Source organism: Myotis yumanensis, unplaced genomic scaffold (assembly GCF_028538775.1).
Source record: "Myotis yumanensis isolate MYYU_CA2020_CCGP unplaced genomic scaffold, mMyoYum1.0.hap1 SCAF_13, whole genome shotgun sequence".
NCBI classification, from domain to species: domain Eukaryota; kingdom Metazoa; phylum Chordata; class Mammalia; order Chiroptera; family Vespertilionidae; genus Myotis; species Myotis yumanensis.
This window is the reverse complement of record NW_027223764.1, coordinates 49,943,324-50,004,271: the sequence shown is the minus strand read 5'-3', so window position 1 is coordinate 50,004,271 and position 60,948 is coordinate 49,943,324. Positions and strand designations below refer to the sequence as shown.

The 60,948-nt window shown below is 43.0% G+C and overlaps 3 protein-coding genes across 4 annotated transcripts in view; 2 read left to right on the top strand and 1 right to left on the bottom strand.

The window, feature by feature from the left end:
• Positions 1-5,551: 5,551 nt before the first annotated feature.
• On the bottom strand, positions 5,552-13,675 carry DYDC2 (DPY30 domain containing 2). The gene is made up of 5 exons (XM_070433096.1): positions 13,606-13,675; positions 8,954-9,036; positions 8,166-8,320; positions 7,732-7,854; positions 5,552-6,587 (listed from the first exon to the last, which is right to left on the bottom strand). The coding sequence occupies exons 2-5, from the start codon at positions 8,976-8,978 to the stop codon at positions 6,384-6,386; spliced, it is 507 nt and encodes a 168-aa protein (XP_070289197.1). The 5' UTR covers positions 8,979-9,036; positions 13,606-13,675; the 3' UTR covers positions 5,552-6,383.
• Positions 13,676-17,094: 3,419 nt separating this feature from the next.
• DYDC1 (DPY30 domain containing 1) lies at positions 17,095-30,183 on the top strand. The gene is made up of 6 exons (XM_070431968.1): positions 17,095-17,241; positions 17,883-17,984; positions 23,979-24,068; positions 29,073-29,129; positions 29,590-29,700; positions 30,154-30,183. Exons 1-6 carry the CDS (start codon positions 17,095-17,097, stop codon positions 30,181-30,183), a joined length of 537 nt encoding a protein of 178 aa, XP_070288069.1.
• A 27,941-nt stretch (positions 30,184-58,124) lies between these two features.
• The window catches only part of MAT1A (methionine adenosyltransferase 1A), a 16,551-nt gene continuing 13,727 nt past the window's right edge, over positions 58,125-60,948 (top strand). The window contains exon 1 of one of the 2 annotated variants that reach the window (XM_070433092.1): positions 58,125-58,436. In XM_070433092.1, the coding sequence (XP_070289193.1) occupies positions 58,343-58,436 (94 nt within the window). In that variant the 5' untranslated portion in view covers positions 58,125-58,342. Of the gene's footprint in view, positions 58,437-59,201; positions 59,414-60,948 lie in introns of those variants that run through there. The other variant, XM_070433094.1, reaches the window with a different exon arrangement.

Sequence of the window (60,948 nt, the reverse complement as noted above, 5' to 3'; positions counted from 1 at the left end):
GTGGTATCAGCATGACTTGGAAGCACCGGTTTCATCCAGTGTCCCCAGTAGCCTCTCCAGGCTGACCTCTCCACCCAGGGGCCTCTGAAAGCATCCTTGATCTCTGACAACAAACACATGATGTCTTAGGCTCATCTTTTGCTCTCCTGCACCCAGAAAGGAATTTTCTTATTTCTGAAGAGATCTGGTTTCATTTAGTGGAGAACAAGATTGATTGCCCTAAACCAGGCCAGGATAGACCAATGGGACAGTAGATAAGAGTTTTCAGTGGTTCTCAACCTGTGGGTTTTGACCCCTTTGGCGGTCGAACGACCCTTTTCAGAGGGGTCACCTAAGACCAGGGGTCCTCAAACTACGGCCCGCGGGCCACATGCAGCCAGCCGAAAACATTTGTTTTTTTACTTCAAAATAAGATATGTGCAGTGTGCATAGGAATTTGTTCATAGTTTTTTTTTAAACTATAGTCTGGCCCTCCAACGGTCTGAGGGACAGTGAACTGGCCCCCTGTTTAAAAAGTTTGAGGACCCCTGCAAGACCATCCTGCATATCAGATATTTACATTATGATTCGTAACAGTAGCAACATTACAGTTATGAAGTAGCAAGGAAAATAATTTTATGGTTGGGTCACAACATGAGGAACTGTATTTAAAGGGCCAGAAGGTTGAGAACCACTGGTTTAAATAAATCTTTCCCTAAACACACGCGTGCGCGCACACGCACACACACACACACACACACACACATCACTCCAGTGTAAGGAGTGTTAAGTACATGGTCCTTCAGTAGACTCCTATACAATTAATGGATACAAGCAATGAAAGGAACAATTAAGAACAATACAAATTTGTGTATTTTAGCCTAGCATTTTTCTTTAACCCTTAATTTTCATAGACACCAGTGGCATTTATTATGCACAGTTTTATTTTGGAATCCAATTTCTTTCTTTAAAATTTTATTAAATTTATTGGGGTGACATTGGCTGATAAGATTATAAAAGTTTCAAGTGTACAATGCTATCTCATCTGTATATTGCATTGTGTTCTCCACCCAAAGTCAAGTCTCCTTCCATCACCATATATGTCACCTCCTTACCCTCTTCTACTGATGCCGACGCCCCTTCCCCTCTGGTAACCACTTGGTGTCTATGAGGTTTTTTTGTTTGTTAGTTTGTTGCTTTCTGCTTTATATTCCACAAATGAGTGAAATCATATGGTTCTTTTCCTTTTCTGTCTGACTTATTTTGCTAAGCATGATACTCTCAAGATCCACCCATGTTGTGGAAAATGGCAGTATTTCATCTTTTCTTACTGCTGCATAGTATTCCATTGTGTATATGTACCACATCTTTCTATCTAATCATCCATCAAAGGACACTTAGGCTGTTTCCATGTCTTGACCAATGTGAATAATGCTACAATGAACATAGGGGTGCATGTATCTTTACAAATAAACGTTTTCAAAATTTTCGGGTAGATGCCCAGAAGGATTGCTGGGACATATGGTATGTCTATTCTTAATGTTTTGAAGAGCCTCCATACTGTTTCCATAATGGCGATACCAATCCACACTCCCACCAGCAATGTTTGAGGGTTCCTTTTTCTCTACAACCTCTCCAACACTTATTTCTTGTCTTGTTGATAATAGCCATTTTAACAGGTATGAGATGGTATCTCATTGTAGTTTTTATTTGTATTTTTGTTACAGCTAATGAAGTTGGGCATCTTTTCATATATCTGTTGGCCAATTGTATGTCTTCTTGGGAGAGTGTCTATTCAGATCTTCTGCCCATTTTTTTTTTTTTTTTCCGATGCAAAAGCATAAGAGTCTGTATTTCAAACCCGGGTTTGGCTCCCCTACCCTCCTTACCGACACAGCGGCAAGCCAAGTGGCAGAGAGAGAGAGAACTCTGTGTGGTGAGGGGTTTTATAGGGGGGTTGGAGTAAGGGGAGGAGAAAGGACTGTGCCCTGCCGATTGGCCAGGTGCAAGTCAGTGTCTTGTTCCTGGGTGTGGCTAGCAGAGGCTTAGACTTCCAGTAAGAAGCTCCTTGCCAAGCACGTGGCTGCCCCAAAATGGAGGACACAGGGTAAGATGGGGGGTGTAGTCCTCCCCCTTTCATTCCCCCCTTTGTCTTGGAACTTCTGGCTCAATCATGAGATGGACTGCATTTCTATTCCACCGTTGCTAGAGGCCCATACTGGGCACACATAACTATCAATGGAACTATCCCTATACGCTTAACAAATGGTTCAGTGGAAGGGAAAGAAACCATTTTAGCTTTAACAACTTCTATTGAAATAGGATTTTTCTTCTTAAAATTCCTCCATGGCTATCAAAAAGCCAAATCAAGATTAATTTATCTACTGTATTCAATGTGGCCTGATGTTTGCATGAACACAACAAGAATGGTAACCGACCACCTTTGCTGGAATCTCATGGTTGAATCTTAATGTGCCCCGTAGGGCCAGGAAGCCAAGCCATCCAGCTGCCATCAGGCCTGCCTGCAGTATCTGCTGAGTTAGGTGAATCCCTCACCTGTAGCAACTCCACCTGAGCCGATGCTCTAGGCTTTAAGCCCATCTCAGTAGCCCTCCTACTTGTTGCGGCCCAGAGTGTGTTGGGGTTCCGCAGGGACGCAGAGGCATCCTTACTGCTCCCCTTCTATTCTTACCAACCACCAGGTTCTACCCATTTTTTAATTGGATTGTTTATTTTTGTTGTTGTTGAGTTGTAGTAGTTCTTTATATATTTGAACTCCAATTTCTTAAAGATCTTTGGACAATTACATAGTAACCACAGCAATATAAATTTAAAAAGTCAATGAGATGTGTAAGCAAACACAACTGCATTAATATTAAGAATCATTAGAGGTAAAGAATTGTTTCATGGATGGCATGTGTTTTCATGAAAGTATTTAAAAATGAGGGTTGGGAGTAATGATTTGGGAGCAGCAGTCAAGGCCAGAATCCTGGCCTTCTGAAAGGGTGGGCTGCTGGGCAGGTAGGAGCTTGGGGAACCACCAGGTTTCTTCTGAGGCAGGAAGTAAACTCTGCTTATAACCAATGAGCCTAAAAGAGAAACTTGAGTCTCCCAGCAAACACCTTGAAAAAGAAACTTGAGTAATCCCAGCAAACACCTTGATTTCAGCCTGTGAATCGGTGAGCAGACAACCCAGTGTAGTCTTGCCTGGACTTCTGACCTACAGAAATGTGAATAATAAATGGTTATTGTGTTAAGTCACTAGTTTGTGGTAATTTGTTACACAGCAATAGAAAACTAATACATCCAGTCCTCTATATTAAAATGTAGAGCACAGGGTCCTCAGTCTGTCCTCTGTCCTGGCACACTAGAGGGAACTGGATAAAAGTGCCAGTGACTGGATCATCATGGCAAGGATTTCCCTAGGGATGGGAGGGGTTGCCTGAAGGGGCCATAGGTTGACTCTATTCACTACTATAAATGACTTAGGCATTTTCTTTCATTTTTTCTAAGTATCAAAACACAATATGAAGATGATTTTACCTGGCTGGCCCTCAGTTGATTTCTGCCCCTATCACTCATTGGCTCTTTCCTGCCCATCCTCTATGCTATCTATCTACCTCAGATCCCCATTGAGTCAGCTGCGTTTTGTCCCATAAAAGAATTACTTGATATGGCTGAACTCATCACTACCATGCACCAGCCAAATTAGCTTGTGTAAGGATCATCTGGAAAAAGTGGAAGAGAGACCATTTTAATACTGGTTTTAAAACATAGCTAAGAAGCTAAATTTGCTTCTGAAATAGGAAAAAACACACACACAAAAATACCAAAATGATGCCCTTCTAAGCCAAGCATCATTATCTCCTAACGTCCAAGAGTATCTCCCACAGGATGTCAGATATTCAAAATAAACTCAGAAATGAACAGCTTACCATTTTCAGAGTGAAATTCAAACCTTCTGAAGCCCCTTTAGATGGTGTACAGCAAATTTTATCCCCTGTGTTGGCATTGGGCTGGGTTGGGGTCTTTGGACTTCCTTGGGGCTCAGGGGGAGGGGCAGCTCAAGGCTGCCCTCTCTTGTGGCATCACCTGCCTGTCCCTCACACAGGCACTCTATATATATCACACCCACACCTGCTCTTCCTCCTGGGAAAGGCCACCACCTGAGGAGCCCATTTCTGTCTCTGACCTGGACCAGCCGTCCACACCCATGAGACAGAGCGGACACACATAGCAGTGGGTTCCGAAGTTCTGAGCATTTTCCTTAAGCCTGGCACATGGTGTGTGTGGGTGTTGGAGGACAGTGGGAGAGCTCACCTATCCTTGAGAGGGTAGTTGTGTGAACTTTGATGTATTTGAGCTGCCGATCCTAAGGTCCCACCACAGAAGCTCCTTGTGGACAGCAGCTCTGGCCAGAGCGGGCTTGGCTTCATGAGTGTGTGGCCTGTGCAGGCGCCCAGGGCCTGCATGTGGAAGGGCAGCACGTGTGGTTTAATGCTTTGTTGTCACTATGGTGACATACGTAATCGTTTTTGAACAAGGAAGCCCATGTTGCACTGGGCCCCACATATTATATAGCCAATCCAGGCTAGAAGAAGGGGTCAGGGGTCTGGAATTGCAAACCAATCCTTGTGCCAGTCAAAAATGGCTAGCTTGCCATTTTCATATTTGCTATGAGTTTCTAGCCCTTGTATAAGTTCAACTCATTCATTCACTTATTTGACAGATATTTGGCACCTCTTGTGCCGGCACTGTTTTAGGCACTGTTTGTGTGCTGGCACACACATATAAAATCCCCGTCTTCACGGAGCTCACATTCTACGCAAGGGCACTGACAGGGAAGAGGTTATCAAATGTGTGTGGAAGTCCCCATGGGATGTATATGTTTATATAGGAAGCTGTTAAGATGTATATGGTATATATATCCTGGATGTATAGACAGGATATCTATCTATCTATCTATCTATCTATCTATCTATCTATCTAATTTATAGATACCTATTTATATGAAGTACAGATAGGATGTGTGTATGTGTGTAGTCCCCCAAAATGTATACACACTTTGAATAATTATAAAGGCAGTGTTTATTAAAATACATTTCATTTTCAAAATGTAATAGAAATCAGCTGTTAAAGTGTATACACATTATGGGGGAATATATATATATATATATATATATGCCAGAAAAGGCTTCATTGAAAAAATAAGGCCATTTTCCTAGGTGAATGTACAAAGAGGAGCTCCTTTATTGGCCTTAGAGATCTACTTCAGAACTATGGACTACATTTCCTCTCATGTGGTGGCTGAGGAAAATCTTCCCCATTGATAAAAACGTGGCACACTGGAGAGACACATTGAATTTCATCCTGCATGAAACTGATGGCTGTAGCCCATGTGCTGCATTATGCTGTTTTGTAAATAATAAGTAAATACAAAAATAAATAAGAAAAGGCAACTTTTCTTCAGATGAGGATAGACTGGAGAAGGTCAAGGGCAGGAGAAAGGAGACCAGTTAACAGGCTATTGTAATATTTCAGGCAGAAGATAATTGTGGCTTGGGCACTCAAGTGAGTGAGTTCTGGTTTTATTTTAAATGAAAAGTCAACAGACCAGATGTAGGGTGACCAAAAAAAATAAAAAAGAGTAAAGGATGAAACCAAGAATTGTGACCTGAGCAAATAGAAGAAGGGAGAGACGCTGGTTCAGGGTGAATATCAGGGATTCTGTTTGGGTAAGTTAAGTTTTAAGGTGTCCATTGGTCATCCAAGCAGAGGTCAAGCAGGCAGTCAAGTTCAAGAAAATCTTGATTAAAGATATAAACCTAAGGTCATCAGCATATAGATAATATTTGAGTGAACATAGATGGAAAATAATTTTTGAAGATGTTCAAACCTTCGAGTTTTCCTGACACTGGAGCTGTTGCCAGTGGCACACGTACACCCTAGTCCATGTGTCACACTCTGAGGGGCCCCACTGCAAGGCTTAGTGGAGTGAAGACAGGAACACATGGGATGGCTGTCTTTTTACTAGTCTCCAAAAAAAAAAAAAAAAAAAAAAGATAACACAAAAGGCAAACGGCTCATCAGTTGGATTACTTCATTTAAATCATTATTATGAGTTTATTTAATCCTATAACTAGTTCAAATTTTCACATGATTAAGGAATGTTCGTGGCTATAGAAAGGGACTTGGCCTGGAAAGTCCTTGCAGACACCTCCATCTACAGCCCCTCAAATCTGGATTTAATCCACATATTATCTTTAGGTGAGAGCTCTTCTGGGTGGCCATGTTCTCGGCTTGCAGCTTTGAGAGAAGCATCATTAGAATTATCCACCTTCTGATAACCTAAGAAGGAGATTGGGAGCCATGATGCGTCTCGGGAGCACTTCATGCTGAAAAGCCTAGTAATTTCTTTCTGGTGGAGTTTTGACACTCCCGTCAGTCTGGCCAGGTGAATCAGAAGAAGGAATCTGTTGAGGCATTTCTGGAATCTTACTGGCGGTACCTGGCAGGCATTCTTGCTCCCACGCCTCATTTTCAAGGGATTTTGTGTTCTCCTGCATGAATATGGTCTCCTTTGTGGAAATAGCTGCAGACACCAGTGGCTAAACAGAAAAGAGAGAAAAGCAAAAAAGTCATTAGCAGAGACTAAAACACACGTGGTAAGGCAAGAAGACAATACTGCCATTTTCATGCGCAAGACTAAGAATGAAATGGAAACAGACTTGCCCTAGCAAAGCATAAAACAAAGATCTGATAGGATAAGATGATTCAGCAATAATACTACTGCCTGCCAGAACAAAACTAAACATCGATTGGTTGCCTCCCACATGGCCCCGACCAGGGATCAAACACGCAACCTGGGTATGTGCCCTGATTGGGAATCGAAACCAGTGACCCTTCTGTGCATGGGATGATGCTCAACCAACTGAGCCACAGTGCCCAGGGCTAGACTTTTTAAAAATCTATTAATTGTTTGTGAGAAAAGCTGAGCATATTGTATAAATGTAAATAAGCTTAATACTTTCATGTTTCCAAAGTGGACTTTGGAAACTAGCAAAAGCTAGTTAATTGTATAAGACTGCATTAAGGGTTTTAATGCATGGGATGTAGTATAGTTATAAAGATGTCAGGTATCAAGCCCAATAAGTCAATTTCCTATCTGGGTATCATGTACTTTGCAGAAAACACCAAGTGACACATTTTCCAGAAGATTGTGGCAAAAATTACGGAGATGAAGATATGCTTGTCCGACTACTCCAAGTTATTGATTTATGACCACGATTACAGCACCACAGAGGTGGCATCTGTGGCTTGATCATAAATAAATAGTATGTAATAAATAAGATATTCAAGTAAATAGTATAAATAAAAGAACAGACCTAAGTATATAATGATAACCATATTTGGTTTCTAAAAAATATTTAATAATTTTTGAAAAGGGCTCAAAGGACCTTATATAAAAAATATATTTGTTCCAAGTGACATAAGAGATGTAAAAAAAATTTTTTTAAACCAGTAACATCTAAGGTATTTCCTGAAATCTAAAATGGAATTGCCTTTAAACATTTTCTTTTTCCATTGATAATGATCTTATTGACAAAGGTTGTCAATAAGACTGGTTTATAAACACGGAGGGAAAAGTAGGCTGTTGGGGCCTCAACCTGCCTTGCGCTGTGGCCAGGCTGACCGTGGATTCCTGGTACCGGCTCTGGGATGCGTGCCCAGTGCTGAGTCCCTCCTCCCTACCTGGTGACACTTTTCATGCTCCTGTTGAATCTGATACTCCTCTTGCTTCAGCATTTCTGTCATTTGGGTTTCCTTGAGGCTATTATCATATTCCTCCTTCAGCTGGATCTTCTCCTGCCTGCCCTGGGTAATGTGACAGAGGAAATCAGACCAGCCCCTGGGAGGCATGCACAGATGGGCCCCTCCCTGGGATTGGCCTCCAGCCCTCAGAGCTCCCAGATTTGCTCCTAGAACAGCTTTAACCTGGTGCTGGCTCCAAACCCACCAGCTCCATCACTCCTGTGACCTGGACTCCCTGCGGTTCCAGGATACCTGGGCCTAAGCCACCCTCACAAGTGGAAAAACCAAAAGCTCCCCAAGCCAGCTCCACAATTCTGCCTTGGATTTCCAGTTACTCTGGGAAAGCTCCCCAGGCTGACCCAGTGCACACACACCTCTTCCTGTGCTTTCGTGATTTTCCCATAGTGATGAAGCCAGTGAGCCAGGTACTCTATGGGGTCACTGGGCCGAACCTTCACCACCTCTGCCAGTGCCTGGGCAAGGCAGTTCCCAAAGCACCTCTTCAGGTAGTCAGTTTCCATCCTGTGGGCTGGGGACACATCAAAAGAGTCACGCTATTTAAAAAAATAGACACATTCTAACCAATAAGAATTCATTTCAGGATAAATATGATATATTTCTGGATCCCACCCTTCCCCAAAGAATCAATAAATATATACATGCCAATAGCTCTTACATTGAAATGGCCTTTTTCTTAAAGTCCTAGGTCAGATAGTAGGTGCTGGGGTGTTCAGGCATGACAAGAACTTGATAGATTGATAGTTAAGGGGAGCTAAGCTTACCCACATGTCTACCCTGGCGTGGAGAGGAAATAACTGAGCAGAAATGGGTCCCCACAGGGGTTCTGAGCACCCAGCAAGCTGTGCTATTATGAGGTTGGAAGTAACCTATGACATAATAAGACAGGCTTATTTGTTTCACCAGGGATCATGGGCAGCCCTGGGAGGAGCGTGAGGGAAATGCCAGGCACTGCAGCTACTGCTGCCAGCACTAACACAGTGTTCCTCTCTCTAGTTTTTAGGCAAGAAACTGCTTTAGATTGAGTGGGTGCCCCTGGATTCACTGATTTCAAGAGCCGAGGCAGTACAGCCTGAGTTGGGCCACAGAGGGGAGTGGTCCTGGGGTGCAGCAGCACAAACGCAGACTCCGGGGCTGGACAGACCAAGTTCCAGTCCTGCTTCTGCCATTTATTGGCTGTGTGGTCTTCAGCAAGTCACCAGCCTCTGGGATCCTTGGTTTTCTCATCTGAAAAACAAAGTAACAAAGGCATGTGCTTCCTAACTATGAGATAATCCTATATAATAGAAGGCTAATATGCAAAAAGACTGAACAGCGGACCAACCGGTTGCTATGATGTGCACTGACCACCAAACACAGGAGCTGCCCCCTGGTGGTCAATGCACTCCCACAGGGGGAGTGCCACTCAGCCAGAAGCCGGGCACATGGCTGGTGAGCCCGACAGACTACAAGAGGGCTCCCAGACTGCAAGAGGGCGCAGGCCCGGCTGAGGGGCCCCCTCCCTGACCCCTCTGCCAGTGCACAAATTTCATGCACCGGGTCTCTAGTAAATACATATAAAGCACTAAGCCTGGCACATAGTAAGTGTTTAATAAATACTAGCTATTGCCGTGGAAATTTGTGATATGAAATGGCCCAACACCTGGCCTATTCCTGACCAACTCCATCTTCCTCACGTTTATGTATTTTAACTCCAAAAGAGTTAATAATAAAGTGACTAATAAAGGCTTAGATCCAGTCTTAACATTTTCTGGAGGCACTTCTCAGTTTAAAGAAGAAAAAAAACCAGATAGATACATAGATATGAATATGAAAAAAATGTATATTTCATAGCTCTTCCCACTGCAAAGGCCTAGAGGCAAAACCACCTTAGCAGCAATGAGCACACTGAGCATTCTGACTTGTCTTTAAATGGCTGTCACCGCTTCAAAGGAATCAGGGCTCCTTGAAGAAATGGCTAATTCCAAGGTCAAGGCAGCAAAAGTCCCATAAGCCTGGACTATTTTGTTGTCCCAGAAAGAAAATGTTGAAAAATAAAATGGCTGGGGACACAAGAGCCAGCTTGAAGGGGCTGCTACTGGCCAAATCTGGGGAAATTTAATCATCAAAATGCATAATGACTGTAATGGATTACAACTAATTGAGTAAAATAAGGATCCATGAGTCCATATAAAAGCAAATAAATAAGTGAATGGGAGAGACAGCATATAAATACCAACTAATACATGTGGAAAAAATAATGGAGCTTTAAGTAATCACCATTTTATAACCATCATAGAATAACAGAATCAAGCCAGAATCATCAATGAATAATAAAACTCAGTGACTATTTGAAAAAGAACAGGATATTTATATAGTCTCAAAGTTTCTCCCTACACAATATAGACCAAATCCAAAGGGAAACAGAAATTTTACAGTGATAAAACCTGGCCAACAAAACCTTAACCAAAATATCAAAATAAACATCATCAATAAGGAACAGTGACAGCCCATGTCTCCTAATGTAATATACTTCTCAGTGGCACATAATACATTTCTGGATTCCTGCCCCAAAGGCAAAACTTGAATCTGATGGAGGAAACATTAAACTAAGCCGAATTAAGCTACAGTCTACAACTGACTTGAACTCTTAAAAATGCCAACGTCATGAAAAGCAAAAAAGGGATGAGGAACCATTCCAGGTCAAGGGAGCCTAAACAGGTATAGCAACACGTACATGCTCCTGGATTGGATCTGGACCAGAAAAACATTTCTATAAAGGACATTGTTAGGCAAATTGGGCAAACGAATGTAAATTGTAGCTTACATAACAGAATTACATCAAGGTCACATTTCCTGGGTTTGGTAGTTGAACTATGAGTAAGAAAATGCCCTTGTTCTTAGGAAATGCACAGCGTGGTAAGGCTGAATAACAGCTCCCACAGGTGTCCAAGTCCTAATGCCTGAAACCTATGAAATATGTCACCTTATACGGCAAGGACTTTGCCGATGTGATTACATTGAGGACTTTGATTTGGGGAGATTATTTGGACTCACCAGTTAGGCACAATGTACTCACAGGGCCTTTAGGAGAGGGACAGTGAGGTCAGACACAGATGTGAAGATGGAAGTAGAGGGAGAAAAGGTGATGTGATCCAGCACCAAGTCTAGCCTCCTTCGCATCCAAAGCCAAGAAATGTAGGCTGCCTCCAGAAGCAGGAGAAGGCAGGGAATGGATTCTCTTCTAGAGCCTCCCCCTTTTTAACTCTGTGAGACTGATTTTGGATTTCTGACTTTCAAAAACTGTAAAAGAATAAATGTGTGTTTGAAGCCACTAAGTTTGGCGTATTCAGAATGAGTCACTCCAAGATGTGCCTCTGTGATATGCAGATTGCTTTGAGCTAACGGCAACCAAGGCCCTTGGGCTCAAGAGAAGCTTCTTCACCCTCCCCCTGGAGGCAGTTAGATGTGAGCGGAGCAAGGATGAAGGGCAGGTAGAGAAGGTCACCAGGGTGGAAAGCCCCAGGGGCCTAGCAATGGACAATGGTAGGGTGGGACCTCATCCCCAGGGTGGCCATTCCTCCCCTAGCATATCACTGCTCATGCAGTTTGGACTCCCTGACCTTTCCTCCCTAGAGAGTACATCTAACCTTGGTTCTATTTCAGCTCCAGGTTCGGAAAAGCAGCAAAAGCAGACAAGCAACCCTGACCTCAGGACCAGCTGCATTAACTAGTGACCCCGGTACCAACCAATCAGTGGAGACCACTGCCCTGAAAGGACACACCTGGGAAGCTAATGAATATTTTACTGCGATTCTCCCCTGGGACTTCCCCTAAGATCGCTGCCTTAAAAAAGCTGTTAGGGCAGCACCCAGTGGTTTCCCTCCAGGGAGCACGCCCACACTATTCTCCTCCTCCATCTCTTCCCCCAGGTGAGTTACCACTACCTTCCTCACTCCAAGCTCCACGGGCCCCCCTTTGGCCTCTGTAACTTGTTTTCCAGCACTCAGTTCCTCCACCTCTGTGATTTTCTAAATAAATGTCCTCTTATAGTTTGAGTCTTGGCTCTGAATTCGTTCCTAGCCAGAACTCAAGTACAGAGGTTGCTGAACTGAGGTCCAGTCTGACCCTATCGGTCTAACACCTGGTGCCATTCTCCTCACCACCAACACCCCCATCTACCTAGAAGAATTTAGATTAGGGGCTTTGCCCACAATAAGAGATTGTGAGAGGTAACATTTTTTGACCTATGCAGAAGTCAGGGGAAACTTCCAATTACTGGGCATCTGCTCTTCTTAGTGTCCTGCAATGACCTACCTCCTCTCTCAAGTCCCAAGGTGATCCTTAGCTCAGAATGTCATATATACTTCATTTCCCCCTTTCTGTCTTTGAACCTCTCATGTGTGTGGGGTCTCTGACTCTCTCATATGCGCAGGGTTCCCATACATATGTATGTAATTAAATTTGATCATTTTCTTTTGTTAATCTGTTTCATGCCTAATTAATTATTAGACCAGCTGACAGAACCTTAAGAGTAAAGTTTCTTCCTCTCCCACAGAGGTAGTCATGGAGGGGGGGATGGAGGTGGGGGTTGTCTCCTTCTGATACCCTGTGGCCCACCTGAACCAATGCTCCTGGATAAACTACCTTCTACAGCCTGTCTACTCCAGGGTGGTCCATGACCAGCAGCACAATATCACCTGGGGACTTGCTGAAATACAGATTTTCAAGTCCCACCCCAGGCCTATAGATTCAGTCCACATCTTAACATCCTCAGGTGATTTGCAGTTACCAATCTACTTTGCCTTTATCACTGTAGAATCTGCCCTTCCCAGAGGGTAGAATCACCCATTGCATTCCTAAGAAGTCTCTCCACTCCCAGTCCTTGGGTGGCGGCTACACTATGTATGGCGAACCCTTTCTGAAGAAAACATCTGCTCCTAAGCGCACATTTGCAACAATGATCTCAGTGCAATATTGTTGGCCTGACAGTTCTCAAGACTTGCCACAGTAACAGAACCACAATGTGCGGCTTGGAGAGGAAGGTGGCAAAGGGATGCCTTTTACAGCCCACTGCACACTAGCTCAGGGCCTACTCACGCAGAGGGAAGGGGCTATTTTCAGTTTCCCGGAGCTGCTGGTTCTCCCAGTTCATGGCCTTGCACTCAGTAGGCTGGGCAATAAGCGTGGAGATGGGCTTTGTTCACATTCTATTCCCAATGCTGGCACACAGTAGGTGCTCAGTAAGTATTTGCTGACTTAATCAGCTAGGACTCTGATGCTTGTGAGCTCAAACAAGAGCTGGAGCTCCCTTCCACCTGTCAGTGCCCACTCGGGCACTTACTACCTCAGCCAGCGTTTAGCGAGGCTTCTGCACAGCACTGCCCGCAGCACGGGAGAAATTCTAGCTGAGTCAGACCGCTACGGCTTCCGGAGGTGAGGGCCCTGCGCTGGTTCTGAAAGGAACCAAGCGGAGGTTGCCAGCAGGTGCGAAGGAGCGAAGGAGTAAAAATGCAGGACCATTGAGCTTGTAGCGATTGTCTCCTCTGGCCAGGTGTCCTGGGGCCCGGGAAGGGGGTAGGCTGTCTCCTGCCTTTCACACACAGGTAGCCCCTCGAGATTCCTCCCTTTTCTCTCTCCCATTGCGCGCGGGCCTCCCCGCCCCCCTCTTTCCTCTCTCGGGCAGCCCGGTCCTCTCAGTAGCAAGTCTCTGTCCATCCTCGCGCCCCCTCCTCTCGGCCGCGCGTCCCTGACCCCCGACCCCCCGACCCCCCGACCCCGGCCCCCGACCCCCGGCCCCCTACGCGTTCTGTTCACCCAGCAGTGTTTTGTTTCCTGTTTGCGTCGCGACTCCTTCGCACCCAAAGCGCTTTCGCCCGTTGCCTAGCGACGGGACGCGACTCGGGGACCCACGTGTCCCGAGTGCTCAGGAGGGCGCAGGCGCAGTGGGTGCCTAGTGCCCCGCGGAGGTCGGGCTGCGGCGGAGGTTTGGGCGTTGGCCTGGGAGTGGAGCCCAGCGGGGTTAGTTCAGCGCCGAGGGCCGGCGGCCACCTCCGGGCCGGGCTCCCGCCTCCTCCTCCGCAGCGAGGAGCGGCCGGGCCGGTGGAGGCGGGGACGCTTCGGCGGACCCCGACGGGAAAGGACCCCGAGCCCCCGATCCAGGTTGCCTGATGAACACCGGACTCCCAGTTAAACTTGCATGTCAGAGAAATAAGGAACCACCTTTTAGTACAAGCAGAGCATGATAAACACCAGTCGCTGTTGATCTGAAATTCAAATTTAACTGGGCATCTGTGTTTTTATTCGCTAAATCTGACGACCTCCCCGAATCCCCTCCTTTCCCACTCAGCCGGCTGGCTTCCCCAGGCGCGGGCGAGGGACCTTTTTCTGTTTCTTGTAACAGCTTCTCCCGGCGCAACGCGGCTGTTCTGTGGGAACGGGCTTTCTTATATGAAAAATAACATTCCTTAAAACAGCCTTCGTAGGATGGGTATTATGGCGATTTCAGGGACAGGAAACATGTCGAGCGACGTGAGGAGGCTCACCTGGGTCCTCCCCTAATGCCAGGCGCCCATCAATCTGAGACTGACCCTCAGCGGGGCCCGCTCTTGGGCCAGAGGTTTTCTCCATTAGGGTCCGCGGTCCCCTTCCTGTGTGTTATCTTTATGGAGCAGCAGCAAGAATCCGTACCCCCCCCCCCCCCCCCTTATTTGATCTTACTCCACTTCAAACGATACTGAGATGTCAATGTAATTATTTTTGGTTTTAGAGTCTATCCCATGGAAGGAATACAGCCAAGATACCGTGTTCCAAATTCAGTTGTGATCATTCTTTTCTCTGTGTGGTTAAGACACCCATGTCAGAGTTTTAGGTTTTTGGACTCCATTGACCTGCACACGCACTCACCTGCTTTCCCCACGGCGGTTGCTAATACAAAGGATGGTGTACGCTTTCTCCCCCTTGTTTTTCGTTTCATTCCACACTGCGTCCTAGAGTCACCCCCCGTTTTAAAGACCTTCCTCATCTCCTGTTATATCTGCGCAGTCGCCCACTGCGTAGGTTTATCTCACCAACCCCTGGATGATGACCTTCGGATAGGGTTCCAGTTTGGGCTTTCTAAGTACTGGTGCAAAATAACCACGTGTATATTTGACTTCATCTTTCTGTAAGCTAGGGTTCCAGAAGTGAGACTGGATGGGCAAAGAGTAAATGCACGTGTAACTGTAGATGTTGCCAAATTCCTCTTCTTAGGGATTATTCCATTTTGTACTCTCACCACCATAGTACGAGGGAGAGCCATATTGGGGTCTACGGATGAATCTCAGGAGGTCATTTTTTTTTTTTAAATTAAGTATAGTTGAAATATAATATTATATTAACCCCAGGTGTACGATATAGTAATTCCGCATTTATATACCTTGCACTGTGATCACCACACTAAGTCTAGTAAACATCTGTCATGGTACAAAGTTATCACAATATTATTGACTATGTTCTGCACCCTTCTTATCTGTCCCTCCTACTCTCATCTGGTAACCGTCAGTTTGGTCTCTGTTTCTGTGAGTCTGTTTTTGTTTTGTTTTTTAGATTCCACATGTAAGTGAAACCATATGATATTTGTTTTTCTCTGTCTGAACTTACTTCACTTATCAATATACCCTCTAGTAATTTGAAAACATTTTTGCAAAATGTTAGGTGCATTTGTCTAGGGACAGGTCTAGACACACTGGCATTCTACCCTCTATAATACTCATGCCTGACATATAATAGGTACTCAGTGTCTGTATGTATAGATATTGCTATATAGATATAGATAACTATAGATGTATATCTATGTCTATAGATAGATATGGATATGCCAGATGGGAGGGGGGTTGGTGGCTGGGTGAAAAAGGTTGAAGGAATTCAGAAGTACAAATTAGTAATTACAAAGTTGTCACAGGAATGCAAAGTACATCATAGGGAATACAGTCAATAATATTTAATAACTATGTATGGTGCCAGATGGTTACTAGAGTCCCTGGGGGATCACTTTGTAAATTATATAATTGTCTAACCATTATGCAGTACACCTGCAACTAATTCAAAATAATACTGAATGTCAACTATAATTGAAAAATAATATTTTATATATACCCAGCAGAGTCTGGATTCCATAAGGATAATTTGAGGGTGATCAGTTTTTTCATAGCATCTGAGATATAATGGTTGCTACATTTCTTTCTTTTAAAAATACCTGGTTTAAGGTTATCCCTGTCCATCTTCATGACTGATAGACTGGGAGAGTAGAGAACTCCTGCATTTGCCACAATGGAGAACCGGCTGTGTCAGCCTGTGATTCAAACACTCCTGGAGGAGCTAGAGGAGCTTGTCATTTAGTGGGAGGACAGAGACTTGTATATACAGACAATTCTCAGTGTGATGAGTGCTGTGTGATCTGCTTGGGGAAGGAGGAATGTCTGTGCTTTGCTGGGAAAGCTCAGGGAAGGAGAGATGATCTGTTTCTTGCAGGTGAGGAGATATACTGTCGAAGCTGAGGGAGAGGGAGGCATCATCATGTACAAAAGTCATGGAGATGGCAATGTGCAAGATGTGATCAGCAGAATGGCAGGGTGTTCGGTGTAGCTAGAGCCCAGGGTACGTGGGAGCAGAAGAGTTGTCTGGAGATGAGCTTCGAAGGTGTCAGGAGCCTCATATGGTATTCTTTGAAAGTTTAATTTTTTTATTCTTTGGACTTGGCGATTCAAGAAATCTTTTTTTTTTTTTTTTGAGGTGGACTGTTGTGATGTTTTCTAAAAATGATCCCCATGGCTTGGGAAGAGCATCTTAGTACAGACATTAGGGTGACAACTCTGGAATCAGGAGTTGGGTATGAATCCCACCTCCCCCATGTGCCACCCGTGTGATCCGACTGTTCACTTAGGCTTTTTGTGCCTGGGATTCCTCATCTGAAAAATGACATCCACTTTTCAGGTATGTTGTGAGGATTAGGTGAGACATACATTGCTTGGCATAGAGTCCTCTCACAATCAATACTGACAGTATCCCTCTTCTGCTCTTGGACTTGAGGGCTCTTCGGGATTTTAAAACTGTTTTAGTTGTAGTGACTTCTGTGGAGATTTTTTTTTTGGAAACCATTAGAAGGTTCCAGGGGCCAGCTTGCTTGTGCATCATGATGTGAGGTGCCCATGACTGGTGACAGAATGGAATGCTTTGTTGGCCTCACTGGACTCTACTTTTATTGTGCCTTCATTGAAAATTTCCTGCATTAATGCAAAAAAATCTTTTAGAAGTTTGGAGTTAGAAATGGAGTCGGCATATCTTCAAAAGCACCTTGGGAAATGTCTAACTCAAGGTCTTGCAGAGGTGGCAAGACATCGCCCAGTGGATCCGATAGAGTATCTAGCGTTGTGGATGCATAAGTATAAGGAAAATGTGACCATGGAGGAACTGGTGAGTACGGATCTTCTTTTAGAAATGTAGAAGAGTAAAATAATTGGTCCCATTTGTCTGCTTTCTAAAAAAGTTTGTTGTTATTGTTTTCTATTATAAAAATAGTGTGTTTATTTCACAAAAACTTGGACAAAATGAATAAGTAGAAAATTCCCAAAGAAGACCACTACTTATATTTTTAAATATTTCTTCTAGTTTTTTTCTAAACATTTGTCTGTAGATTATTGTACATAATTATGATCATATTCAATGTATAATTTTAACTGTACTCGTTATTCAAATAAAACACCTATTTTCCCAAATTATTATACAGTTTTCAAGTAAAACACAGACCTTCCCAAATTATTATACAGTTTTCAAATAGACTATACAGTGGGGCCTTGACTTACGAGTTTAATTCGTTCCGAGACCAAGCTCGTTAAGGAGCTCCTTAACTCAAATTACTCTATCAACTCAATGCAAAAAGTCTGCCGAGAGACAGCTGGTATCTCAAAAAACTCGTTAGTCGGGACACTCGTAAGTCAAGGCCCCACTGTACTTTACTTAATCCTTTCCCAACTGTTGGTGATTAAGATGCTTTCCAAATTGTTTTTGCAAGTTGTGTTCATCAGTCATGGGATACTGTTTTTAAACAATGCTAGAGACAAAAGGAAATGGCCGACCTGCAGCACGAAAGAGAAGTAGCCCGGCTGGAGCAGGAGCGGCTGGAGAGGCTCAAAGCAGAGGAGCTCATGTTTCAGCAGGTGAGACAAGTGAGAGAGCCAGAGGCCATGGAACTGGCCGTGTCAGCCTCGGCGTGGTACAACCCACATGCTGAAAGACTCCGCATCTCTGGTTACTTCCATATGGTTTTCTTATATCTTCATCGCTGTGCATGCGTTGTCTTCGCTGGAGTAGCAGCAGCGAGGCCGAAGGGAACCCAGAGAGCAGGCTCTCACGGAATCCAAGGGGAGAGGGTCTCAGTTGAGCCCTCTGTGCTCAACCACCTGTATGCTGGTTGAGTGGGACAGGACCTCAAAGTGCTCACTCAAGGCCACTAGTGGGACTGTGGTGGGAGCAGTGTGGGTGGGGTGGGTATAGCAGGGGAGAGGGTGAGGATCAGTAATGCTTTCAAGCAGATTTTCAGGGAAGGACATTTTATTTTTTCCTTTTCTTTTTTAAGGAACATAGTGGAAGGGGAGTGGTTGATAAGAAATAGAGGGGATGATTTCTAGAGTCAGCTCTCCATGGAGAAAAAAGTAAATTGAGGCTGGAACATAGGTTAGACAGGTAGAAGGGCACTTCTTTGATCCCTTGATTCAAGGAAAGAGGAGAGGATGGCATAGGTACATGCGGGTGTATCGGTTTTGTGGCACAACGTTGCAAGCAGTTTCTGTGTGACTTTCTTCTTTATGAAGTAGGGACCATGATCATTTTTCAAGAATGAGGTGGTAAAGAAGGTGTGGGAGAGTGGTGAAGGGTTTGAACTGGTGGCTTTGGAGAGTGGCAGAGAAACTTAGCATTACTTGGTAGCGTCAAGTACCCTGATATAGTTGGAGACCAAACATTTATAGTTTCCATCTGATTTGACTTTGTGGGTAGGTGATTTTCTGCGTAGGCAGACCCTTTGACTGAAGCAGGTTGGGGTAGCAGGATTGGGGAACTGGAGATGCTGATAAGAGAATAGTTGGAGGATGGGTTATGGAGTATTACCTAGACAGGGGAAAGTTCCAGCGTGGCTTCTGGACTAATTTAATTTATGGAGAGACTCTCAACTAAACTGAAATCACCCCTATAGTTCTACCTTTGTTGTAATGTACCCCGCGAATCACAGAAGGACGCCTCAAGAAGTCGAATTAAAGAGTCACATTTATTGCAATCCGGGACTATGAGGGGTCATTCCCAAATCTCCTAGTAATAAGATGGTGGCAAAACCAGACTTATATAGGCAAAAATCACAAAGGTATTGATTACATCCCAGGGTTTGGAATGAGGCACCTGGCTCGCAAAAAAAGCAGATTACAGAAGCAGAATTAAGCATGTTAATTACAGTTTTGGGTCTCGGGGTCACTGAATTGACAGAAATACATTATCTAGAGCCTTTGGGTAACCTGGGTTAAACTTAGACATGTTATCTAAATTATAGTTCTGGGTCTCCGGATCACTGAGTTGATAGAAACACGTTATCTAGAGCCATCGAGGTAATTTAGAGTAATTGTGCTGTTCTGGCCTCGGGACCACTAAGTCAGGTGGAACGCACCACCTGTGGCCACTAAAACAATTTAGGGTAATTGTGCTGTCCTGTTTCCCAGGTACAGAAGAATGTGCTTCGATAACCAGTAAGATCACAATCAATGGGATAGTCATTCAATCAATAAGGCATTCAATCGAATGGGATGATTTATACAATTCAGAAAATCAAAATAACCTGTCCATTGTTAAACAAAGCAAATAGGTACCATACTTCACCTTATAGTACTTAACTCTAGAGTCTTAACTCAGGTCTACGCATTTAAAAAGGGAAAGAAGTCAGTTATTTGGGTGTGTGGCTAAAAAGTTAAATATAGACATGGAAACTAGCTTTTTAAAAAATCTAATCTCCCATTCTTCATAGTGGGTAGAACATTCTAGGCACCTTTGATGGCTATGGCTGCTGAAAATATTACCATGTATGAGCCTCCATTTTTCAGTCCTTTGCCTTATTGTTGTGGGGAAGTTGCAAACTGTTGAGTTGGACATCGAACAACCATCCAAGCAGACACGCGTCTGCTGCAGTAGCGCCACGTGGAGTGAGGACCTGCCCTTCCTCTTAGCAGCTCCTATGGCTGCTGTCTGTTCCCCATCTATCGGAATAAGGAGAACTTCTCAGCAGTTCTTCCCCAAGACAAATTACACCATGAATGAGGAGATACTTAACTTTCATGAACTCATCTACTTCAGCTTACCTAGATAAAATTTGTCAGTATTGGAAATCAAACATTTCTCAAGGTGTATTGTGTTGATCAGTATAAAGCAATCTGCGTATAAAGTAATCCGCTGTGTATCAAACCCTAAGCATTGTATTGAGAGTGAAAGATATAATGAAATCTGCAAAAGATTTTATGGTCAAAGAAGTGGATTGGTGGGCAGACACGGATGAAAGAAGGAGAAGAGACGCATGGAGAGATGGACTAACAGAGAAAAGCTTAAGAGAGTGAGGCTGAGATGAAGAGAAGCAGGGAGGCCTCTCCATACCCCCTGAATCAAGTGAGCTGGGGTTTAGATCTTTGGTCACCTACCTGTTGATTGCAAGAGCAGGTGTTTTCATAGTAATAATACTGACTTGGAATTACTTGAAAAGTTAGGTGTGAACAGGCTAGTATTTGGATTGCTGTTTTCTACTAAAGAACTTATTTTGTAAGTAAAAGCTGTTTTTTGTTTGCTCTGTTTTGTCTGAATATCTTTCTAATGATTTTACTTCCTTTGTGTGAAGAAAGGAATTGGGTTTTGAAAATTTCCTGAGAATGTTCAGACACTGGTTGGTATTTAACAACTGCACTTTGCATTATCATTGAGAGTTTAGTCATTTCACTTCCTCTACCAATGTCTGCATGTTGATTGAATGATATGTTCCTGCATTTCAGCTACTTATCTTAGTGGGGAGAATGTAGAAATGTGAAGACACTACTCTTAACAGCTCTTTGTGAATAAGTATTAATCACTGTTCATTATCTCTGTTTGTTAAAGTGTATTATTTTAAAAAATGTAGTTTTAAAATGCTCAATAGGCTGAGCTTATTAGGTAGCGCTGGATTGATGGTGAGAATTTATTTTCTGGCTTGGAGGTTGACAAACTCTGCAACGGTAGATACTCTAGAGGCAAAATTGAAGATATTATGTAGGTAGTATGGTGTATTATGTAGATATAGCAAGTGAGAAAACAAATTTCCACAAATGTTTTATTGATGAAATAAATAATAATATTTGAATAGATTTTTTTGTAATATAAGCTTACTACTGAGAATAATTAAATTCTTTTGATAAAGATAACATTTCATTTAGTTGGAGTTCAAAGTTAATGTTTTTTATCATCAAAGTTGATTGAAAATGTTTATCTGTTAGTGTTGATCTGAAATGAGATTTTATGTATTTATCTTTGAAAGTATCTTTTCACACATAGGTCCTGCCAAATATTGATATCAATCCATGTACATATAATTTTGAGCATATTCATCTCTTGGAAGGCATTTGTAGAATTCTCTTGATATTTGCCTTTTAGCATCTCATTGTCTTGTAGATTAATCACTTCCAGTTGAAGGTAAGAGCTTCTCATTACACAGTTAAATGGGTTTTGAAATATGAAAATTTCCTTTTTATTTATATCCTGGCCTAACAACACTCTGGAACTATAGTTCGTGCTTGGAAAATACATCTGCTGCACCTTTGTGGGGGGATTGGGGCCTTGTTTTATTGGTTTTGTTTTGGGCAGCACTGGCAGTATATAAAGCAGCTTGCCATTGGGAGTCACACATTAATTGTTAAAATGATTTTTCTGCAATGGAAGTTTTACATATAAGTACTATTTTGCCTTAAAATTTAAGTTGAATTGATTAAAAAACATTATTAAGTCTGCAGCAAAAAGCTAATGGCCAGAGCCATTTAATTTTTGATAATAGTGGTTAAGAATGGTTCTTCTCATTCAGAAAAAGTTCCATCTTGGAACTTTTATAGTAAAAATTTATAGTAAAGCATTCCCACTGTTAATCCAGGAAACTGGTGTGGTAGGGCGAGTCAAGATTTATTCAGCTCCTGTTTCTGACAAAAATTCACAGGATTGATGATGATGTTCATAAGAGTGAATGTAGGACACTGTTGACATTACTGGCTCAATATGCATGATAGATTCAAGTATTTTCTGCATAGTAGCTGAATACAATGAATTCTCACAGGCTTTAAACACTATTTTCACAAGCTTTGTAAATTTGTCCAACTAAGCCTTTTTCTGTTCCATGGTTCCACATGTATTTTTATCATCATTTGTTGTAACACATCTTAGCAGATTTCACTTCTGGTTGTACTGAATTAATGTTTCTCAACTTCTATGAAAAAAAATTATTGCTTGTAGTTGTCCCATGAAAACTATTCACAGCGGCTGATTTTCTAGTCTCTTTAAACTCAGCACTGACTCCTTGAATAAGCAACAACTGAGCAGAGTTGGGAACATTTGTTTACTCATCAAGAGCTAAGGACAACCATTCAGAATCATTGTGTTTAATTGACTATTGATGCTGCTCCCAATGTCACCAGCTCTGTGAGCAACTTTTCTCGCCCCAAGGCTAAAAATGTTACGTAAGCTTGTTTTTCCGGACACTGAAATCAAGCATGTTTTAATTAAATATCGCTTGGAAAAATATGTTTCTTTACTTGACTAACAAATGAGCCACTTAGAAACTTACTTTTATTGTAGCCTCATTTTCATTTCTAATTTTGTAAAGAAATTCTGTTGTGATGAAATACTTGTCTTAACTTTTAAAATATTTCTGACCTTTGCTCTTGTGTGAGTTGATAATATTGTGATGAGTGCTTAACCTGGTAATGTTGATACTTACTGTATTCTTTTAGTATAGTGTCCACTGCTTAAAAACACCATCCATCCCCTAGCTGGTTTGGTTCAGTGGATAGAGCGTCAGCCTGCAGACTGGAGAGTCCTGGGTTTGATTCCAGTCAAGGGTTGGGGGCTCGCTCTCCAGTGTGGTATGTGCAGGAGGCAGGAGATCAATGATTCTCTCTCATCAGTGATGTTTCTATCTTTCTCCCTCCCTCTCCCTTCTCAAAAATCAATAAAAATATACTTAAAAAACAACAAAACAAAAACAACATGATCCTTTGTCATTTAATTTGATAATTAAATAATCCATTCTCTACTGTGTCTTAAAAGGACAACATTCAAAATTCACTTCTTGTCTTTACATGATGGGTATACACTGATTAAAAATAAATATCGCAGTGAGACCATGGCCCTGCAAAACTGTTGAGGTATAATCAAGAGACTGTGAGCTGTAGTGTGCTGAGCAGCGATACAAAGTGATGAGAGCGCCACCTATGGTCTCCGTTGCTCAACTGTGCTGTTGTGGTGCAAAAGCCAGTAGTCAAGGGAGTGACCATGACAGTGTCTCAATCACACCTCATTTATAGACACTAAAATTGGAATTTCACATGATTTTTATTTTTATTTGATATTTTTCAACCATTGAAAAATATACAAACCATTCTTAGCTTTAGGGCTGTGCAAACACAGGAGTTGGGTCAGATTTGGCCCACACAATTTAGTTTGCTGACCCTATGCTAATGTGGCATATATGTTGAGTTGGAACCAAATATATTGTTGGTTATCAATGGTTTCAGATAGTATACTTAGAAGTTTCTCATCCACCTCTGCAACCAAGCTTTGGTTGTTTGAAGACAACCAGCTATGCTTAACTGAAAAATTATTGCCGTCTCATTTGTTGCTTCAAGAAGAACAGAGAAAATGACTTGGTTTTGTACATATTGTGTTTCTCTAAATTAGCAGTTAAGGAAGATTCCTTTTTATTTTATATTTCAGGAAATATTTGTAAAAGCCAAAGTATTAACAGTGGCTGTGATCATTTATTTTTGTAAGTTTTTGAAATTTAGGTGGGTATAAACTTAATTATCCTGGGACATTTCAGAGTGATAGAGTTAATCCCCTGCAATTGATCTGACTCTAACATAACTTACTTTTTTTTTCTGAATATTCAGCAACAGCTGGCCTTACAGCTGGAGTTAGAAATGCAAGAGAAAGAGAGGCAGAGACTAGAACAACAGAGAGCTCAAGAACAATTAGAGAAGGTAATTTGAAGTTTTATACTTGTCTGTTTTATTTAAAATCTCTTAGAATTCTCAAGCTGTTCTTTCTCGATGCTGTATCATGGGATTCATTGTCTAAAGACCTACCACACAGCTGTGTGACTTAAGCAAATCTTAGAACCCTCTTCATCTCAGTTTACCTTTTGGAAAAATAGAGATGACAGTATATTATTTTTAGCAATATCTTACTGGATCATTTTAAGATCAAATAAGATTGTGTGTGCAAAACTGCTTTGTGAGCTGTTTTATAATAGTGATATTAATAATATTGTAATAGTGATATAAGGGTTAGTTGTTTCTAATTATAGTGGTTGATGTTGAAGGTCAAGCTCTTTGTAATATCAAGAATATACTGATCTCTGACATAGTAATGTATCTCTTTTCTTTATGTTAGATGTATTATCAATAATAATTTACATTTAAATGTTATTACTATGGATTTTTTCATGTCTTTTAGTAAATAAACTATGCAGTAGCTTAAATAAAAAAGTTCATCTCTAGTTACTGTGTTCGTATAAAATGTTAAGCCTCTAGTTTGGCCATTGTTCTCTGGTATCCCCAAAGTACGTGTTATAGAGACCAAACTTCTGAGTGACCGAATTACACTTTTTAACTGGATATTTCATAATGTATGCGTATAGCTCATATCTGTTATGTAAATGTTACTCTCCTATTCCATAATAATAATAATAATAATAATAATAATAATAAAACAGAAGCAGGTTTTATAGAATATCTATATTAGCAGCTTAGATGAGAGCATCATTACTTAAAACAAGTTTTAAAGAGTTGGACAATGAATTGAATATAAAAAAGATGAGTCTTAAAAAGAGCAAATCAAAGCCTTATACATCATTTTAAAACATATAAATGCTGATGCTTAGTCTGAGTATAATAGGGCACACTGATATGCATGCACACATACACATATGTCCCAGACTGGGCCATGGATCAAACCTACAACCCAAGTATGTGACCTTGACCAAGAATTGAGCCTGCACTCTGCTCAACTGTGCTGTTGTAGTGCAAAAGCCTACACTGGCCAGGACTTAACTTTTATTTTAGTTAAATGCACTTTTTAAAATTCATGTTTTGTGGGTTTTGTCTTTTAATATATTAATGAAACATTATCAATTCTTACAACATATTCAACCTGATTGTCTTTTAAAATTACTTTCATGTTTTTAATTTAGATTTTTCAAAGTAATTTTCTTCAAGTAAAGTCAATAATCTGAAAATTTAAAAGTCAGGTAAAGCATAATTTTACCAATCAAAACATCAACAGAAAAAAATTTAAATGAGGATAGTTTAAGGGGTCTCTGGACAACATCAAACATAACAGCATTTGTATCGTAGGGGACCAGAAGCAGAAGAGAGAGAGCAAGGGATTGAAAACCCATTTGAAAAAAATAAGGACTAAAAACTTTCCTAACTTGGCAAAGGGAATATACATATAAGTCCAGGAAGCACAGAGTCCCAAACAAGATGAACCCAAAGAGGCCCACAGCAGGACACATCATAATGAGAATGCCAAAGGTTTAAGACAAAGAGAGAATCTTAAAAGCAGCAAGAGAAAAGCAGTCAGTTACCTATAAGGCAGTTAGTTGCCATAAGATGGTCAGCTTATTTCTCAACAGAAACTTTGTAGGCCGGAAGGGATTGGCAGGAAATACTCAAAGTGATGAAAAGCAAGGACCTAAACCAGTGATGGCGAACCTTTTGAGCCCGGCGTGTCAGCATTTTGAAAAACCCTAACTTAACTCTGGTGCCGTGTCACATATAGAAATTTTTTGATATTTGCAACCATAGTAAAACAAAGATTTATATTTTTGATATTTATTTTATATATTTAAATGCCATTTAACAAAGAAAAATCAACCAAAAAAATGAGTTCGCGTGTCACCTCTGACACGCGTGTCATAGGTTCGCCATCACTGACCTAAACCAAGGTTACTCTCCTCAGCAGGGCTGTCATTTACTAGTACAGTTACATTGAATAATAAAAACAATTCTAGTTCATAACTTGTACATTGATGATGTTGCTGAAATGATATCTTAAGTGCTAAATATGAACCTATTGATTAACTTATCTCCACCATTGCTAATATTTTTGGCCTTTTAATTTGATGATTAAATACTTTTTTCAGCCTGGCCAACATGGCTCAGGGGTTGAGTGTTAAATCTATGAACCAGGAGGTCATGGTTCCATTCCCTGTCAGGGCACATGTCTGGGTTGCAGCATTTCCAGTAGGAGGTGTGCAGGAGGTAGCCAATAAATGATTCTCTCTCATCATCGATGTTTCTCTCTCTCTCTCTCTCTCTCTCTTTCCCTCTCTCTCTCTCTCTCTCTCTCTCTCTCTCCTTTCTTCTCTGAAATCAATAAAATCTATATTTAAAAAAAAAACAATTAAAAAAACCACTTTTTTCCCCCAAGAAGCCCAGAGAAGGGCTTTTGAATCAGAGGACTCTGAAGTATAAGTTAGTGCGAGAGAAGTTATCAGGGTGAGGTGTGCAGTGAAACTAAGCTAATGGTGGTTGGCAGGTGCAATTTTGTAAGTCCCAGAAATGCTCCCTCCTCCAAGATGTGTCCCATGTGGCCACACTAGCTGGAGTGGCATCAGCTAGATTTTCATTTGAATTAACACTGGCCAGTGTGGCTTAGTTGCTTGGGCATTGCCCAGTGCACTGAAAGGCTGCTGGTTCGATTCCCAGTCAGGGCACATTCATGGGTTGCGGACTTGATCCCTGGTAGAGTGTATGCAGGAGGCAGCCGATCGATGTTCTTCTCATATCAATGTTTTTCTCTCTCTCCCTCTTACTTCCTCTCTCTCTAAAAACCAATAAAAAACCTTTAAAAACACACAAAAGAAGTAAAAAAAGAATATCAAGAAGACAGTGATCAAAATGATCAGAGAATTGAAAGTATTTTTATCAAGATGCTATTGTCAAGCAATGGTCATTTGCAGCAATTCAATACCAACAAGAATCCCCAATTTGGGTTGCAGTGAAAAAGGGAAGTTTATTCAGTGCAAAACAGCTCAGTTGTGATTCTGCACGGATGTGAAAACAGCACAGCTCTAGAGCAGGTGTGGGGCCAGCCCCTCTTCAGCTAGACAGCTGTGCATCCTCTGCCTCACTCTGCTCTGGCTTACACCTTTCAGTGTTTCTGCTCAGCCACAGAGGTGCATGGGTGGAAAGGCTTTCCCAGACAGAAGGGAGCTGGCTTATTCAGACAGAAGTCCCCGCCCCTGGTCCCTGATTGGACCATCCTTGTGCAAATGAGGACTCCAAATCCTCATAGTTTGATTGGTCCAAAAGGCACTGTCCTGATTGGTTAGACTAAAGTTTCTCTGATTGGTTGGGACTGCACTGCTCCATGGCATAGGGAAAGCCTTAGTCCTATTGGTTGAAATAAAATTCCAGGAAACTCTTATAAGGGCTGGCTCCGATGGCAGGAACACAGTGCAGGGAGGCAGCTGAGTGCAGAGGCACACAGTTCAGCATGAGCTTCTCCATGAGGTGCAGTTTGCATGAGAGGCTCCAGGAATGGCTTCTAGGCTCTGTTTTTAAAAATTTGAGCCCAGTGAGCCACCAGAAGCCCTTCTTACTAGGTGTCTTTTTTCTCAGGGCTCACACTATATTTGACTTATTGAAAGTCTATGATTTATAGGATGGTTTCCAATCTGTTTTGTGGCTCCATAAGGGCTACTCTCATTATTTAGTATCTGCGGGCATCATCAGACCTGGTGACCAGGGCCACAATAACTCCAATAATCCTTATTTCTACTGCTTATCACCGCTCCCCTCTCTCATGCAAAGCACCCCTGCCTTACCCGTTGCTCGGAGATGAGTCCCTTTGTCTTTTCACCCTGGCCTTCTGGCGGCTGCAGAGATACAACTTAAACTGTCATTTGCAAAAGGACATTTATTGGAAGGACCCTGGGTTGAAGGAAGGGTTTTGGAACTGAACTATGAGGGGCTCTGGTACTATTGGGCCTTCCAGACCCTTGGTAGCCCAAGAGTCACATGCTACCTGGGTTCTCACTTCTGCTGTCCTCTGGCCCTTGGCTTCAGGCTCTCACTGGCCTGGTTTGCTGCGCATTGGGGAGGCACCTGGTCCATAAAGGCTCTCGCGTCTCATTATGTTGTGACTCCTACCCTTTCAGAAGAGTGGATTCCTTTTTTGGTTTCAGTTAAGAAAAGCATCTTGGGGAAGGAGTCTGACTGGCTCCATTTGTGTCAAGTATTCATCCTCTGACTGGGGGCAGGGTCCTATGAAACATGGACTTTCCCACTACAGCCAGGTGGTGGGCTAAGGTGTTACAGGAGGATGGAATGGCCTTAAGAAATGTGCCAGATGTGTCCCCTATAATTGCAGGTCATGAGATTGCTGATCTTTGAACAGCCAAGATGAATCAGCTCAGGATCAGCTGGGTCACCCTGCTGCCTTAGAATACAGAGGCCATCGCTAGGCCTGGTTGGTTAGAAGCAGGCCGCGCACGTGTTCAGAGCGCTACAGAGCGCATTGCTCGGGCTGTAAGAGGATGCTCACCTTGGATAGTGACTTGGGCCACATTAATTCCTTCAGAAATATTCTCCTCTTTCTTACTATGTGTACAATTCTACTTAACGGCAAGTTCTCTCTAAAATCTCCTCTTCTAAGAGCTTATTACACTTTTTTGTTTTGTCACTTTTTATATCTGCTAATGATCTGGCTTCAGGCTTAATGCTCAGCCCATTTCATTTTTTAAAAAATTATATTTGATTGTAAACAAAACATGGTCATCTTTTATTAGTATAGAGTATTAAATGAGCCTGATTGGCAGTTTTGTATTAATTGTGTTCAAATCATTTCTTTAAGAGTGATACCCTTTTCACTGTTAAATTGATCATAGCATTTTGTAAAAGTAAAAATTCTTGAAGAGTAAATGTGTAATCAAAGTGAAAAGCATATTCAAAGTATTTTTCTTTTTTTATGTGTTATAGGAGATGAGAATGAATATGGAAAATCTAGCTAAGGGTGAAGGTGGTTTACTTTCAGAGGTGAGAAAAAAAGTTATTCTATGTTCTGTGAAATAAATGAGTATCCTGGAATTTAAAGCTTAATTTTGATGCATTAGTAGCTAAATGTTTAATAAGGAGAGTATCAAAATTGATAGGCCAGATATAAATTCTAGTAATAACAAGCCACAGATATGGTGTGCTTAAATTTTAAAGCAAAAATCTCAAAGTGGATAAAAATTGGACATTCAGTTTGTGTTTTTAAAAACCAGAATAATGTAAAATATTGATCCTGTGATTACTTACCGTGACATATTTTAAATTTCTGAATATATTTCTATGCAAGTTTAGCATCTATTCCTAGACTTCTCTTGTCATTAACAGATATTGGTTCATTTCATTAATTAAAAATGCTGAATTTTGATGTTGTAATTCAGAAGTTTCTGCCCAGATATACTCATTTTGAAACCCTTTAAGAGTAAAAATGCATTTTTGGTTGCAGGAGGCTGCAGCAGCAGAAGCAGCAGCCAAGACGCTAGCGGAGATCAGTGACCGCTATGGGGCGCCTAACTTGAGCCGAGTGGAAGAACTTGATGAGCCCACACTATCGGATGTAAGTATCCTCACGGGAGGGTTTGGTGAAAGCCACATTTTTTCACTGTGGGAAGCCTTATGCATAAGAGACCAGGATTGGCTGGCAAATCGGTCTTTTGCTCCATAGAAAGAAAACCAGTTCCCTAATAGGGTGCTTACTGTACCCCTACTTGGCCCTCTGCCCTTTTGTGAACACGTGCAGCTGGCCACCAGGCGAGGGTGGGCACGGGTCTGGCTCCTTCCAGAGGTGTCAGCCCTGACGGGGCAGTAGCTGGAAGCTTGTGCTGAGGTAACAGTGTGCCCCCTGTGCACCGTTATGTTGAATTTGGATTTTATTTGAAATAATTTGAAATTATGAAAAAGCTTCATTTATATAGTCACATGGAAATTTCCTGAACTCCATTTTCTTTGACTCATACACTTTTGCTGTTCTACTTGTATTAAAGCACTTTTTTATTTATTTTGCTTTTAGGTTGCCTTAAACATTGATCAAGATTTGTAGGATCAACCAAGCTAAGAGTAATAAATTTTTCTGCTTGTTTCAAGTTTCAAAATACGAAGTATCCAACTGTAGTGTTTGCTTTCAAACTTGAACTCTCCTCTCCCCCAAAGACAGCTTTATAAGTGGTGGTCTTAAAATACTGCTTTGGAGCTGCTATGCAACTGGTTATTCATATGATTCCATTGAGAGAACAGGATAAAGTCCCCAAACAACCAAAAGGGGCAAATGAGAGAGAAACTGAAAGAATGTGAGGCGGAGATTGCCCGCGAGGAAAGTCATCGTGAAGAGAGGAAGGGGCTGCCCTGTGTGGGGCTCTGGAAGATCCAGCAGGCTTTGAGGTGGCATTGCCTCCTGGGAGCAAACTGCAAAGATTCCCCCAGTTCGCTGGCTCAGAAGTGATGCTTCGTAGTACCACTGACTCCAGGCTCAGTGATGGGGCTGGGATGGGCAAGGACACAGGGAAGCATCATTTCTTCTGCAAAAACCAGTGGGCGACTGCTCCGGATACAGGCCATGCGGGGTGCCTCCTGGATGGGAGGGTGGCCTGTGGACCCTCCCTGCACTCCCGGCCCCTTGGGAACTTCCGGTCTAGCCTTGAACTTTAGGGAGAACTTTGCTTCCTGTGTAGAAATCTCCCAGGTCTGCAGTCTGTGTCTTTTCTGTCCCTTAAGAAAGGGTGTAGACATGGAGACAAATGCCAGGACGAGGCTCCTTTTTTTCTTTCGGGTTAAAGTCTGACCATCTCAAATCTTCTAAGGAGTTCATGTACATTGCTGTCAGGGCTACGAATCGGTAAAACCATTTAGGAAAGGAGTTAGGTATTACCTAGAAACGTTGATCATGAACACATTTGACAGTGGACAACCTGGAGAAACTCTTACATGTGTGCATGGAAAGACACCTCGGAAATATTCATAGGAGCATTGTTCCTCAGGGCCAACACCTAAGCCTTTATTAACAGAAGTGTGGATAATTAAACGGTGCCACACTCATACCAGCAGCAGTATCACGACTGAACCTCAAAGAGAGAAAGCTGAATGGGAAAAAATAGTTACTATACTACTCTATTTATAAAAAGTGAAGCCGTAACCGGTTTGGCTCAGTGGCTAGAGTGTCGGCCTGCAGACTGAAAGGTCCCAGGTTCGATTCCGGTCAAGGGCATGTACCTGGGTTGAGGGCACATCGATGTTTCTCTCTCATCGATGTTTCTAGCTCACTATCTCTCTCCCTTCCTCTCTGTAAAAAATCAATAAAATATATAAAAAAAAGTGAAAAAAGGTGGGAAAGCTAAATATTTTGCCTGAGGATACATTTATGTGCTCAAAGAATCATTAACACAAAATTCAGAATAATGGTTCCCTCTAGGGTGAGGGGATACATAATGAGTGTGGAGCTACTAATAATATTTTATTTCTCAGGCTAGGGAGTAAAAACAGAGGTAACAATTTTATTATTCTTTAATTCCCATGATTTTTTGTTTGTCTGAAAAAAAGATCTTGAGAATAAAGAAAGCATCATCTTAATTTTAAGGAAATTAATGTACTCATCCTGCAAGGCTAATGGGAGATTTATTCTTGGTCATTACAAGGGTTCTCCAATGTGAGAATTATAAAACAGTTTGCTTTTCCCTAACTTGAGGGTTATGCAAAGATCCTGAGGTTCTACATGAGCCAGCCCAATAGGAAGGCCCCTCTGGTCACCACCCACTGTCCAGACTGGTCCACTGCAGTGGAAATTCACTCCATGGACATTGATTGTGTACCTGATACACGCCAAGAACTATACTAGCTTCTCAGGGGAACTTATGCACAAAGCATGGTTTCTACTCCCCAGTCACTGGCAGTTTAGTGGGGGATATAAAGAAAACAATGGTGGGTGTGACATCTCCCATAGGTTGACATGGAAACTGATTGTATGGATGTAAAGGACATAGGAAGAATCTGGGATCTGGAGCAATGAGGGGGCCATATATGGCTTAGAAAGATCCTGCAGAGGCGCAGGTCTGAGGCAGGGAGGGACACTGACCAGCTAGCTGTACAGCAGGCTGTACGGGAGAAGCTCAGAGCTGCTTGCTGCTGCTCTCACTGACCCAGAGAGGAGGGTGTGTGTGTCGGGGCAGGGGGAGAGCGGGGCATTGTTTGGGGGACTCTAGAACTGACAGTACATTTTCAGGAGACCAGTGGCTGAGCCACATAATATACGTAAGAAAAAACCCGTTCCAAAGTGTCATCCTCATGAAAAATATTCAAGTACAGACCACTGAAAGCACAATAAAAACAAAAGCACAAGCTTTTAAATTTTGTGAAAATTTAATTAAACCTAGAATTCAGATATCAGTAATAATTGAGTCAAGGTTGTTTCTAATTGTGCATCACATTGTAACTATTTCTGCTACCACTAGATGTCACAAATATTCAGTTTTTAAAAGCCCTGCCTCTTGTAGATCTTAAGTGTTCTCACCACACACACAAAAGATAAAATAAATGGTAACTGTGTGAAGTGAATGTGTTAATTAGCTTGATTGTGGTGATAATTTCACAATGTATATGTATACCAAACATCAAATAGTACATCGAATAGTACATCCAATTTTTATTTGTCAATTATACTTCAATAAAGCTGGGGTGGGGGAAGCTCTACCTCTTGAGGCTGTGGCTTTGAAAGATTTCCTTTTGTACAGAAATAAGGTTTTCTAGCATTCACAACTATAATGAATATACTACTTTAAATTTTTTAATTACGAAGTTCTCCAAATATGTGTAAGTGTATAAATTAATATAAGCAATATCTTTTACCCCAACCCAGATTTAACACATATTAACCTTTCACCATATGTGTGATAGCTTTTAAAACACTAAAGCTTATAGTTGGTGTTCTCTTTGTACTCCTCCATCTCATTCCTTTCTTTCCTGCCCACAGATAACCCTTACCTACAAGTTAGTAGATGGACTTCCCTGGTGTTTTCATACAAATGTTTACTTATGCAAATGAAGATCAATTTTGGGGTGAGATTTGAACTTAAATGGTATCATACCATATAGGCATCACTCTGCAACTTGCTTTTATTCATTCAGCATATTTTCAGGACTTACCCCTGCTGATTCACGTATACCCACTTCATTGATCCCAACCTCTGCATAACGTATCATTGTACCCATTCTTCTGTTGGCAGCTGTTTAACTTTTGTATGTTTTATTTTTATACGTACATCTTGCATGCACCTCAGTGTGTAGATGTGTGCATCGAGGAAACCTGATTGTCTGCACACTGTCCTTGCCCCTCGGCGACACTGTCCTGTGAACCAAGGTCTGTCAGACGGCCTTCCAGGAGAAGGTCGAGGACCATGTCCCTCATGTCCTGACATGTCCCACCGGTGGGAACAGTGGGAGAGCCTCCCTGGGCCAGTGGTCCTGCAGCGCGAGCACATCAGAACCTGCTGGAGGGCTTCTTCAAATGCACCCGGCAAGGCAGAGCCTGGGCTGGGCGGAGACTTTGCCTTTTTGTGAGCCCCCAGGGGTCCTGCTGCTGCTCAGCAGCCACCTTGGTGAACACTGCGCTGGGGTAGCTGAGCCCACCTGTGCAGTCCTGGTGCCCGTTCTCAGGCTGCCAGACAGCCCTGCAGCGCTTCCCAGAGTGGCCCTGTGAGCTATGAGACGATTCTGCCAGCGGGATTTGGGGTCCTATTGTGCTGTTTCCTTTCTGATACTCAGTAATGTCACACTTCAGTATCTTTGCCCGTGACAGGAGTGTAATGTGGTAGTTTCTTTGTGGTTTAATTTGCATTTCCCCTGATTATAGTGAGGCTACAAATCTTTTCATGTTTATTGGACAATGGGTTTGCTCTTCTGGGAATTGCATGTTTGTATTATTTGCTCATGTTCATTATTGATTTGTTTGACTTCTCATTGACTTTCTTTGTTGGCTACGTGTGTTGGGAAATCGCTCCGGGTGGTAGGTTGCCTTTTAGCTTGGTTTATGCTCTCCTGTTTGGCAAGAAAGTTAGCTTTTATTTTATTATTATTTTTGTTAATCCTTACCCGAGGACATTTTTTCCATTATTTTTAGAGAGAGTGGAAGGGAGGGTGGAAAGTGCAGGGAGGGAGGGACGGGGGGGAGGGGCGGGGGAGAAAGAGAGAGAAGGAGAGAGAAAGAGAGAGAGGGAGAGAGAGAGAGGAGAGAGACACATCGATTGGTTGCCTCCCACAGGCGTCCCAGACCCAGGCCATGGACAGAACCTGCAACCCAGATATGTTCCGTTGACTGAGAATCGAGCCTGTGCTCTCACCACCTGTAGCCACACTGGCCAGGGCTTAACTTTTATTTTAGTTAAATGTAACTTTTTTTAAGTTCATGTTTTGTGGTTTTTGTCTTTTAATATGTTAATGAAACATTATTAATTCTTACAACATATCCGACCTGGTTGTCTTACAATTATTTTCATGTATTTTAGTTTAGATTTTTTCAAATTAATCTCCTTCAAATAAAGTTAGTAATCAAACTGAAAATTTAAAAATCAGGTAAAGCATAATTTTACCAGTTACACTGAATAATAAAAACAATTCTAGTTCATAACTTATACATTGATGATATTGCTAAAATGATATTTTACATGCTAAATATGAACCTATTGCAGTTTAAACACCTTAATCTATACACCACTGCTAATATTTTTGGCCTGTTAATTTGATGATTAAACACCTTTTTCAGGGAGCCCAGAGAAGGGCTTTTGAATCAGAGGACTCTAAGTATAAGTTAGTGCAAGAGAAGTTATCAGGGGGAGATGTGCAGTGAAACTAAGCTAATGGTAGTTGACAGGTGCAATTTTAAGTCACAGAAATGCTCCCTCCTCCAAGATGTCCCCATGGCCACACTAGCTGGAGTGGCACCAACTAGATCTTCATTTGCATCAACACTAGTTTGCAATGCAGTTACTTCTGACATTATAGCCCACTCATTCATTCAAAGGGAAGAGAGAACACTTACTGTGAGCCAGGCATGGTACGCCAGGTACTTTGCAGTTATGTCTTCCCCCATGAAAGGCAGATGTTATCCTAGTTTACAGAGTAGAAACGGAGGCTCAGAGAGCATTGAAGATTCTGAGATTCTCACAGCTGATCATTGGAGAGTTGAGATGCAAACCCAGATTTTCCTGATTTTAAAACTTGGTTGGTACCACTGTCTTCTCTCAGTCACATTCCACCAGAGCCCACTGTTTGCAGGCACCGTTAGCTATTCGTACTTTAATGTAAAGTAGCCCAAGCTATTTTGCTAAAAATGCAAACCTAGCTGAATAGGAAATCCTAGGGTAACAGGTGAGTGAGTGGACTGGCACTGGAAGGTTTGAACTGGCATCAACAAGGACCACATCGGGTGGCAGCCAGACAGGAGTAAATTCTCTTGCTTTGCCGTTTCCCTAGAGTAGTGCTTCTTAAATTTTAATTTTTTTTAAACTACTGGGGGATTTTGTTAAAGTGTAGATCTGACTCCTGAGTCTAGGGTGGAGCCCCAGATTCGGTGTCTCTGACACGTGGGCAGGGGATGCTGCGCCTCCTAATGAGAGGCTCAGGCTGAATAACAAGGGCCCCACGTGTACAGAGAAGGCGTGTGGGTGGACAGTGATTGGAGAGGAAAGAAAAAGTGTTTGATGGCACTCGGGTTAGTGCTGCCGTTCCAAGGAAGGCGCAGGAGGGCTGCCTGGTGGGGGGCGCAGTGCTGGCAGTGCCTTTGGTTCAGGCTGCAGGCTCTGAGCTCAGGCAGAGCAGTGTCCCTTTCTCCTTAGGGTGCCTATTTGGACACAGAGCTGTGGTACAAATGGTCCTTGTGGCTCAAAAGCCAGTGGAAGCAGATCCCACTGAGCAGTGGATTTAGAGATGGGTGTGCTTCATTGCTCAAGAACCCTGTGGGTTGGTTCTGGGGCATCCAATGGCAAGCTTTCTGCAAGTGAGGCTCTGAAAGGCTTTTGTCTAAGCCAGCCGTGGGCAAACTACGGCCAGCGGGCCGGATCCGGCCCGTTTGAAATGAATAAAACAAACAAACAAAAAAGACCGTACCCTTTTATGTAATGATGTTTACTTTGAATTTATATTAGTTCACACAAACACTCCATCCATGCTTTTGTTCCGGCCCTCCGGTCCAGTTTAAGAACCCATTGTGGCCCTCGAGTCAAAAAGTTTGCCCACCCCTGGTAAGCTCTGGTGGTAGAAAGCATTAGAGTAGCTGGCCACAGATAAACAAGGAAAAACAGTTTATAGATAATCACTTTTTATTATATTGAATTAGGAAAAAATTGAAGTAGTTTTAAGCGGGAGCACAGTGTGGGGAAAGGAGACAGTGCATGGGGTTGGAAGTGCTGAATTGGAGTGTGGTGTACCTACTAGCTGTGTGACCCAAAATCAGTCATCTGTTCTCTCTGGGCCTCAGCTTCCTCCTCGACTGAGTTGGGACAATACCCTGCCTGAGCCGTGAGAGCTGCACGAGCTGACACGTGTAGGAGAGCTTTCCAAACGACAAGACTACCTCTGTGTACTCACTAACATGGAAGGTTGGCTTCAGAGACGAAGTAGTGATGGAGGCTGCTTCCCACAGGCTTATTTTTCATTCACTCAACATTTATTAAACACCATTCTCTTTCTTGTTTTACCTAGTCTCTTTTAAAAAATTTTTAGTTTTCAATTTCAGTTTACATTCAATATTATTTTGTATTAGTTTCCGGTATACTGCAAAGTAAAGTGTCCCCTCAATATTTCTGGTACTCACCAGGCCCCACATATACAGATCACAGTACAACTGACTGTACTCCCTATGCTATCATCTACTACTAACAGAGTTTGTGCACACCCAAAAAACCCAAGAATAAATTTAACCAAGGAGGTAAAAGACCTGTGCTCAGAAAATTACGAGACAGAAGTTAAAGAATATACAAATAAATGGAAGCATATACTATACTTATGAATAGGAATAATTAACATTGTTAAATTGTCCATACTACCCAAAGCCATCTATAGATTCAATGCAATTCCTATCAGACTACCAATGTCATTTTTCAGAGAACTGGAGTAAATAATCCTAAAACTTACATGGAACCACAACAGACCCCAAATAGCCACAGCAATCTTGAGAAAGAAGAACAAAACTGGAGGAATCACGCTACCTGATATCAAACTATGCTACAAGGTTATAGTAATCCAGCATGGTGCTGGCATAAAAACAGGTACATGGGTCAATGGAATAGAATAGAGAGCTAAGAAATACATCAATGCAAAGGAAGCAAGAACATACAATGGGGTAAAGTCAGTCTATTCGATAAATGGTCTCTGTAAAGTGGACAGATCATACAAAAAAAATGAAACTATACTACCTTCTTATATATAAGAATAAACTCAAAATGGATCAAAGACTTAAATGTAAAACCCGAAACCATAAAACTCCTAGAAGAAAAGATAGGCAGTAACATCTCTGACTTATGCCTGCTGAAGAGGAGCTCTTGACCCAGGAAAGTTAGCACCTGTGGGTGGTGTGGGAGAGGGACTCAGCACAGGGAAATTGGCGGCTGTCCCTTCAGCCTTCTTTCTGAAACCACACAACCCAGTCTCTCCCAGTATGACTCCAGTCTTCTCTGAGTTGCCATCTCTCTGCTGGAATCGAGGGTGAATGCACACAAACAAAGTTTTGTATGTTGGCCCTTTAAGAGGGTGCCTGCTTTTCTTACCCTGGCAGACAAAACCCCTGCTGACTTTCACAGACAGATGTTACACAGGCTCCTCTTCCCATCACTGGAGCCTGGCATGGGATTGGGATTCTGCACTCCTCACGGGGGACCTTTGCAGCTGAGATATCCCTTTGGAGTCTCCACCGTCACAGCTGTGGGCAGGGCCAGTCTTTCCACATCTCTGCTCTTCCTACCAGTCTCCATGTGGCTTCTTCTGTAAATCCATAGTTATGAGACTTCTGTTCAACTAGTCCTCAGTTGGTTATTTGAGTTTCTTGTTGTGTAATTTAGTTACAGTTCAGATTTGGACCTGGGAGGAAGCAAGTGTAACTTTCACCTACGTTGCCACCATCTTGGATCCCCTTCACATAGGTTTTTAAAATCTGCTCTCAAACCTCCAAATAAGACTATTATCTAGACATTTCTAAACATGAAACACTTCTGTCCAAATTTTGTTTACTTTTGGAATAAAAGCTTGGGATGGGAGGGTCAGTTTGTCCAAAACTTCTTAAATAATTATTTTAGCTTAAAAAAATCAGCTTCCATTTCATTTAAAATATTTTGACCCTTAACACTTTTCATTATTACCAAAATATTTTCTAGGGAAATAAGGAAAAGACAAAATATCAAGAGAAAACTAAAGCCAGATTACTTCATGACCATAATTTTCTTTCTAAAATGTTTGCATCTAAAATGTTCTGACTCCCTGTTTAGTTGTTTGTGACATTTGTTTGGTGAAGAAATTGTGTTCGGGAAAGGGGTGACTTGACTCTGCCTCTACCATAGCTTTTGTGAAACTTCATTGTGAAACCTTAGGTCAACGATTTAGCTCCATTATGTAAAGTGTGGATTGAGTTCATATGGTTCTCTGTCAATCTGTACACTTCCCAGATTTCCCGCCTCTGTTGTTGAGTTTATGGTGAGTTGACTAAGAGGGAAGGACATGATATTTTATTTTATTTTATTTATTTATTTTTTTATAATTTTTTTTATTGCTTAAATTATTACAAAGAGTATTACATATGTCTCCTTTTTTTCCCCCACCCTTGACAATCCCCTGGCCTCCCCTACCTCCCAGTGTCTTATGTCCGTTGGTTATGCTTATATGCATGCATACAAGTCCTTTGGTTGATCTCTTACCCCGCCCCCTCCTGCCCGCCCCCCCCCTCCCCGGCCTTCCTGCTGTAGTTTAACAGTCTGTTCGAGGCAACTCTGCCTCTGTATCTATTATTGTTCAAAAGTTTATAATGGTCTCTATTATCCATGAATGAGTGAGATCATGTGGTATTTTTTCTTCATTGACTGGCTTATTTCACTTAGCATAATGCTCTCCAGTTCCATCCATGCTGTTGCAAATGGTAAGAGTTCCTTCTTTTTTATAGCAGCATAGTATTCCATCGTATAGATGTACCACAGTTTTCTAATCCATTCATCTACTGATGGGCACTTAGGCTGTTTCCAGATCTTAGCTATGGTGAATTGTGCTGCTATGAACATAGGGGTGCATATATCCTTTCTGATTGGTGTTTCTGGTTGAAGGACATGATATTTTAAATTTCTATATATTAATGCAGTCAGTTGAGATAATCTTCAATTTTTATAATAGAACTGATCGATACTGACTGGCTGTGGCCATCAGGTTTTTATTTTAAAACTAGAGGCCCGGTGCATGAATCCATGCACCCTCTTGCAATCCGGGACCCCTTGGGGGATGTCGGAGAGCCAGTTTCAGCCCCATCTGTGCAGGCCAGGCCGAGGGACTCCACTGGTGCATGAATCCATGCATCGGGCCTCTAGTATGCATATACGATCTTTGGTTAATCTCTTCCCACCCTCCCTCCTTCCCTATGAGATTCATCAGTCTGTTCCTGTTTCCATGCCTGTGGTTTTCACTCCTGCATTGAGTGACTGCCTCCTGGTGGTCAGTGCGAATCATAGCTACAGGCCAGTCAGCTGGTCTGCTGGTCGGCTAGTTGCTTAGGCTTTTATATATATAGATGAAAGTTATGTGCGTACATGTGGCCTTTAGGGATGCTGACCAATGTCTGCATCTTAGCTGTCTCCTAAGTGAAGAAGTTTAGGCTTGAGAGGTGATGGCTAATTCCTTGAAACCATGTTAGTACATTTAACATTCATATTGATAGTTATGAATTGATTCATAGGTTTGACTCTGTATTGTTTGTGCTTTAAAAATATTAAAAGTTAGGAACTGCCAGTCAAGATGGTGAGAGGTAAGTGCTGTGCTCACCTCCTCCCAAGACTTCAACAGATTTGCAACTTAATTATGGAAAGACACTCTTGAGAACCACCTGAAGACTAGCTGAGAAGAACTCCTATCACTAAGGATATAAAGAAGAAACCCCTGGTAGGAGGAGCAGAGATGTGAAATGGGCTGGTCCTACACCCATGTGTGGTGGTGAAGAACCGGTAGGGCTATCTCAGCTGCAGAGGTCTTCACTGAGGAGCAAGGGTCCCAGCCCCACCCAGGGCCCCTCAGCTGGAGCACCAGTGCTGGGAAGAGGAGTCCCCATGACAGCTGGCTGTGAAGATCAGCAGGGACTCGGTTCACATGAGATGGAGGGCTGCTGGAGTCCCAGATGCCCTCTTAAAGTGCCCGCATGCAAAGTTACTCAGTCACAACACTTGCCCAAAACCCCAGAGATGGGATAGCAGCTAGAGGTGAGAGCAAATATACGTGGGAGGAGCTGAATTGTCTGGCTTCAGGGTGAGGGCTGGAGGGGCAGCTCTCTCCAGTGCCTGTGGATACCACTGTTCCTTTGTTGAGCTCTCCACCTACTCAGCTTGCTGACGCAGGTGGGTACCAAGTCTGAATCTCCATTAATCTGGCTAACACCACTCTCATGCTACCCAGGTGATTCTCTGAGATCCTACCCCACCCAAATCATTTGTCCATCTGGGCCTTCTTTTGAAGGCTAAACCAACCAAGGGACCAGTTTGGGTCCATGCTACAGACTTTCCTAAAATTTCTCAAAGGTCCACAAATCCCCAAAAGCAGCATCTGGCCTTGGCATGCTCTGTACCTCCTGTTAAGCAGCCCAAACTCAGCACTAGTGACAGCCGTTCTTGGTTCACAGCATACAACTCCCCGGTGCCTCCAAGCCCAGTGCCATTGTCAACCAACTGAAGATCACTTCACAGCTGGCCCCAGGTGGCCCCAGGCTGAACACAGGCAGTGACTGACCTTGGCCTGCACTGGAGCATCTCCCGAGAGGCCGCAGAAATAACACCCAGCGGCTGGCTTCAGACCACACCAGAGCACCACTCAATTAGTACCACAAATAACATATCCAAAGGGTGGAGTTAACAAGCTTCTGAGCCCCCCTGAGATAAATCCTGCTCCACGGGGTCAGCCCCACACAACAGCTTGTCTGCTAAAGTCATGGCCAATCCTCACAGCCAGTCAGCCTGAGGGTCCCACCCACTGATGAGCCAATAGCAATAAAGGCTCAATTACAACACAAGAGCACACACAAGCCACTCAAGAGATGCCCCTGGAGCACCTGGCTCAGGTGGTCAGAGAGATTGGACCACTGGCTCCATAAGACACCTACTACATAAGGCCACTCTGCTAAGAGTGGGAGACATAGCAGATCCTAATACAGGGGTCCTCAAACTTTTTAAACAGGGGGCCAGTTCACTGTCCCTCAGACTGTTGGAGGGTCAGACTATAGTTTTTAAAAAAACTATGAACAAATTCCTATGCACACTGCACATATCTTATTTTGAAGTAAAAAAACAAAACGGGAACAAATACAATATTTGTATTTGCAAGTGGCCCGCGGGCCGTAGTTTGAGGACCCCTGTCCTAATACAGAGAAACAAACACGGAGAGGAAGTGTAAATGAGAAAACAAAGAAACATGTTCCAAATAAAAGAATAGGACAAAAGTGCATATAAAGAACTAAACAAAATGGAGACAAGCAATATACCAGATGCAGAATTCAAAACACTAGTTATAAGGATGCTCAATGAACTTAGGGGAAGAATAGATTATCTCAGTGAGAACTTTAATTAAGAGGTAAAAAAGATAAAATGAAGATAGAGAACATAACAAAGAACCAGTTAGAAATGAAGAGTACAATAACTGTAATGAGGAATACTTTGGAAGGAATCAGCAGTAGATTAGATGAAGCCAGTACAAAGGTTAAAAGGCAAAAGTAGGATGATCATGTGTAATTCCAAAGATAAATTAAGAGATCCACACAAATAATAGCATAAACATATATGTAGAGAGGGTGCGTAAAAATGGTAGTGATTATAGAATATGTTCAAACTTAAGCAACCATCAGCTTAAAATAGCCTGCCATAAACATAGGTTGTTATATATGAAGCACATAGTAACCACAAACCAAAAATATACAAGAAATAAAGAGAAAGGACAAATATACCAATGGAATATTACTCAACCATAAAAAAGAATGAAGTCTTACCATTTACACCAACATGGATGCACCTAGAGATATTGTGCTAAGTGAAATAGGTTGGACAGAGAAAGACTAATACCATATGTTTTCACTTACTAGTATATGTGGAACCTAAAAAACATAATAAGTGGACGAAAAAAGATAGAGGCAAACTCATAGATGCAGAGAATATCTGATGGTTGCCAGGGGGTTGGGGGGCTGGATGAAAAAGATGAAGGGATTAAGAAGTACAAATTGGCAGTTATAAAATAGTTACGGGGATCTAAAGCACAAATTAGGGAATATAGTCAGTAATATTGTAATAACTGTAGGTAGGCCCAAGACTTACTGGGGGGATCACTTTGCAAGTTATATAAACATCTAACCCCTATGATGTACACCTGAAACTAATACAATTTTTTTTTTTATTACTTAAAGCATTACAAAGGGTATTACATATGTGTCCTTTTTTTTCCCCCCGCCCTTGACAATACCCCGGCTTCCCCTACCCCCCAGTGTCTTATGTCCATTGGTTATGCTCATATGCATGCATACAAGCCCTTCAGTTGATCTCTTAACCCACTCCCTCCTGCCCCCCAACCCTCCCCGGCCTTCCCGCTGCAGTTTGACAATCTGTGTGAGGCAGCTCTGCCTCTGTATCTATTATTGTTCAAAAGTTTATAATGGTCTCTATTATCCATGAATGAGTGAGATCATGTGGTATTTTTCCTTCATTGACTGGCTTATTTCACTTAGCATAATGCTCTCCAGCTCCATCCATGCCGTTGCAAATGGTAAGAGTACCTTCTTTCTTACAGCAGCATAGTATTCCATCGTGTAGATGTACCACAGTTTTCTAATCCATTCATCTACTGATGGGCATTTAGGCTGTTTCCAGATCTTAGCTATGGTGAATTGTGCTGCTATGAACATAGGGGTGCATATATCCTTTCTGATTGGTGTTTCTGGTTTCTTGGGATAAATTCCTAGAAGTGGGATCACAGGGTCAAATGGGAGTTCCATTTCCAGTTTTTTGAGGAAACTCCATACTGTCTTCCATAGTGGCTGCACCAGACTACATTCCCACCAGCAGTGTACAAGTGTTCCTTTTTCTCCACATCCTCTCCAGCACTTGTCGTTTGTTGATTTGTTGATGATAGCCATTCTGACAGGTGTGAGATGGTACCTCATTGTTGTTTTGATTTGCATTTCTCGGATGATTAGTGACTTTGAGCATGTTTTCATATGTCTCTTGGCTTTCTGAATGTCCTCTTTTGAAAGGTGTCTATTTAGATCCTTTGCCCATTTTTTGATTGGATTGTTTATCTTCTTTTTCTTAAGTTGTAAGAGTTCCCTATAAATTTTGGAGATTAGGCCCTTATCAGATATGACGTTGGCAAATATGTTTTCCCACGCAGTGGGTTTTCTTGTTGTTTTGTTGATGCAGAAGCTTTTTATTTTGATGTAGTCCCATTTGTTCATTTTCTCTTTAGTTTCAATTGCTCTAGGAGCTGTATCAGTGAAGAAATTGCTTCGGCATATGTCTGAGATTTTGTTGCCCTTGGATTCTTCTAGAATTTTTATGGTTTCCTGTCGTACATTTAAGTCCTTTATCCATTTTGAGTTTATTTTTGTGTATGGTGTAAGTTGGTGGTCTAGTTTCATTTTCTTGCATATATCTGTCCAATTTTCCCAACTCCATTTGTTGAAGAGACTATCTTGGCTCCATTGTATGTTCTTGCCTCCTTTGTCAAATATTAATTGAGCATATTGGTTCGGGCCGATTTCTGGGGTACTAATACAATATTGAATGTCAATGTAATTGAAAAAATTTTTTTAATTTAAAAAAGATTAAAAGTCATTCTACAGCAGTGATTATTAGCTAAGTAGAAAATCTCATGGAAGCACAATTTGTGATTCCCTGTTTAAAAATAGTTGGGTTTATGTAACCCTCCTTCTTTCTTACCTGCACCAAGGTTACCCTGTGTTGGGAAATCAACTAGCCAATCATATGTTGCTTTTCTATCCCACCCAACTTACTGATTTTTTCCTCTGAAATTACTGGCTAGTTTTAAACACACCCATGTTGGCTCCATTTTTACTTCAGTTGGATAATAAGTGAGTGTGCTTGCTTATGTAAAATGAGTACTGTTTATTTAGCGATAATCACAACCTTCAGAATAGTGCTTATTTAATACGGAATCACATATTTATTTTTTAAGTCCTTGTAGAAGTTTCTTTATTTATCAGGGTATGGGATTATTTTCATATTTTACATCTAAAAATATTTGCTTTAAACTTTTTGGATGCTTATTTAACATATCCTGGTCTGTTGAGCAAGGCGTTACTTGGAAGAAGGCCTGGAGCATGCACGTGAAAGGCAACACTAGTATTTACAAGGCGGGAAACCAGAATAGGTCACTGGGCACCCACGTGTCCCCAGGGAGCCAGCACTCACTCACCTCTTGGCAGCACCTAACACATCCTGGCAACACACGGTGTTTGTGTTTATTGTCATTACCAGCCTCCTCTGGCATTTTGTGTATTCCTCCAGGCCAGAGACTTGGAAGTCATCCCTGAATCCTCCTACTTGTTTCCATCCTACATCCAGTGAGGTATCAAATTCCACTTCTACTTTCTGACCATGCATGTAATCCAGCCATGCAACCTCCCTGCTCCAGCGGAGCTCTCCAGGTCAGTGTCCTCACAACAGTAGCAGCAGCGGCCAAATGGCTTCCTTTTTGTGCGCCTCTGATCATAGGCCCCACCCATGCACCTCTTGTGCTGGAGACGCTTCCTTGGCTTCTCTTGCCATCAAGAAAAAGTCTAGGTTCCTTATAGGACCTGTAGAGCCCTTCATGATCTGCCCTCTGCCACCACCTCTGTCTTCTCTCGTGCCGTCCCCAGCCCACACACCACACCCCAACTTCACTGAAACACTTGAAATGTCATGAGGGTTTCTAGCTCGCATTAGCTTCTGAGCCTCAGTAAATGTTCTTCTTGTTGCCCGGAACAGTTTCTCCCCGTGTCACCTGGCACACCCGTGTTTGTCTCTATTGTGGAGGGCTACCCCATTCCAGGCATATAGTAGGTGTCTAGTTCATGTTCAGAGAATGAATGAGCGGAATGTGAGGTAATGGAGGATGGGTGATGGGTGCATCCCTGTGCATCTGGAGTGGAGCCTGTCCTGGTCTTATCATCCATCTATCCTTCCTGCCTGCACAGCCCCTGCTGCGACAGCACCGCCACAGGGCACATGGCTTCCTATCCACATCTCGTCCCCCAGGAGAAACCAACAGCTAACCTGGCCCTCTGCTGTAAGACTAGACTCAGGTCATTGTTCCTGTGGGGCTGAGAGGCGGGGTCTCCTGGTATGGATTTGTCTCTTCTGGTTTCAGAGCTGCCTTTTGCTCCTCTTTGGAAATCCTGATCCTTGATTGTCAAATTGTCAGATTGTATGGTCTTCAGCCTTGGCCTTTAACTTCTCAGAGATTCCCCTTCTATAATGAGAACTCAAGGACATAATTTTTAATTTTGAAAGTAGTGACTTCCCTGTACAGGTCCACCCCAGCAGTACAGGGATCCATGCATCCACCCATCCATTCATCCTCCCATTTTCATATTCCACTCAGTCATTCTCTGAGCACAGATTACACACCTATTTGTCAGGAATAGGGTAGGCACAACACAGTAAGGACAAACATAGGTGTGCCCATGATTTGAAATTTTTAATTTTGAAAGAGGTGACATCTTCCTTCTATGGTTGAACAACCCCTTGGTGGTGTTTGTTTCATTTCCTACTGCACTGTAAGCTCCTTGATGGCAAGAATTATGTTTTTTGTTGTTGTTGTTTTTTTCTATTTGTATCTCCAGAGGCAGTACCTGGGACATAGTAGGTCCTCAGTAAATAATTCAGTGAGTGAAGTGAATGAATACAGGAATGAATGAGCCAGAGTAAATATTTAGTTTAAAAAAATTTTTTTTTAAATTTTAGAACAGATTTAGTTTTACCTATGAAAAAGATGGCAGAGTTGCTGTGTGCCCTGAACCCAGTTTCCCCTGCTCTTAACATCTTGCATTAGAATGGCACAACAGTGTGGGGTCTCTTACCTTTGGGATCTGCCCAGTGTTTTCCCATCTGGGTCTCCCTTGTTGGGTCCTTTGTCTGGAAACCTGGATGTCAGTTACCCCACTCTGTGTGCCCTTCCCACCACGGTGTCTGTGTCTGAGGCACAGTTGGAGAAAAGGCTATAGAGACTTTGGCTCCACCTCCCTCAGATCACGCTTTTCCAATCAGAGAGGAAGTTTCCTCTTCTTCTGAATGTTAGGTGCCTGCAGGGCCCACTGGAGCTTGAGAAAATGGAAAAAGGAAAAAAGAATAGAGGATTTCCCTCCACCCTCTCAAAGTGTTAGGAATCCCTTTCCTGCTCCTGGGTTAGAATAAGAGGGTCTCCCTGGGGTTTCCTCTGTGCACCTGGTCCCCCTTTCAAGTTCTGTGCTGCCTTGGGTCCAGGCCAGGGGGTACAGGAAGGACATATTGGGAACCTCACTGCCTCTTCAGTGGTATTTTGAATTTTCAGATCCTCAAACGACTACTCCATGCATTCTGTCCAGATTTTATACTGTATTTGGGGGAGGCGGGTGGACTATGCTTATTGTGTTTATTCCATTTCACCTGGAACTGGAACTCTATATGTTTAATTAACTTTTAAATTTTATTTAAGTAATACGTACAGGGAACTTTATCTATATAGACAAATAGATATATTTCCTTCAAGAGAAAATACACCAACATATTAATTATGGTTATTAATCTATTAATAGCAGGATTAGAGTATATTATTTTTATTTTCTGTTAGTTCTAAATCTCTTCCACAGTCAGTCACCATACATTACACCAGAATAAAACCCAATAAATGTTCTTTTCAAAGGGAACCCTAATACAATTGGATATTGTGACTAGAAGTTCACAGCACCATTTATCAAGTGATTCCCAGCCTCCTTAGCCCACTACTTTGACCTTTATGGAGCCAGACAAGTTTTAAAAATATATTTGATTTGGGACCTTTGAACTTACTGGCATCTGAACCTATTGTCTTTCTATGCCTCTAGGTCCTAGAGTCTAGGATCACATGTTTTTGGACTAGTGAATGTCCCAGTAACTAGTCACTTTCCTTTTTCCTAGGGCCCTCGGGGCACAGCCCAGGGTCCCAGGGTAGAGACCACAAATTCCCTCATTGCTACTGTTGTATATTTTTTAAAAAGCTAGGGACGAATGAATAAACAAGTGGAAAAACAATTCTCTCTACCCCCACCCCTCCCTCTCCCTTCCACTCTCTCTTTAAAAAAAAAAAAAAAAAAAAAAAAAAAATATATATATATATATATATATATATATATATATATATATATATATTTGATTTGGACCTCAACTACATGGAAATTGTTTAATTGTAATCCTGTTTCATTATACACACTGTTCATTGGTCCTTACATGACTCAATTTTGTTTGTCTATCTAATCTACACTAATAAAAGACAAAGATGCTAATTGACCATACCTTCGCTATCCCCCAAGCCACGCCCACCAGCCAATCAGAGCGACTATATGCAAAGTAACCCAACCAAGATGGCGGCCGGCAACCACGGAGCTGGAGCAAGCAGGAGGTTTGGTTGCCCGGGCGATGGAGGAAGCCAAGCTTCCCGCCTGCCCTGAGCCGGCTGTGGCCTCTGCTCATGGCAACAAAGTTTCAATTATAGAAGACAAATAAATCCCAGATATCTGCATCCAATCAGCCTCCACTGGGGGCTTGGGTGGCTGAGGGCCGTGGCCAGCCTGCAAACAGCCATCAGCCCCTCATCCAGGCTGGCCAGGCACCCCAGCAGGGACCCCTACCCTGAAGGGGCTGTGGCCAGCCTGCAAACAGCCATCAGCCCCTCATCCAGGCTGGCCAGGCACCCCAAGGAGGATCCCTACGCTGAAGGGGCTGTGGCCAGCATGCAAACAGCCCTCAGCCCCTCACCCAGGCTGGCCAGGCACCCCAGCAGGGACCCCTACCCTGAAGGGGCTGTGGCCAGCCTGCAAACAGCCATTAGCCCCTCACCCAGGCACCCCAGCAGGGACTCCCAACCTGAAGCGGCTGTGGCCAGCCTGCAAACAGCCCTCAGCCCCTCACCCAGGCTGGCCAGGCACCCCAGTGGGGACCCCCACACTGAAGGTGTTGTGGCCAGCCTGAAAACAGCCATCAGCCCCTCACCCAGGCTGGCCAGGCACCCCAGTGGGGACCCCCACACTGAAGGTGCTGTGGCCAGCCTGCAAACAGCCATCAACTCCTCACCCAGGCTGGCCAGGCACCCCAGTGAGGACTCCCACACTGAAGGTGCTGTGGACAGCCTGCAAACAGCCATCAACTCCTCACCCAGGCTGGCCAGGCACCCAAGTGAGGACTCCCACACTGAAGGGGCTGTGGCTAGCCTGCAGACAGCCATCAGCCCCTCACCCAGGCTGGCCAGGCACTCCTATATAATAAAAGGGTAATATACAAATTGAACCTAACAGCAGAAAGACTGGGAATGATTGGTCACTATGACACACACTGACCACCAGATGGCAGATGCTCAATGCAGGAGCTGCCCCCTGGTGGTCAATGTGCTCCCACAGGGGGAGCTCTGCTCAGCCACAAGCCAGGCTGAAGACTGCCAGTACAGTGGTGATGGTGGGAGCCTCTTCTGCCTCCTCAGCAGTGCTAAGGATGTCCGATTGCAGCTTAGGCCTGCTCCCTGTTGGTAAGTGGACATCCCCCGAGGGCTTCCAGGCTGCCAGAGGGATGTCTGACTGCCAGCTTAGGCCCAATCCCCCAGGGGGCGGGCCTAAGCCAGCAGGTGGTCATCCCCCGAGGATTCCCAGACTACGAGAGGGCACAGGCCAGGCTGAGGGACCCCCCTGAGTGCACAAATTTTTGTGCACTGGGCCTCTAGTCTATAATAATAATGTAATTACTAAGCACTCATTATGAAATAATGGTGGCATAATGTAAAATCTATCACCAAGAACATAAATTGACTCTTTTGACAGGTGGGGGAGAAGTGGTGACAGTTCATTTATTTTTTATTACTTAATTAAAATTTTTCTGTTCTATTACAGTTGACATACAGCATTATATTAGATTTTAGGTGTACAACATAGTGATCAGACCCCCTTCTCCCACCTCCCATTCAGCAACCATCAATTTGTTCTCTGTATCTGAGTTTGTTCATTTTGTTTTTTAGATCCCACATATAAGTGAAATCATATGTTATTTGTCTTTTTCTGCCTGACTTATTTCACGTAGCATAATATCCTCTAGATCCATCCATGTTGCTGCAAATGTCAAGATTTCATTCTTTTTTATGGCCAAGTAATATTTCATTGTATATATGTACCAGTTCTTTATCCATTCCTCAATCCATGGGCATGTAGGTTGCTTCCATATCTTGGCTGATGTAAATAATGCTGCAATGAACATGGGAGTGTATGTATCTTTTTGAATTAGTGTTCTGGATTTTTTTCAGATATATACCTAGAAGTGGAATTGCTGGGTCATAAGGTAGTTCTAGTTTTAATTTTTTTGAGGAATTTCCACTGTTTTTCTACAGTGGCTGCACTAATCTGCATTCCCACCAACAGTGCACAAGGGTTCCCATTTCTCCACATTCTAACACTCGTTGTTTGTTGATTTATTGGTGATAGCCATTCTGACAGGTGTGTGGTGATATCTCATTGTGGTTTTAATTTCATTTCTCTGATGATTAGTGACATTGAGCTTTTTTTCATATGTCTACTGGCCATCTGTATGTCCTCTTCGAAGAAATATCTACTCAGGTCCTCTGCCCGTTATTAAATTGGATTGTTTATTTATTTATTTATTTGGTGCTGAGTTGTATGAGTTCTTTACAAATTTTGAATATTAACCCCTTAATAGATGTATCATTGACATATATCTTCTTCTGTTCAGTAGGTTGTCTTTTCATTTTGTTGATGGTTTTCTTTGCTGTGCAAGAACTTCATAGTTTGATGGAGTCCCATTTATTTATTTTTTCTTTTGTTTCCTTTGCCTAAGGAGACACATCAAAAAAAATTTTGCTAAGAACAATGTCAGAGATTTTACTGCCTATGTTTTCTTCTAGGAGTTTTATGGTTTCAGGTCTTACATTTAAGCCTTTAATCCATTTTGAGTTTATTCTTGTGTATGGTGTAAGAGATAGTCTAGTTTCATTTTTTATATGTGTCTGTCCACTTTACCCAAGGACATTTATTGAATAGACTATCTTTACCCCATTGTATATTCTTGCCTCCTTTGTCATAGGTTAATTGACCATATAGGCATGGATTTATTTTGTGGCTCTCTATTCTGTTCCATTGACCGATATGTCTGTTTTTATGCTAGTACTGTGCTGTTTGGATTATTATAGCCTTGTAGTATAATTTGATATCAGGTAGTGTAATTCCTCCAATTTTGTTCTTTCTCACTATTGTTGTGGCTATTTGGAATCTCTTGTGGTTCCATATAAATTTTAGGATTATTTGTTCTAGTTCTATGAAAAATGCTATTGGTATTTTGATAGGAATTGCATTGAATCTATAGATGGGTTTGGGTAGTATGGACACTTTAATGATGTTAATTATTCTTATTCATAAGCATGGTATATGCTTCTATTTCTAGCTTCTTTAATTTTTTTTTTTATTTTTAAATTTTTATTGTTCAGATTACATTTGTTCCTCTTCCCCCCCCCCCCCATAACTCCCCTCCTTCCAGTTCCCGCCCCACCCTCCGCCCTCACTCCCTACCCACTGTCCTCATCCATAGGTGCACGATTTTTGTCCAGTCTCTTCCTGAATCTCCCATTCCCCTTTCCCCCCCAAGAATAGTCAGTCCATTCCCTTTCTATGTCCCTGATTCATTATAATCACCAGTTCATTCTGTACATCAGATTATTTATTCACTTGATTCTTAGATTCACTTGTTGATAGATGCATGTTTGTTGTTCACAATTTGTATCTTTACCTTTTTCTTCTTCCTCTTCTTAAAGGATACCTTTCAGTATTTCGTATAATACTGGTTTGGTGGTGATGAACTCCTTTAGCTTTTCCTTATCTGTGAAGCTCTTTATCTGACCTTCAATTCTGAATGATAGCTTTGCTGGATAAAGTAGTCTTGGTTGTAGGTTCTTGGTATTCAGCACTTTGAATATTTCTTGCCATTCCCTTCTGGCCTGCAAAGTTTCTGTTGAGAAATCAGCTGACAGTCGTATGGGTATTCCCTTGTAGGTAATTGAGTCTCTTTCTCTTGCTGCTTTTAAGATTCTCTCTTTGTCTTTTGCTCTTGGCATTTTAATTATGATATGTCTTGGTGTGGTCCTCTTTGGATTCCTTTTGTTTGGGGTTCTCTGCGCTTCTTGGACCTGTAAGTCCATTTCTTTCACCAGGTGGGGGAAGTTCTCTGCTATTATTTCTTCAAATAGGTTTTCAATATCTTGCTGTCTCTCATCTTCTGGCACTCCTATTATTCTGATGTTGGTACGCATGTAGCTGTCCCAGAGGCTCCTTACACTATCTTTGTATTTTTGGGTTCTTTTTTCATTTTGCTTTTCCAGTTGGGTGTTTTTTGCTTCTTCGGTTTGATTCTTGTGCTCCTCTGGTCTGCTATTGGGTATAATATTCTTTATTTCAGTCCGTGTATGCTTACTTTCTAATTTCTTTATCGTAGCATCGAGGGTCTCATTAGTTTTCGTGAGGCTCTGCTCAAGTTTATAGCAAGCCCTCAAAATTGCGATTCTTAGCTCCATATCCTCCATTTCTGTCATGTTTTTTGTCTCCGCATCTTTTATGCTTTCTTGGTGCACCCCCTTGTGGTCTTTGTGCGCAGTCTTGTTCTAGCTAAGCCTTAATTGTTGTAGTTAACACTAGAGGGATTTGACCACCAGGCCGACTGGCTGTAGGAATCAGCTATGTGGAAAACTTCAGTCCTCTGGGGAGGCGCTAGTCCAGCCTTTGCCTGAGGCAATCGGCAAATGGCTCTGCGCAGGGTTTGGGCGGGGCGGGCTCAACAGGGGGTGGGGGGAGGGAGCAGCTATGGCCGCTCTCAGTCCGTCTCCAGGGGCTCTGCCTCTCTGTCCCCGCAACCGCTGCAAACCTCGGAGGGACCGTAGCCAGACAGTCCCGCTTCTCCCGTTTGAGTCTGGGTCCCTAGAGACTTGCCCGGATCTGTAGCCCAGAGTCTGAGACTCACTCCCGACAGAAAACGACAACCGCGCCCTCAGCCACCAGCCCGCTTTGCGCGCGCACCGCCGCACCACCGTACCTTTAAATTTTCCACACTGCGCCTCCTCTAAGCCTCGTAATGCTGTTGTTTTTCCTTCTAGTTGAAGAGTCCCTTGTCAGCCAGCCTTCCTGTGGTTCTGGGTGATGTCCGTTCCGTCTTTTAGTTGTATTTTTGAAGTGGTTGTTCGAGGCAGCAAACTCCGGTGTTTACCTATGCCGCCATCTTGGTTTTCCTTTAATTTTTGTCTTATAATTTTTTGAGTACAGGTCTTCTACCTCCTTGGTTAAACTGATTCCTAGATATTTTATTCTTTTTGATGCAATTGTAAATGGGGTTGTTTTCTTAATTTCTCTTTCTCATAGTTCATTATCCTACACTAGAGGCCTGGTGCATGACATTAGTGCACTGGAGGGGGGTGTCCCTCAGCCTGGCCTGTGCCCTCTCACAGTCTGGGACCCCTTTGGGGGTGTCTGCCTGCCGGCTTAGGCCCAATTCCCACAGGGAGCAGGCCTAAGCCAGCAGTCGGACATCCCCTGAGGGGCCCTTAGGGCTGCTGAGGAGGTGGGAGGGGCTCCCGCCACCAATACTGCACTTGCCAGCTGTGAGCCCGACTTCTGGCTGAGTGGTGCTCCCCCTGTGGGAGTGCACTGATCACCAGAGGGCAGATGCTCAATTCAGGAGCTGCCCCCTGGTGGTCAGTGCATGTCATAGTGACTGGTCGTTCAGCTGTTTGGTCGATTTGCATATTAGCCTTTTATTATAAGGGGAGCAGGCCTAAGCCATCAGTTGGACATCCCCCAAGGGCTCCCAGACTGTGAAAGGGTGCAGGCTGGGCTGAGGGACCACCCCCCCCAACCCCAAGTGCACGAATGTTGTGCACCAGGCCTCTAATTAGTGTATAAAAATACAACCAATTTCTGAATATTTGTTTTGTATACTGCTACTTTACTGAATTTATTTATCAGTTCTTGTAGTTTTTTGGTGCAATCTTTAGGGTCCTCTATGTATTGTATCATATCATTTGCAAATAACGACAGTTTTACTTCTTTCCAATTTGGATATCTTTTATTTCTTTTCTTTTCTTTTTTTCCTTGGTCTGGTTTCTATGGCTAGGACTTCCAATACTATCCTATATAATAAAGAGCTAATATGCTAATTAGCCCAAACAGCAGAACGACCTTCCAGATGACCTTCTGACAACCATCTGGACGACCTTCTGGAAGAAGCTGGGGCTGCGAGGGCTGAGCCCCTTGCACGAATTTTATGCATTGGGCCTCTAGTGTTGAATAAAGGTGGATTTCCTTGTCTTGTTCCTGATCTTTCAGCTTTTCCCCATTGGGTATGATGTTAGTTGTGGGAACATAAGCTGACTCTTGACTTAACCTATATCTAATAATAGGCCCTTTCCCTCCTCTCTCACTCACCATCATGCCTCCATCCAGACTAATTGTAATCCTGAATCCTGTGTTCATTAATCTTTTGCTTTTTTTTATTAAGGTAAAAGTTGCATAACATAAAACTAAGCATTTAAAGTGCACATTTCGGTGACATTTTAGTACACAGACAATGTTGTAACTATCACCTCTATTTAGTTCCAAAATATTTTCATCACTCCCCCAAAACCCCATATCCACTAACAATCATTCTTCATTTCCCCTTTGCCCTGATGTTTTCTGTCTCTATGGATTTACCTTCAATGGCCATTCTGTATAAATGAAAACATATAGTATGTGGCTTTTATGTCTGTTTTACTTCACTTAACACATTGCTTTTGAAGTTCACATGTTATAACATGTGTCAGTACTTTATTCCTGTTTATGGCTGAATAACATTCCATTGTATGATTATTTTGCTTATCCAGTTGTCTAGTCGTGGATACATGACTGGTTTCTGTACTTTGGCTGTTGTGAATAGTGCTGCTATGAACATTCCCGTATAAGGTTTTGTTTGAACACATGCTTTTATTTTCCTCGGACATATAACTAGGAGTGGAATTACTGGGTCATATGATAATTCTAAATTTAACTTATTGAAGGACTGCCAAGCTGTTTTCCATAATGGCGTCAACATTTAATATTCCCAAGGGGGAGTTTAACTCTGTGTCTGATTCTGGAATCTTCTTCCTCTACTCTAGCTTGGATGTTCCTGTCCAGCAGAAACTCCCATTTCATTACCTCTGCAGGGCTCCTTATGGCTCTGAGCCCCAGCTCCTGGCCTGCCTGGCTCCGTCAGGTGTGGAGGCTCAGGGCTCAGTGCTTTCCGCCAGCGCTGCGGCCCCAGGCAGTGCCTGTGATCAGGTGCCCTCAGAGACCCTCGTGAGCTGCTCAGCGTGGCGTACACACACTGCCTACTGGAAGCAAGGTCTTCCCGCTGGTATTTTACCCCCAGAGCTTCCTCGGGGTAAATCTGACTGAACGTGAGCTGTGCTTTCAGAGCCACGTTTCCTCCGAGGCCAGGTGGTGAAGATTCAGAGGTGAAGGTTGCCGCATGGAATGGAGTGCGATCACCTGCAGCCTTTGACACTTTGGACTGGACTTAGTCCTCGCTGCGGCTGGGGTGGCATCGGGACAATTCATGCGTAAGGGGGAACAGGACAGTGTGTGCGTAAGGGAGGCTTTCGTTTGCGTGCATGATGACATGTTAGGGCTCTGAAGTCCTTGTGGGTTCAACTCTAAGTAAGATTTTTGCCAAGATCTGCCAATTCTTGCTGAAGGGGCCAGATTGAAGCTGTGATTTTTAACTCTTGGTTGAAGTGCTAATTCTTTTATCTAACTGGTAAAAATGTACTACAAAATGGACATATTTTGGCTAGTTCAGCGTTGGCAGGGCCTTGCATTTTATCTTTTTACAACAGCATGCCAACGACTAAGTATCTTCCCTGTAGCATCATAGCGACAGTAAACAAAGAAGCTGCAAGGAGCCATCAGGTAATGGATGGTTCAATAGTTTATGGTCATCTTATTGGAGGATATTGTTCAAGTGCTGAAAAATGAAGCCTGTGTGCATGTAGAGATATAAGCACAAGAAGAAAACAACATATTGCATTTTGCCTTATTGTGCTTCACAGTATGTTGTGTGTGTGTGTGTGTTTTTACAAATTGAAAGCAAGACCCTCAACCAGCAAAAAGATTACAACACACTTTCTTGCGATACTCGCTTTATTGTGGTGGTGGTGGGCGGCCTGGAACCCATCCTACAGTATCTCTGAGAAATGCTTGTATACTGTCATCTACTTTTGTTCAGGAACAAATGTATCTGTATACAGGAGGTACTTACAAATATTAGGTAATATTTGTCAGGCTCTTACTGTGTGTATCACTAGGCCCACTTCTCTCATACCTAAATGATGTCATTTAGTTCTCACAACACTGTGAGGTAGGTACTTGTTTAATTGCTGAGGAATCAGCAGCCTGGGAAGGTTAGGAAGCCTGCCCAGGGTGCATAGTGGGTTAGAAGCAAAACTGGGACCACACCGGAAGCCTGCCCTCCCAGCCACCATGCTGGATGTGCCTCTCGTTAGCACTGATCCGCTGAAGGACTGTGAGGTGGCGTGGGGGTTATTTTAGTGGGGACGCCATGTGAGACTCTTACGTGAGACGGGTACTGAGCTAGATCTCTTCCAGGTCCTTCCCGCACTCCGAATTTGTGTCCAGGCTGCGGGAGCCTTCTGAAAGTGCCACTTCTCGGTACAGGACACCCCACCCTACCCAGGGCCTCCCCACCCCATGATGCTATTCATTTTTAAAAAATATATTTTATTGATTTTTTACAGAGAAGAAGGGAGAGGGATAGAGAGTTAGAAACATCAATGAGAGAGAAACATTGATCAGCTGCCTCCTGCACACTCCCTACTGGGGATGTGCCTGCAACCAAGGTACATGCCCTTGACCGGAATCGAACCTGGGACCCTCGAGTCCGCAGGCCAATGCTCTATCCTCTGAGCTAAACCGGTTAGAGCAGATGCTATTCATTTTGGATTCAGAGGGCAGTTGGGCGACTTTGTTCGCGGACTTCTTGCTAGCTCTCGGGAACTTGACGGGTACTTGATCCTTAAACTTCACCTTGCCCTTACAGCACATTTAGAACAGAATAGCGGCAGTTCTGACTGCTAGGGTGACCTCGGTCTTCAGTTCACATTAAACATTAGCTCACATTGCCTCAAGGCCTGGAACCAATGTACCCAGAAGAACTTTACAAAGGGACAGCGATGTTGAAACAGTTTACGTGCAAACAGGAGGATTCCAGGCGCTATCGTCTAAAGTCCCTATTTGACTCGTCGTTTTTCCATCCCATCTCTGGCTCGTTCCTCTCTGAACCGTCAGCAGCCGCCTGTGCCTGAGCATTCCAGCCTCTCGTTGTTAAATGCCTCTGATTCAGTCCATGTATGTAAAGTCTCTCACTTCATCTCTGAAGAGGTCACTTCAATGTGGTTTTAATCGCCCGGAGGGATAGTGCTGCTACTGCTGAGCAATTGGCAAAACTCAAGATTTGGAGCCCCAGACAAGGATTTTAAGTCTCATGTTAGAAGCACAGAGGGGATTTGGTCACCAGAATTATTACATCCTACCTTTTGCTCCCCACAGTCCAACCTCTGATGCATCAGGTTTTGGTTGATTATTTTTGATTGCTTTCTAGTGGTTTCTTCAGACCTCGGTTCCCTATTGTTGCTGGGGCCGGAGGGTGCAGCAGATCTGAGAGTGGGTGAGAACAAAGGGAGAAATGCCATCATTTAGTGCATGAAGTGGTTAAAGATACATTCTGTTTATTGCTTTTCTTGGTCAAAGCAAAAAACAATGCAGAGTTAGGTGAGCAGGATGTTTACTAAGTGTACAGGGCTGAAGGTGTAGGTGTCTAACTGAACATCTGGAAGCTTTGGGACACGGGGCTCTGACAGGTTCCCCGTAATGAATCTGTCTCTCAAGAGTCCTTCCCCCAAAGCCCAGATACTTTTTAAACATTTGCTTCTTCGTGTGATTGCCAGCGCCTCAGAGAAGTTGACGGTTTGGGTGACTTCTATCAGCAGAACAATGTGGGCTCCACATGAGTCTGTTGTGTAACACCCCAGCGGCCTCGCAGTCCAGGTGCACGCTCTCGCTCTGAGGAGGCGGGAGAAGGGAAGAGCCCATCCAGGCAGGCTGTGGGGGAGGAGGGGACACCCAGCAGCGGAGGCCACCCTGTGTTGCAATCGCAGCCTAAACCAGATCCCTGGAAAACGAGTTTCTTGCTGCCTGTTTGTGTCCCTGAGTAACCACGGCCCCCCGCCATCCAAGGTGGGATGTTGACCTTGGGGCAGCATGGAGTCTGGCTGCAGAGCCCGCAGAGCGTCCCTTCCACGGGGTCTCTGCAGCCTTCTTTCCCACCACTGACAGGTGCCCAGGCCGGGAAGTCAGAGCTGAAGATGGAAATCCCTCCAGGTGAGGTGACCCCTCCCAGGAAATGGACTCCTCCCATTTTCTCACATGACGTGCTGGCACTTTCACTTTTCCATATATAGGGTCACTCAGGAGCCAGCTCTGCCAGTCCAGGTAGTGACACTGCCACCTTCAGTCCCTCCCTTCACAGCATCCTCGCCTTTCTCTCGAATGCTCACCAGCTGTTAGGCGGGAGTGACCCCTGCGCTTCTGCCAACCACAGGCCTGTTGGGTTTAAAGAAAAGAGAAAAACTCAGACAAAGTCACCACATTAAAATAGTTGCCTTGAGGAAGCTGAGCGGAGACCTGTGGAAAGATGAACGGACCGGTGGATGGCTTGTATGACAGCTCTCTCAGTGAAGAAGGGGCCTTCATGTTCACTTCGGAATCCGTAGGAGAGGGACACCCCGGTGAGTAGGCTGTACCGGCCCGATGTGACCTGGACCGAGGGAGTCACTTTTGCTAGAGGTGTTAGTGACTCTCAGGGGTCTCTGGAGGAACACTGTGAGGTATTTTTTTTTTTTTTTTACTCTATTTGTAGTTTTGTAAAACAGATCATCACATGCCAATGAAGCATTGCAAGTGAATGAAGCTGAGGGTTCCTGCCGCCACCACCACGGGCATCAGCCCTCAGCTTGGGGCGGGTGGGGGGGGGGGGGGGGCTGCAGCAGAGACCACGCAGCTGGTTGTCTAAAGATAGTCAGGGACATAAAATTATCATCAGATACAAACATTTTATATATATTAGTAAATCTTTAACTTATTATCAACGAGCAGCTTAAGTCAACAGAAAATGTTCCCTCAAACAAGACCGAGGTTCACCAAGTTTTTCGTGTAAAGCACATGTAGCTTAGGAATAAGCGGCAGTGCATCCTCTGTTGGGATGGAGCTCCAGGTTCTGGAAGTCTCTGGTGTGTTATAGAAGAAAGTGCAGATGACTTCTCTAAGAGGAAGAAAATTCAAGCATTCTTTTGGTACCTGAAAAGTAGGTGGGCTGCGAGTTGGGGAACTGAGAGAGGCTTCCTTGGTGACAGTAGAGGCCAGGATCAGAGCCTCAGTCTTTAGAGGAATGGTTCTCAAACTCTGGGGTAAAATGCAGAGTTCTGGGCCTCACCCCAAACTCTCTGATTTAGTAGGTCTTGGGAAGGCTCAAGAATTTGCATTTTTGGGAGTAGTTGAAAACTGGCAATTGTTGTCAGTTTTGGCTTAAAAAAAACTCTTAAAAAATTTGCTTAAAAAAATATATTATTGATTTCAGAGATGGAGGGAGAGGAAGAAAGAGGTAGAAACGTCAATGATGAGAGATGACATCGAGCCGTGACCTCCTGGTTCATAGGTTGTCGCTCAACTACTGAGCCAAGCCCACCGGGCAGAATTTGCATTTTTAGTAAGTTCCCAGGAGATGCTGCTGCCTTTCGTGTGGGAATCTTACTTTGAGAACCATTGTTCCAGGAAAACCCTGGGGCAAGACACACTGATTTATGTATTTTAGCACTTCTTCAAAATTCATTGGACCAGCTGAAGTTTTTGGTAACTCATCACCATATTTACTTTTTTTTTCTTGTTCTTGTTCTTCCTCAAAGAGATTTAACTTCTGCACCTAGTAACTCAGCTTTAAATATTTCAATACACTACTCCTTCCGTATGCTTTAGCCAGTGGTTATCAACTTGGGGCGATTTTGTCCCCTTCCCCCCAAGGACACTTCAAAAAGTCTGAAAACATTTGGGATTGTCACAACCAAGGAGGGTTTGTAATGGCCATTTAATGAATAGAGGCCCGACATGTTCCTATACATCCTGCATACACAAGTCCATCTCCCCACAACAAAAAATTTTCCAGCCCTAAATGTCCACAGTCGAGCTGTTGAGAAACCTCGTGACTTAATTCAATGTAAATAATCTTTTTTATTATGCATAATTTTACAAAGTTTCTAGGTCTACCGTACTCATAATCTCTGCTTCATTGCTATATCTGGCAAAGTCTGGACAGCTCCCTGGCTTTTGAAAGCCAAATATAGGTTAGGATTTGCTCCGCCCGGAGGAAGTGGGTGCTTTGGCATGCAGTGGCCAGTGGTTCCATGGCACACAGAGCAAGGTGCTCGGTGGACAGAGAAGGAAAATTCCAGCCAATCAACTGGTTGTTTTGACTACTGAATGGCAGACCTTCAGTTTATCTGATTCTCCTTTCACTTGCCACTAAAGATTAACTGTCCACATAAGTCAGTCAGTTTCCACTAAGGTTTGGTGACTTTTTGCTTGTTATTCCAGTGCTAAATCCCTCTTCACCAGAAAGATAAAATTAATGCTTCTTTTTCAACTTCCAACAAAACCAACTATTAGCTATCTTCTGGCTATTAAGTGATAACAATAAAAATTTCCAAAGCCTAAAGAAATAGTTCTGAAGGGCCTCCTTAGATGTTATCTTAGTCTGTCAAGCTATCTTTTTTTAAAATATATTTTTATTGATTTCAGGGAGGAAGGAAGAGAGGGAGAGAGATAGAAACATCAATGATGAGAGAGAGTCATAGATCACCTGCCTCCTACATGCCCCCAACTGGGGATCGAGCCTGCAACCCAGGCATGTGCCTTGACCAGGAATTGAACCGTGACCTCCTCTTTCATGGGTCAACCTTCAACCACTGAGCCACACCAGCCGACTGTCAAGCTATCTTGATATCCTTGCTCAGCTCCAGCTTTATCCCTAATACCCCTTATCCCATTTCTCTGTGTGCGTTGGGAACATGTGACCCATGTCCTTTAAGTAAGCAGAGACATCACGATCGGCTCCCAAGAGTCTTGATGGGTCAGCCTAACGTGGATGTTTGAGCAGCAGGACGCCTTCCTTGGGAGGGTGTGCAGAGGCTATGACTTGGACAAACTTAGATTTACAACCAGATCTGCCACTGGCAGGAGGATAGAAAA

What these genes read in the sequence shown, in the direction of transcription:
- DYDC2 (XM_070433096.1), bottom strand. Translation starts at nt 8,978, where the DNA reads ATGGCAGAAGCAGGACTGGAACTTG. An exon ending in AGAAGCAGGACTGGAACTTG is followed by an intron (nt 8,321 to 8,953) that starts GTCTGTCCAGCC and finishes ATGTGTCCCCAG; the next exon opens with CCCACAGGATGGAAACTGAC. An exon ending in TCACGAAAGCACAGGAAGAG is followed by an intron (nt 7,855 to 8,165) that starts GTGTGTGTGCAC and finishes CACATTACCCAG; the next exon opens with GGCAGGCAGGAGAAGATCCA.
- DYDC1 (XM_070431968.1), top strand. Translation starts at nt 17,095, where the DNA reads ATGGAGTCGGCATATCTTCAAAAGCACCTTGGGAAATGTCTAACTCAA. An exon ending in AGGAGCTCATGTTTCAGCAG is followed by an intron (nt 17,985 to 23,978) that starts GTGAGACAAGTG and finishes CTGAATATTCAG; the next exon opens with CAACAGCTGGCCTTACAGCT. An exon ending in ATGAGCCCACACTATCGGAT is followed by an intron (nt 29,701 to 30,153) that starts GTAAGTATCCTC and finishes TTTTGCTTTTAG; the next exon opens with GTTGCCTTAAACATTGATCA.